Source organism: Choloepus didactylus, chromosome 6, assembly GCF_015220235.1.
Source record: "Choloepus didactylus isolate mChoDid1 chromosome 6, mChoDid1.pri, whole genome shotgun sequence".
Lineage (NCBI taxonomy): Eukaryota > Metazoa > Chordata > Mammalia > Pilosa > Megalonychidae > Choloepus > Choloepus didactylus.
The window spans coordinates 81,716,712-81,788,800 of NC_051312.1; the positions used below are offsets into that span (position 1 = coordinate 81,716,712).

General features: G+C 36.9%; 3 protein-coding genes and 3 pseudogenes across 3 annotated transcripts; 4 read left to right on the top strand and 2 right to left on the bottom strand.

Moving 5' to 3' along the window:
* Positions 1 to 7,855: 7,855 nt before the first annotated feature.
* LOC119537111 (olfactory receptor 51G2-like) lies at positions 7,856 to 8,866 on the top strand. The gene has a single exon (XM_037839704.1). The coding sequence runs from the start codon at positions 7,856 to 7,858 to the stop codon at positions 8,864 to 8,866; it is 1,011 nt and encodes a 336-aa protein (XP_037695632.1).
* A 1,086-nt stretch (positions 8,867 to 9,952) lies between these two features.
* LOC119536360 lies at positions 9,953 to 12,242 on the top strand (annotated as a pseudogene).
* A 24,510-nt stretch (positions 12,243 to 36,752) lies between these two features.
* LOC119537112 (olfactory receptor 51G2-like) lies at positions 36,753 to 37,697 on the top strand. The gene has a single exon (XM_037839705.1). It carries the CDS (start codon positions 36,753 to 36,755, stop codon positions 37,695 to 37,697), a length of 945 nt encoding a protein of 314 aa, XP_037695633.1.
* Positions 37,698 to 49,393: 11,696 nt separating this feature from the next.
* Positions 49,394 to 50,352, top strand: LOC119537113 (olfactory receptor 51G2-like). The gene is given in 2 exon segments (XM_037839706.1): positions 49,394 to 49,976; positions 49,979 to 50,352. Coding segments are annotated over 2 exon segments (957 nt in total).
* Positions 50,353 to 57,973: 7,621 nt separating this feature from the next.
* LOC119537114 lies at positions 57,974 to 58,932 on the bottom strand (annotated as a pseudogene).
* Positions 58,933 to 66,259: 7,327 nt separating this feature from the next.
* On the bottom strand, positions 66,260 to 67,220 carry LOC119537116 (annotated as a pseudogene).
* Positions 67,221 to 72,089: the final 4,869 nt, after the last annotated feature.

Sequence of the window (72,089 nt, forward strand, 5' to 3'; positions counted from 1 at the left end):
TGCTTTACTAAAGACTCTATTCTCATTAAATAAGAAGTACACTGGTAGAGTTAGGTGAAAATCACATAACATATCCAGTTATTAAAAACATACTTCACTTATACATATGCACATGTATTAACACTTAATAAACACACATACTTATTCACACACATTCGTGCATCTTTGTTGTCAGCATAGAAGCTTCTTGCTTTACCGCAACTTCAGCTTCAGGCCTTGAATTGAATATAACCCTTTAAATTCCAGAATCATCAACCCTGCTTCTTTTATTTACTTTATGTTTTTCAAAAGCAAGACCTAGTTATAAACCCATTTTTATGTCAGTTGCTGGAAGGAAAATTCTATTTCCCCTGCTTCCCCTTGTAGGTTATGCAATGTGGTTATGTGTTGTTTCATTTTATGTAATGTAATATCACATAGTTTTTAAAATTATACAATTTTTAATGAGAACCTTGTTTGTTTGAAGCACCATCTAAGCAATGGAGATTCAAACATGAGTGAAAATAAAACAGCATTTTTGAAAAACACCTAATTTTTATGGTTTAAAAGTTGGTTGTATCATTCCATCCTTTTGCCAAAAGTGTCACTTAACCTGTCTGAGAACTAGCATTCCTTATTATCAAAGTCTGTAAATCATACCTATCTTGAGTATTTAGAAAGATTAGATATAAAACAGAAAATAATATCCTACAATGATGATAGAATTGAAAAACAAAAAAAAAACTTAGAAACTGTGCTTTAGAGTAATATAGTGAAGTCTGATTCAGAGGTTTAAAACCATCTATAAAAACACACACAAATTTTAATTATATAAGATTTTTTGTATACGTGTGAGTGTGTAATTGTGAGTAGAGGAGAAGGCTTCACTGAAGCATCAGTTGGGGGAAGGCAAACATGTTTCCTATGTAAAGGCACAATATCTGCAAAACTACAATATCTTTAAAGAAAATTCATGTTCAAAAATATTATAACCACCTCGCATTTTAATAGAAGGTTAAAATTACATGTTAAGATATCTCAAAATACTAGCAGAATGGTTCTTCATCTAAGTAAATTCTGTATTTTTTTTGTTGGCAATTACAGTTCAGTACTGAAAGGTGATGCTTCCAAAACACATATATAATCTTTAGATTATGAAGAAGATGGCAAATATTGGTAGATATAAGCTCAAAATTTACATTGTGAAAGCTCTTGCTTAATGGGAAAAACACTCTAAAATTTGCAAAAGCATATGATGTTCTCCATGGTTTAGCACCTAAAATTAGAAAATGATGATTTAGTCAAATCCACTATATATTTTCAAATTATGTATTTGAGACACTGGTTTCAGGACCTAGGGGAAAATTATGAGAAACAGCAAACCTAGTCTATGAAATGGAGGGGTCCAACATCTAGCTGTGTGAACACACTATCCACAAAAAAGCTTATGAGGGAAGACCAATAGAGCACTGGATAACAAATATTCTCTACTTTTATCATGTCTAGAATAATTATTACTTAGAAGACAATGTAGATAAAATAACTCACTTAACCTTAAAATTTCACTACTTATCAAACACAGGATTCTCAAAAACAATTGATCTCCAAATCTCACACATTCTAATACAGCCACATTAACCATTCTTGTAAGTTATTTCACTCTTGGAAGCTGGTTATGATTATACCAATTTACTTGAATAGACATTGTCACGATTACCAGGGTAATTGTTATTTCACCTCTGAACTACTTCACTCACTGCACATTAAATGTCCCCTTCACTTTCAGATGTGTCTGTTGCAGGATGGTCCTTCCTTGTAGGCACAGAGTTCCACAGCTCAGAGTGGAGAAATAGGTTCTTGAAGGGCTTGATGGTTTAATGGTGCTTTACAGACCAACAAGAGATGGTCTCCTAGGTGCCTGGAAAGCTCTGCTGAGACTAAACAAAACCCTGAGAGTTCCCAACTACCACAGCTAAGAAACTTAATTAATTTGTGTCCCAAGGGATCTGAGAAAGGAGGGGGTATATATTAAACTTTAGACATCTTAGAGCTTCCTTTTGTACTGGAGAGACCAGCAGCTCTCATTTTATTATACTACTCCAGTTTACATTTATCCTAAACTGTTCCCAAAGGATTTATTATGACTTTGAGTGGAAAGGAAATTGTTCATTTTTAAAAAATCTAAGCCACAAAGAAAAATTTAATGAGCCAAGAAGTTACAAATAACATGGATTTTCCAACAATGCTACCATCATTTAAACAAATATGTCAGAAAACTGGCAAGCTACTCCTACTTTTTGGATAATATACCTTGGTCAGGGATATTTTATTTCACATGCATGCCTTAAATTTGTTAGCACATGGATAGAGGAAGCCTAAGGTTGAGAAGAACTCATGGAGATAGCTGGTCTACCCATATTTGCACATGAATGATTCCCATAAGATTGCTTCCCTTCCATAGAAACAAATGCTTTCCTCTGAGATAGGAGATAATTTATCCAACCAAAGTTAGAGCTGTACATATGATAACTTTGATATTATTTTGCAGTATATTTTATTAGGAGGATATGCTCTGAAACCAGAATGACCTTTGAATCTGATTGCCTACATCTTGTCAGACATGGGATCAATAAATTACTCTACTTGTATTACTCATTTTCTTCAAAGATAACAATGAGGATAACACTAATTTGCTAGGTTGGTGGGGGTAATGTGATATTATATGTACAAAAGTAAGCAGTGAAAGACATAAAAGTACCTTTTCACTTCCTGAGCATAACTAATTTTAAGGAGGATTTAGTGTTATAGACAGAGCATTCCTAGCTGAATTCCATTGAATTTTGACCTTTCTTTCAAAGTCATTGAAACGGTTGTACTAACCTGAAGATCATGTCCATATTTTCATTTGGTACTCATCACAAAGGCACCATGGAATATATATGTGTGTTTGTATAAAGTATGTGGGGGCCTTGTTGATGACAGGAAAGCAGATATAATTTATAATTTAAAATTAATAAGGTACTTTCTACATACACTCAATAGTGTTTTATGTCTGAAATATGTAATATGAGTGTAATGAAAGTAGAGTTCAACTTGGATCCTCTGATGCAATTAACTTTTTTTTTTTACTTTTTATTTTGAAATAATTTCAAACTTACACACAGTGACAAATATAATACAAATACCATACAGAGAACTCCAAACATAACCCAGCTATCCAAATACTCAGATACACCAATTTTAACATGTTGCCACAATTGCCATATCATTCTATCCATCTAACTACTTATCTATCCATCTCTCTAATCTATCTATTTTCTGAATATTTGAGTGTAAGTTGTATGCATCATGCTCCTTAATATTGCTATGTGTGTTCCTTATGAACAGGGACAATCAATTATGTAACCACTTTAAGTGCACTTATCAAGTTCAAGAAATTTATTATTAATACAAAACTTTCATATGCCAATTTTCAATTTTTTTCATATGCCCTAACAATGTCCTTTTGAGCCTTTTGTTCTCCCTTATTAGATTAGATCCATCCAGGATCACATAATTACTTTTAATTGTCATTATCTCTTTAGTTTTTAATTGTGAGAACATATAAGCAACATAAATTTTACCATCTCTACCACTTCCAAGTATACCATTCAGTGGCATTAAGCACATTAACATTGCTGAATCTATCACTAAAATTTTCCCATTTTCCAAAACAGAAACCTTATATCCATTAAGCATTATCTCCCCATCCCCTGCCCCCTGTCCATGGCAATCTATATTCTACTCTTTCTGTCTACATGAGCTTGCATATTCTCTGACATTTTCTTTGTAGTTACCAAGGGCCCTAAATTTAGCATTCTAAATGTGTAAAAAATCTTGTTTGCTTTGATACCAACTTAACTTCTAAAGTGTACAAGAAGTATGTTTCTATACCCCTCTCTTCTCCCACCTTTATGTAGTTCTTGTCACAAATTACGTTTGTACATCATGACTTCCAAACCACTGATTAATGATTACATTTTATGGCTTTGCATTTTAGATCCTAAAAGAAGTAAAAAGTGGAGTTACAGACCAAAAATCAAATAGTACTTGCATTTATGTTGACCCTTGTCATTGCCCTTGCCAGAGGTTATTTCTTCATGTGGCTTTGATCTATTGTCTATTTACGTTTCCTTTCAACCTGCAGAACTCCCTAAGTCCCTTTAGCATCTCTTACAGGACTGGTCTAATTGTGACAAACTTCAGCTTTAGTTTATCCAGGAATTTCTTAATTTTGAAAGACAGGTTTGCCAAATATGGAATTCTTACTTGGCATTTTTTTTTTCCTTTCAGCACTTTAAATATGGCATCTGATTGCCTCTTGACTCCATGTCTTCCAATGTAGAATCAGCAGTAAATCTTATTGTGACTCCTGTGTACATGGTATGTTGCTCCTGTCTTGCAGCTTTCAGAATTCTCTGTTTATCACAATCAACTGTTTGATTTTAATATGTTGTGGTGGGGATCTATTTGGGTTTATCCTATTTGGAATTCATTGAGCACCTGGGATGTATATATTCATGTGTTTTGTTACCTTTGGGAAATTTTATGCCATCATAACTTTCAATATTTTTCTGTTGGTTTCCCTCTTTCTTCTCCTTCTGGGATGCCCACAATACAGACTTTGATGTAGTTAATGGGATCCCACCATTTCCTCAGATTTTGTTCATTTTTCTTTAGTCTATTTTCTTTCTGATCCTTGACTGAATGATTACAATTGTCTCATCTTCAGGTTCACTGATTCTTTCTTCTGCCAGCTCCAATCTGCTTTTATAGCTCTCTAGGGAATATTTTCTTCCAATTCCCATGATGTCCTCCTCTATTTGCTTCCTCTACATAATTTCCATCTCTCTGTTGATAGTGTCTTTGTGTGTCTATTATTTTTCTAATTTCTTTTAGTTCTTTGTTGTTTGTTCTTTAAGCATATTTAGGACCATTTTTAAAAGTTTTTTTTTTTTTCTGATATGTCTCAGGCACAATCTTAATTGATTGTTTCTAATGCCGTGATCTTCTCATTACCTCTTTCTTTTTGGAATTTTGATCTTTAGTTGAAATCTGGGCATTTCAAAGTTTCAATGTGTTATTGCTGTAAGTTAGACTCAGAGGTGTCTTTTCCTTAAGTGTCCAGCTGGCGTTATGACAGCACATCCCTTGAATGCTAACAATTCCCAGACCTAACAAAAACAACCACAATAAAAGAATATAATAAAAAGAAACCACCTTTCCCAGTCTTGCAGATTGATCTGTGTGAGTCATCTCCTTCAGAGCTTATCCATATAATGACTTCAGAAAATAGCTTGAAACCAAAGTGCATAGTCCTCCGTGGTTCTTTCTGCACAGGCATCTTGTCTTGGGCCTCAAGGCCCTAGAAATTCCCATGTTCACAGAGATATAACTGCCCCCTCTTCCCTTGGTGAAATGACTTTCCTTGTGGTCCTGGTACTGCACTATATGTCCTATATCCAGCAATCCCCTTGCTACAAGTAGCCGTCACCTGACTGCTTTCACCCATTGTTATGTAAGATAACTCTATGAACTACCTTCTATTCACATGGAAAGTTCTGAGGCAGCAAGCCTACAATGAGTGTCCTTAGCCCGCTACCCAGCAGATTGACCCAGACATTCATGGTCACATATGTGCATAAAGGTTACTCTGCTCCCTCTAGAACTGAGAACAGGGACTTGCACTGGGAATGCAGGCTGGTGCCACACTGAGCTCATGAGGGGTGAGGGAGGGATCAGTAAGGGCAGTAGGAGGTTATACTGCTTTTAAGGTTCAGTTTTCTTCAGTTGGTTCATATCCTGTCATTGCAATTCTTGAACTCTTTCCCGGAACTTTGAGAAAGATATTTCTGCTAGTTCTTACTGGTTGTTTAAAGCTTTTGTAGGAGGATGGAGCTCTATACCTTCTCACTTGGCTATCCTGATTGGTGCAGGGTGACAATTAATTTTTGATAATTCCAAAAATTTATTAGAATATATGGCTATTCCAAAGACATACATAATGCACTTTTAAAATTGACTTTAAATTGACTTGAGATGATGCCAACACTTATTGAGTATGCTATGTGAAAACTCTATAGTGGTTGTTTGGATTTTCAACTGACCTGATGTAATAAAGTACCTAGTATTTGGGCCATTATAACAATAATACTAGAAAGTAAAAAGGGTTAATGATAATCCTCAGATCAAGAAGAGAAGGGAATTATCCCAGGAGATTACTATCCTCAGGAGATACCTGAATGAATAATAATGAAGAACAAACCAGGAAACAGGCATTCTGGATCTTGGACGTGTAAGGGAAAGCTGCCCCTGAAAGAATTTAGCAATGATGCTGTCTTGAGATGTCATAAATTTTTATAATGCCCTTTAGTTCTTTGTCCATGTTTTCCTTTAACTAATTGAACTTATTTATGATATTGACTTAACATATTTTACTAGTCATTCCAATGTCTGGATTTCCTCTGAGATGGTTTATATCTTTCTATTTTATTCCTTTGTGTGGGACATCTATTCCTCTTTTTCTATGTGCCTTGTGATTTTTTTGTTGAAATCTGGACATTTGGATATTATAAGTTGTAACTCTGAAAATTGGAAGCTCCTCCTTCTTTCCCAGGGTTGGCTGTTTTGTTTCTTTCTTTTTTTTATTTGTTGAATGCTGTGGTAGTCTGAGTTTTTCCTGTTTTTGCCAAGAATGTATTTCTTATTGTGTGTGGTCACTGAAATCTGTTACTTCAGCTAGTATTCAACCAGTGTTTTGACAGAAATTTCCTTGAATGCCAGGAGCATGTTGAAGTTGTTTTTTATTAAATCAGCATTTGCTCGTTTGTTATAAACTTTTGCCTGTTTTCTAGCATTCTGAAAAAGTTGATTCTGACAGTTTTTGCTTGTTGTACAATATTTCTGTGTGAAGATGAGATTTTCGAGCTTCCTGCTTAGCTATCTTGTTGACATCATGAATATTTATCTTATAAATTAAAATTTTAAACACTGCTTATAAGATTAGAACTTACAAACCCTTTGAGAGAGCGTTACACAATCAACAATCATGAATGAATAGAAATATTTTTTATTTTGTTTCCATCCATTTGTAATTAAAAAAAATTATTTGTTTTCAGCAATGAGTGCTCATATAACACAGTGCTTCTGAAACTGTGTGATGGTGAAGAGCCATTTAAAAAATTCAAACCAACAGAAATATTAGTTTGTAAAAATATAATGAAAAAAATTGGTATAAAATAAACACAATTGCAAATCATCCAAAATATGAGGTCAGAGATTTTATTCTTAGACAAAAGAAATGTATTTATTATTTCAAGCTCATATACAATTTTCAATTTGATTATTTTCAGTTTCTACTCTCATCTTTTTGCAGGAAAAAAGTAACATATCAAAACATACCATGATCCATTGGTCTAACATATATTGTTGATCAAGGCAGTGAAAAATTCCATGGGATACTGCACTACAGTAATCATGGTGCAAGGTATGGGTATACATTATTTTATTCAGGATTTTATTTTAAATGATTTATTTCTGATTTTCTATTTTAAAATAATGTTATATCAATTTTATGACTTTGATATGTTAAAAATCAAGTTTAAAAGTAAGAGTTTCTCTTTCCTTTCAACTACTAATATATAGATCAATAGAGAAGGTAATATTTTCTAATCATAGGCTTACATTGTATACATTAGGAATCAGCATTTGATTTCATTTTGGAAACAGAGGTCAGTTCAAGAAAAGTTCTCATGTGGCTGGTAATCATTTATTCCAAGGTATATGCACTCAGATTGTAAAAATATAAACCCAGATTTTAACATTTCTTTCTGCAACAATGCCTTTCATTCTAGAAAATCTGTGTGGTTCAGGCATCGTATTTCCTGTCAATAGCACCAACTCCATATTCCCCACCTTCCTGCTGACAGGCATCCCTGGGCTGGAGACTCAGCACACCTGGATATCCGTATGTTTCTGTGCCATGTTCTTCATTTCCCTGGTGGGCAATGTGACCATCATGACAGTTATCTGGTGGGAACAGTCCCTCCATGTGCCTATGTACCTCTTCCTGGCCATGCTAGCTGCCTCTGACCTTGGTCTGTCCCTCTTCACCTACCCCACAATGCTGAGGATCTTCTGGTTAGATGCTCGAGAGCTGACTCACTCTTTATGCTTCACCCAAATGTTCTTTATTCACACTTTCCAAGTTTTTGAGTCTGCTGTCATACTGGCAATGGCCTTTGATCGATATGTTGCTATTTCCCATCCCTTGCACTATACTTCCATCCTCACCAATGGGATAATTGTTAGGATAGGTTTGGCTATTTTTGTGCGTACCTTGACTGTACAGGTGCCCTTTCCCATCCTCTTGGGGAGGCTGTGCTTCTGTCACTCCAATGTACTTTCTCATTCCTACTGCTTGCATCCTGATATCATAAAACTCTCCTGCTCCAACACAAGGATTAACAGCATCCTTGGACTCTTTGTGGTGCTCTCCACCATGGGACTTGATTTTCTCCTCATTCTCCTTTCTTATGTGCTGATCCTGAAAACTGTACTGAGCATTGCATCCCACGGTGGCCACCTCAAGGCCCTGAACACCTGCATCTCTCACCTCTGTGCTGTGGTCCTCTTCTTCACACCCATGATCTGCCTCTCTCTGCTGCACCGCTTTGGCCCAAGACTTCCATCACACATCTATGTGGCCATAGCCAACGTGCATTTCTTCATTCCTCCTGTGATGAACCCCATTGTCTATGTGGTGAAAACCAAGCAGATAAGAAACAAAATTCTGAAACTCTTTGTCAAGAAAGAATGTGAAAAATCCCGTATCACATCTGTAACATAAATCTTGGATAATGGGTATAAAATTAATAGTTTTGAGCCCAAAACTTTTAATTTAAATGATTATTTATGTCTATCTCTCTATGTCCATAGGAGAAAAATTAGTAAAAGTGTTAGTATGTTGTATTTTCACAATGTGCACAAACTGTGCTTCCCTGTTTCATCTGTAGCTATTGATTAAATTTATCATGTAATTTTTCTTTTCCTAATTATTATTTAGCACAGACTTTTGGACCCATATTGCAAAACACAGCTTGGTGTTTTTTCTTCAGTCCTCCAGAAGACAAAACTTCATTAGATTTTGCACCATTTTCATATACCAATTTAATTAACTATTCATTCAGTATGTTAGTATTTACATTTATTGTATATATCCACTGTGCTCTCTTCATTGCCTTACACAATTCTTCATTCTAAATAAGTTTGACAGTTCTTGTAAAGCAATATCCATTGCATTAGTTATGACAAATACAAGGAAAGAGCTTTTTTGGCCTGCTTGATTGAAATAAGTTTGGGATAGCTATTTCTTATGAGCATCCTTAACAAAAAGCAAGTCTAAAAATAAATAGCATACTTCATGATATGACTGAAACTACTGAAAGTAGCTTTCTAAAGGGCTATACAACCTAATTATTTTATGTTGACTATTTATGCTTGTAGAAGGAGCCCTTAAATTTTGCACTTATAAAAGTAGAACTACTTGACACCAGGCAAACAACTGAATATTCTTGAATTAATTATACTACCTCTGAACTGTCATTTCTATGGTAGGAATAATGTGGAGACTATTCTATGTCCCTTACTAAATGAGATGCTTCATGTGACACCAAAAAGCACAGGTTCCTTAAGCTGAATTCAGCACAATGATACGCTGCTGTGTTAAAATATCTTTTATTCATGATTTGTTTTCCCCATTCACCTTGGATTATGCATACATTTATGCATCACATTAAAATATGCACACAGCTTGGTGTGCCAGCCCTGCAGAGCCAGCCAGCAAACCTGGCTGCCCTTCCTGTCCCAGTGGGCTGGCAGGCTGCCCTGAGGAGGCAGGGAGGGAAGGACTGGGATGACCAGTGAGTGGGTAATGATGCCCAACTTCTGCGCTGCCCCCACCTGCATGCACAAGAGCAGGCAGTCCAACGCAGCATTCTTCAGGTTCCCACAAGACCCAGCCACATGCAAGAAGTGGGTGGAGAATTATAGGAGAGCAGACTTAGAAGATAAAGCATCTGTTCAGCTAAATAAACATTAAGGTTATGTGCCAAACACTTTGAGACCTCTATGATCTGTAGAACTAGTCCTTATAGGACAGTTCTTCAAAACAATGCTACACCAACAATATTTGATCTTACCAGTCATTTGAACAACCCACATAGTAGACACAGAAAACAAATACAAGAACTGAGTGAAGATGAAATCAGAACACTGAAACAGAAAAAAAAAATGATGAAATTTCTGAACAGGAACAAAAAAATAAAGAAACAAATAACAGCAATGCTCAGAACCCAAATTCGCAAGAAGGGAGTCAAGATCAGGATGAAGATATTTTACCTTAAACCCTTGAAGAGAAGGAAAATAAAGAATACCTCAAATCTTTATTTGACATTTTGATTCTTATGGGAAAGCAGAACATACATCTGGATGGACATGAGGCTGATGAACTCCCTAAAGTTCTCTTTACTCCCAGTAACTTTCAAGCACTGCTGGAACACTGAATAAATTCTGATGAAGTGGTTCTGGGAAAGCACTTGGAGACAGCAGCAGTTAACATGTTGTTTTATTCAAAAACACAACAGAAACATATGCTTGATATATGCTAGTGTTGCATTTGTGAAGAGAAATTCTCAGGGAAGTGAAAGATTCACATTTCTTTCCCATTTTGATGATAATATGGTGGACAGAGCAGGAGAAGGGCACCTCCCAGTGTTGGTGAGGTTTGTGGATGAATCTCATAACCTGAGAGAGGAATTTGTGGGCTTCCTGCCTTATGAAGCTGATGCAGAAATTCTGGCTGTGAAATTTCACACTACAATAACTGAGAAGTATGGGCTAAACATGGAGTACTGTCATGGACAGGCTTACATTGTGTCCAGTGGATTTTCTTCCAAGATGAAAGTTGTTGTTTCTAGACTTCTAGAGAAATATCCTCAAGGTATCTACACACTGCTCTTCCTGTGCCTTAAATATGTAGTTAGCAAAATTGGTGCCTATTATGGGAGTATCTGTTGCATTGGGAATGATTGAGAAAGTTTCCTCTTTTTTCTGTCCATCACCACAACTGCTTTTAGAAACTGACAATGTAATTTCCATCCTTTATCAGAGCAATGAAGAAAGGGGTAATGAACTGAAGGAATTTGCCACTCTCAATGGACAGGAAGGCAAGATGCTTTTGAAATTTCAGTGGAGCTCCTGCAAGCACTTGTTTTATGTTTAGATGGCATAAATAGTGACACAAATATTAGATGGAATCACTGCATAGCTGGCCAAGCACTTGTACTCTGTAGTGCAGTAACACATTCTGATTTCATTGTTACCATTGTTCTTAAGAATGTCCTATCTTATATTACAAGAGCCTTTGGGAAATATCTCCAGGGGCAAACCTCTGATGTCTTTTTTGCAGCCAGCAGCTTGACTGCAGTGCTACATTCACTTAATGAAGTGATGGAAAATACTAAAGTTTATCATGAATTTTGGTTTGAGGAAGCCACAAATTTGACAACAAAACTTGATATTCACATGAAACTCCCTTGCAAATTCTGCAGAGCTCAGCAAGGTAACCTGGAATCTCAATTAACCTCTGAGAGTTACCATAAAGAAACTCTTAGTGTTCCAACAGTGGAGCACATTATTCAGGAACTTAAAGATATATTCTCAGAACAGCACCTCAAAGCTCTTAAATGCTTATCTCTAGTACCCTCTGTCATGGGACAGCTCAAATTCAATATGTGAGAGGAACACCATGCTGACATGTACAGAATTGACTTGCCCAATTCTGACACACTCTCAGCCGAGCTTCATTGTTGGAGAATCAAGTGGAAACACAGAGGGAAAAATATAGAGCCTCCATCCACCATTTATGAAGCCCTCCATCTGCCTGACATCAAGTTTTTTCCTAATGTTTATGCTTTATTGAAGGTCTCATGCATTCTTCCTGTGATGAGGGTCGAGAATGAATGCTATGAAAATGGACAAAAGTGTCTCAGAGCATACCTGAGGAACGCTTTGACAGACCATAGTTCAAGTAACATGGCTTTGCTTAACATAAATTTTTGATATAAAACATGATCTGGATTTGATGGTGAATACATATATCAAACTCTATACTTAGTTGTATAGAGCTTCCTACAGGTAATTCAGAAACCATTGAAAATACTTAAGTGTATTTTAAAATAGGTTTTCTCTTACATTTGGAGGAAAAGCTGTAAGGTGTATGTAGGCTGCTTAATCACTGACTAACTTTGCCTATAGGTCTCCAATTGAATATGTTTGTCATTTATAATCTACCTATTTAAAGGGTCCCTGTTTGGGCTCTCATGCTTTGAAGACCTGTCTGTTCTTCCAGAAGATAGCAGTGAAAGTGCCACATTTCATTTATGTGTGATCTCTGTTAGTGGCACTCTGGAATTATTTTAGTTATGTCATTTTAAACACAATATTAATCATCACTGTGTCTCTGATTGTCAGGTTATCAGTCCAGTTATCAATACTTTGAAGAAATAAATTTTGAGGAGGTGTGGAAGGAAGGAATGCATTTTGTAAAATGTTACAATGAGGGTCACTATTGACCTTTAGCTTGAAGGACTTTTAAATATATTGGTAAAAATTTGTATTGGACAGTTAATGGAATTACCATAGAGTGAGAGAAACTGACCTCGCCAAGCAAGGAGTTCAATGTAAATTTTGTCTTTATCAGATAAACATAAAGGAACAGTTTACAGTTAAAGTTTGAATGCCTTTTTTTTACATCTTGTTGTTGCTATTTACATTCTTTTATTGAGCCAACACTTCATAAGCTTGTTTTTTTTAAGAAATTTTATTTTGAAATAAATTCAAACTTACAGGAACAGTTGCAAAAACAGTACAAACCCCATACATAGAACTCCATCATACCCCGACTCCCTCCCCTGATATCCCAATCCACCACCTTTAACATCCTGTCACACCACCATTTCTTTCTTTCCCTCCCTCCCTCCCTCCCTATAATCCATCATGTATTTCTCTGTCCTCTGAACATATGAGAGCAAGCTGCACACATCTTTAAACAAACACTATAATTCATATATACCTTTCCCATGGACAAGAACATTCTTTTATGCAATCCCATTAAGCGCAGCTAAGAAGTTCAAGAAATTCAACATTGATACAAAGCTTACATCCTATATTTCCCTTTCTTTTTCCTTATGTCCCATCTGTGTCCCTTTCAGCCTCGTCTCCTCCATCCTCAGTTCCCATCCAGGATCATCATTGGCATTTAATTGTCATCTATTAGGCTTTTTTTTTTCAATTGTGGAAACATATACACACCCTAAATCTTCCCATTCCACCCCCTCCCTTGCATTCCATTAGTGGGATTAATCACATTTAGAATGTTGCAGTGCTATCACGTTCCCACCGTCCATTTCTAGAAGTTTCCCTTCACCCCAAACAGAAACTCTACACTCATTTCTTAAACTCCCCATTGCTCCTTCCCCTACTTCTTGGAACCCCTACTTTACTTTTCATCTCTATGGTCATATTCTCTGATACTTTCTTTGTGTTTACCATGGGGCTTAAATTTAACATCTTAAATCTATAACAATCTTGTTTTTCTTTGATTCTAACTTAACTTCAATATGACACATAAACTATGATCCTTTACTCCCTCATTCCCCCACCTTTATGTAGTTCTTGTCAAAAATTACATATTTTACATTGAGTCCAAAATCATTGATTAATCGTTACAGTTTATGCATTTTAGATCCTATAGGAAGTAAATAGTGGAGTTACAAATCAAAAATACAGTAGTATTGGTATTTATGTTTACCATGTGATCTTTATTGGTAATCTTTTTTTCTTCATGTAGTTTCAGTCAAATTGTTTAGTGTCCCTTCCTTTCAGCCTGCTCAACTCCCTTTAGCTTTTCTTATAGGACTGATCTACTGGTGGTGAAGTCCCTCAGCTTTTGATTATCTGGGAATGTTTTCATCACCCCCTCATTTTTACCCTTGAGGTGTTTGTGATTTCTCCAAGTCTCTGATGGTTATTGATTTCTATTTGTATTCCCTTGTGGTCAGAGAATGTGCTTTGAACAAATTTTTTTTTTTTAATTTATTGAGGCTTGTTTTTATGTCCCAGCATATGGCCCATCTGGAGAAAGATCTGTGATCACTAGAGAAGAATGTGTGTCCCAGTGACCTGGGATGTAATGTTCTGTATATGTCTGCTAAAATTCTCTATATCTCTCTATCTTTTCTTTGTTTCTCTGTTGGTAAGGCTCCCTTTAGTATCTGAAGTAGGGCAGGTCTTTTATTAGCAAACTCTCTCAGCATTTGTTTGTCTGTGAAAAATTTAAGCTCTCCCTCAAATTTGAAGGAGAGTTTTGCTGGATAAAGTATGCTTGGTTGGAAATTTTTCTCTCTCAGAATTTTAAATATGTCATGCCACTGCCTTCTCGCCTCCATGGTGGCCACTGAGTAGTCACTACTTAGTCTTATGTTGTTTCCTTTGTATGTGGTGAATTGCTTTTTTCTTGCTGCTTTCAGAACTTGCTCCTTTTCTTCAGTATTTAACAGTCTGATCAGAATATGTCTTGGAGTGGGTTTATTTGGATTTATTCTATTTGGAGTTCACTGGGCATTTATGCTTTGTGTATTTACATTGTGTATAAGGTTTGGGAAGTTTTCCCCAACAATTTCTTTGAATACTCTTTCTAGACCTTTACCCTTCTCTTCCCCTTCTGGGACACCAATGAACCTTTAATTTGGAAGTTTTATTTTTTTTATCATATCCCTGAGATCCATTTTTATTTTTTCAATTTTTTTTCCCCATTCTTTCTTTTGTTCTTTCATTTTCTGTTCTCTGGTCCTCGAGGAGGCTGAGTTGTTGTTCAACTTCCTCTAATTTTGTATTATGAGTATCCAGAGTCTTTTTAATTTGGCCTACAGCTTCTTTTATTTCCATAACATCTTCTATTTTTTTATTTACTCTTATAATTTCTTCTTTGTGATCTTCTAGGGTCTTCTTTATGTCCTTTATATCCTATGCCATGCTCTTCTTCATGTCCTTTATATCCTGTGCCATGCTCTTGTTGCCTGTCTGTAGTTCTTTGATTAATTGTGCCAAATGCTGTGTGACTTCTGATCTTTTGATTTGGGTGTTTGGGTTTGGGTTCCCCATATCATCTGGTTTTATCATATGCTTTAAGATTTTCTGCTGTTTTTGGCCTCCTGGCATTTGCTTTACTTGATCCCTAATTGATCAGAACTGCAGCTTGGTGGCATACACTTTCTCTAACTAACCAGCAGATGGCATCCATGAGTCACCTATTCCCCTCAAGTCAGTTCTCCCCAACTTTGTCTTTGTGGTGTGTGGGGGTCTGATTCTTGTGGGGTCCAATTAGTGCACCAAGTTTGGGTGTGTTGTTTGTGCTGTCCACCTTGAATGTGGGGCATGTGGCTGGTTGGTTAGGGAGACAGGGCAGCTTTAATAATCAAAACTCCCAGGTGTTCCCAGAGATTTAAGGCTGTTGCAGGAAACTAAGCCTTCATTTCAGTCTTCACAAGATTGTCTCTGCCCTGGCCCACAAGTCCTTGGTATTCACATAGAGTCCCTGGGGTTTCCAAGTGGGTCCCCCTTCCCAGCTGTGCTCTTCCAGGACCTCTGCTGAGGGAGGGCTTTGCCATGTCACAAGTGTGTGCTGCCCACCAGGGAAGCCCTGGGTCACTGGGCCATACAGGGGCTTTCCCAGCCCACTTCAAAGACGGTTGAATGGGATGGGTTAACTTCCCCTTTTTTGCAAGCTCTGCCCTCCCAGCTCTGGAACAATCAGCTGTGGGTGCACTAAAGGCTACTGTGCATGGCTAATATTGTGGCATGTATGCAGTACTGTGGGAAGACTCCCCATTGCACTGGGTTTCTCAGTGTGGCTCTGGGCTGTGGGTCCAGGCCTGGGCAGGAGCATCCCTTGCCTGCTGGGGGGTTGGCTGCAAGGAATGCAGTTTTTTTTCTCCTTTTGGCTCCCCTCTGCTCCCCTGGTCTCCAGACAAAGAGTAGCAGGTGTGGGAAGGGGTATCCTCCACACCAGACACCGAGATGTTAGCACAGCCTGCTCCCGCCATGCTTCAGTGCATGGCTCTCCCCATTGTGTCTGTAGCCACTCCTGGGCATTTTTTTTTTTTAAGAACTAATCTGTCTCCAAAAGCCAGACCATTTCCCCACACTGCAGCATGGCTGCCAGACTTTCAGCTGGCTCACTCACTCATTTAGGAATGCAGGCTCCTGGTTTCACCAAATGCATGTTCCCTGTGGATTTAGCAGACCTTGTCTGGCTTGTGCTATGCTGGAAGTGGTGTTCTGGCTCACTTTCTGGTTTTTATCTAGTATTTTTCATGGAGGTGTTTTTTTGCCCTGTCTCACCTAGCTGCCATCTTAGGTTCTCCCCCATAAGCTTTTTAGCAGGTTTTAACATTCTTGTTTTAAACATTTATGTTTCATGTTCAAGACAGAATCAGAGGCCATGAATACCCACAGTTGATTTGTCTGTTTTCTTCTATTTCCATGACTATATCTACTGCCTCATCCTGATTTATAAGCAGAACTTGGAAAACCTACAAAAGATTAGTGTTCTGTAGTTTATTTAGGAATAATACAGAAAATATTGATGTTATTTTTGGTGAAGGAAATCAATTTTGTAGAGTTTATTACAATGTAAATAAAATGTGAATGTTGCTCAAAAAGTATGCACAAAATACCTTTCCATGTTGTGATTTCTTGTATGTGCCACAGTTAATACCACTTTCCTTATCGTCATTTTACTTGTAATTATCAAAACCATTATGTCTTCTGTATATCCATGGACCCATTTCCAGGCTGATAATTAGGTAAAGTGTTCTTGTTCAAAACACTGCTACATTACCAAGCATTAGTACAATATGTTATACACCACACTGTATACACACACACACACACACACACACACATATATATTTGAGGATAAGTGATCAACACTATTTAGCTGCAAAGAAGATTTAAAAAAACTTCTTGGCTTACATTGCAATACAATTCAGAGAGTAAAGGAAACTTCAGGTGAAACTCTAGGCAAACTTTTCATTTCACCACTGAATTGTTGTAAATATCATCAACTTTTTAATCTTTGTTATATTTGTAATTATCAATATGTTTAGTGTCACCACTATCAATATTGCATCTAACTTTATCCCTGATAAAATAATGTCTAAATTATTTATTTTCATTGTTGAATGCCGTACATAAAGTGTGGAAGAGCTTCCAAAAATGTAATAAATAATTTTGATGTCTAAGATTGTTTACATATTTGAGGTTTACTACAAAAGAGATTAGTTTCAAAATGAGGGCTTTCCAAACAGACATAGAATGCTTCATGAAACAGAGAGCTCACAGTTACTCCAAATGTCCACAATGATTCTGTTTGACCACTTGCTTTTCTGAATTATATGGGATGTTAAGCTGAATGAACTTTAAAATGGTTTCTATTCTGTGATTTGAATGATTACACATTGAACAATGAAAGCAATTCAGTAAATTAAAATTGTTAAAAAGGAACTATTTTAATTATTTCTGTATCTATGGGTTTAAATATTTTGGTCAGGAAAGTGTAGAATTTTATATTTCATCTTGGAAAGGGTGGGGAAAAATTCCTTTATCCCATTTTTATTCATCATGAAATGTCAATAATTTCTATCTGAGTTCTGTTGCCAGACCCTAAAATTCATTATTATTCAGAATCAGCATAATCTTTAAATCCTCTAAATTAGCCTATAACATAATGCCCTCACTCTCAAGCATGGTCTCTCCCTGACTTCCCAGCACCGGGACCTTGTCCTTGAAATCTCTATTCCCAACCCTTCAAACGCTCACCTTTCTCTACATCTACGGCAACTATCATTGTCTTCATTATTCAAAATGAACCACGCATACTACATAAAAATCACCATCAATATTCTTGTTATCTTGATTTTTATACCTTTCAACTGTAAACTTAACTTTGGAATCAGTTTAAATATCTTCAACTTTTATAATCTTACAATGGTAAGTTTGAGTTTTAATTAAGAAGAGAACTAGATATTTTCATATTGAAATGACTACAAATTAATGACCTCTAGTTTGTTTGGCCTGTCAGGGGTGGCAATATATTGCTAAAACCTTTGTTACTCTTTCTTTAATCCACAGCTACAATTTCAATACTTTCACACATCTCTCAAAATCACATTTTCTTACCACCATCCCCTCTCAGTATTTGCTTTCAAAGAAATAAAAGACAATGATAATTATATGGAGAAGACATAGCTTCTGTTCCTGCTCACACCATAAACTTATCTATATCTAAATGTATGATCAAATACTTTCTTCCCATCTCAAAGGGAAAATTATAATCTCCTTCTAATAATTACTTCAATAAATTCCTCCTAAATCATCTGATACTCTTTTAATCTTTCCCTCCACCCCATTCTCTCCTGTTTTGTTTATATGTAATTACGATTTTTATTAGAAAATATTTCAAGCACTCAAAAGATACAATATACAAAACAACAGTCATGCATTTTTCCACTTGTTTCTATAGAATTGTAATGTTTTGGTTCACTTGAGTCAGATTTTTATAAGTAAAACCATTACAGTAAATGAGAAGATTTCTTTGTAATTCATTGAATCCTGGACCTCAACGTCTAACCCTGAAGTTTAGCACACAAATACAAGTTTATTGTTTAATTTCTCTTCTTTATTTTATTTTATTTAGCATATGTATAGTTTAGGCATATATATAACAAACATGTGATATGTAACATTGCTTTAAATGTGTTCTAAAACATCATTAAAATTTTATATTTGTCAAAAGTGTACATTTTTTAGATTACATGTATGCTACATAGCATTTAAATATGATTATTTTCATTCCTATAAAGCATTGCACTGTTGTCCAGCAGATAAGAGGTAGCCCTGAGATTCAGTCCCTTAGGCAATACTGCCCTTTTTGCTCTGCCCTACACTTCACCATTAATAGCCATGAAGAGGTTGTTCCAGACTCTGCATATTCTTTCCTTCCCACCATGGGTAGACTGAATCCCACTATCTGAGAACCTCTAGAGTAATTTCATTTTATCTGCTATTCCTACTGACATGAGGCTCTCAGCACATCCCCTGACTATACTCCTCATATACCTGAGTAATATCCATTTCCATCTGTATTCTACTGTTTATACCACCTTTTAATCCTTGTCTTTCTAATATCTTCATTTCCTCCTGTGATAGCCTGAATAAGCCCACCAAAATGTCCACATCCTAATCCCTGTTACTTGTGAATATGTTACCTTATATGGCAAAAGGAACTTTGCAGGTATGATTAAGTTAAGGATCATAAGATAGGGAGAGTATCCAGGATTGTCCAGGAGGGTCTGATGTAATCACAAGGGCCCCTGTAAAAGGGAGGCAGGAGTCAGAGGGAAGTGAAGATGCCCTGCTGTTGTCATTGAGGATGGAGGGAGGGGAACATGAGCCAAGGAATACAGACAGCCTCTAGAAGCTGGAATAGGCAAGAAAAATATTCTCCTCAGAGCTTCCAGAAGGAATTCAAACTCTTGACACCTTGATTTTAGTATGAGAAAACTAACTTTTACCATTTTACATCCAGAACTGTAAGGTAATAAATTTCTGTTGTTTTAAGCCAAGGAGTTGGTAGTAATTTTTTATGGCAGCAATAGGAAACAAATACACCTTCTTTACCAAGCATGAACTTACTATAGTTCCTTGACTGAAATTAATTTTCTCCAGTCCCTCCTACTCTACTAGCTGCTTTGCCAGAGTTTAAAATGTGTTTAAGTTGTTCACATAAAACAAGCTCTTACTATTCATATGGCCAATTTCTAGGTACTTATTCTATGTTTCCCCTTTGGCTCATAATCAAACTACTTGAAAAATGATATGCACTCATTGTTTTAAATTTCTCCCTCTTGTCAAGTTTCTTTTTTGAGGTTTTCATTGTGGACTTTTAAACATTTGCAAAAACTGCATGGAAATTAGTGAGTAGCTTAACAAATTGTTGCAAAATGAATATCCATGTAAATACTACAATATAAAGAAATAGTAAATTATGAGGGACCAAAATTCCCCAGAAGTCTTTCCTGAACATAACCTTATCATTCCCACTACCTGAAACCACTCATCTGAATTTTACAGATAATTTCCTTGATTTTCTTTACATTGTCACTATTTATGCATTCCAAAACAACATAGTTTAGTTGTAATTAAAGTGAACTGAAAATTGTTTCCTCCTCAACCCCAATGCAATCAAATTTTGCCCCTACGATTCCACTGAAATTGCATGGGCAAAGGTCACCATGGATCTCTAAAATTACCAAATCCAATAGCCTATATTCTATACCCTTATCACAGGACCTCTCATTAATATGTGGCACTGTATGCCACTCAGTCTCAAGTGTGTGTACTCCCTTGACTTCTCTTATACCTCTTTATTCTGGTTATCCTCAGATATCTCTGGCTAGTTATGGACATTGCATTTGCTGGATACACTTCCTATGCCAATCCTCTGAAAAGAGCTGCTGCCCTCTTTTATCTCTCCTTGATGACGAATCCCAAATCTATAACCCAAACTTAACCTCCCTCTAAACTCCAGAAAGTTTAAATTTCACTCCTAGGTAACTCCCTTGCATACTGCATGGAAATTTTAAACTTAGTCCAAAATGGAATGTATTGCCTTCTGCTCCATCCCAATTACTACTCACTCCTACTCCAAGTTTCTGCTCTCTGTTTCTATCATTGAGGCCTCCAATCACTTCCACAATGGAAACAGAAATCTGAAAAATGCCAGGCATATTCCTTACTCTTCCTCACAGGCAATTTTCAGTCATCCCCCAATAAGTCCAATCCCTTAACATTTTTTCCTATATTCTCCTTTTTAACATCCCCACTGTCCCTGCCTCTATTTTGGCCTTGTTAATTAAGAGGAATATATTACCGATCAGAGGTGGGGCAAGTTTGTGGAGTTGCAAGGTGTAGGTTTTTGTTACTCCTCCAGGGCAGTAGGTAGAAAGCCAGAAACTGCATGGACCAGACACCACAGAGCAATTTGACTTTGGGCATACTTCATACAACACTCATGAATGTGTGGAGCAGCTGAGATCAGTGAAATCTGTAAGTTCTCATGGCCAGGGGACATATGTCCCTCCCTGCCAAGCTCAGTCACATGGGAGGAGGGGCTGTTCATTCTTGGAATGAGGAGGCAGAACTGCAGTTGCAGCTCTAACTGAAAACTCAGGCTGCTGATCCAAACTCCAAACAAAGACTGAGACCAGACACTGGAGAATCTGGGAGCAGTCAGCCCAGTGGAGAGGAGATAGGGCTAGCAAAAACAGCAAAATAAAATAAAAATAAAAATAAAAACAGAGACATTTTGGACTGAACAGAACAGAAATGGGCAGGCTCAACAAGAGTCAAGCTTATATGCAAATCCAGATAGCGATTTTCCTTTTCTGAAGAACAGATTTCACTGCTTTCTTGATTGTTCCTTAATGGCCCTAATCTCCTTGTCTTAGCATTTCAATAGCCCTTTAGATCTGCAAGAAGGGCCCTTCATCTTCTTTTTTTTAATCTTTTTATCTTTTTCTAAAGTAATTACTCTAAGAAGCCCTTTACAGAAAGTCTCAAAGACTTGCAGTTTGGGCCCAGACAAGAGCAGAGCTAAGAGAGCTCTGAGACACAAAGCAATAAGTCCAGTGGCTGACAAAATTTGCTAAACACCACAACTTCCTAAGAAAAGGGGGGTAAATCCTCACAGCAATCTTCCTGGTGGGCTGGGAACACTCCTGCCTGGCACCAGCACCACAGCCTGGAAATGCCTCAAACAACCCAGTGTGATGGGAAGTGTTTCCAACAACACATGAACACACCACAATACTGGGCATGGACAATAGCCTTTCCCCCACCCTCAGCTAATTGTCCCAGAGCTGGGAAGGTGGAGCTGTGTAAAAAGGGGGAAATTAACAGACCCATTCAGCCATCCTTTCAGCAGACTTGGAACACTCCTACACAGCCCTTCATCCAAGAACCTCCCTTGGGGGGAAGTGCTCACTTGTGATGTAGCACAGTTGTCCCTCAGCAGAGGACCTAGTAGTGCATGGCTTGGAAGAGGGACCCACTCACAAGTCCCAGGGACTATATGCCAGTACCAAGGACTTGTGGGTCAGTGGCAGAGACAAACTGAGGTAAGACTGGACTGAAGGATTAGACTATTGCAACAGCTTTAAATCTCCAGGAACACCTGGGAGATTTGATTATTAAAGCCACCCCCCATCCCTAACTACTCAGACACATGCCGCATATGCAGGGCTGGCAACACCAACTACACATGCAAGCTTAGTGCACCAATTGGACCCAACAAGACTCAATCCCCAACTCACCACAAAGACAAAGTTGGGGAGAACTGGCTTGAGGGGTATAGGTGGCTCGTGGACACCACATGCTGGTTAGTTGGAGAAAGTGTACTCCATGAAGCTGTAGAACTGACAACTTAGAGATAAGGGCTTGAATCAGTTGACATATCCTAAAAGAACCCATCAATTTAATCAAATGCCAAGAGGCCAAAAACAGCAGAAAATTTTAAAGCATTATGAAAAAACAAGACCATATGTATAACCCAAGCCCAAACACCCAAATCAAAAGACCAGAGGAGACACAGTACTTGGAGCAATTAATCAAAGAACTAAAGAGGAACAATGAGAGCATGGCACAGGATATAATGGACTTGAAGAAAAGCATGGCACAGGATATAAAGGACATGAAGAAGACCCTAGAAGAGCATAAAGAAGACATTGCAATAGTAAATAAAAAAAAAAATAGATGGTTTTATGGAAATAAAAGATAGTGTTGAGCAAATTAAAAAGATTCTGGATACTCACAGTACAAGACTAGAGGAAGGTGAACAGTGAATCCATGACCTAGAGAACAACACAATGGAAAATAAAAGAACAAAAGAAAGAATGGGGGAAAAAAAAACAAAAACAAAACAAAAACAAAATAGGCCTCAGGGATATGATATATAATATATAAAACATCCAAATATAAGACTCAATGGTGTTCCAGATGGGGAAGAGAAGGTAAAGGTCTAGGAAGAGTATTCAAAGAAATTGCTGGGGAAAGCTTTGAAATCTTCTAAACAACATAAATACACAAACCATAAATGCCCAGCAAACTCCAAATAGAATAAATCAAAATAAACCCACTCTGAGACATATTCTGATCAGACCCTCAAATACTGAAGAGAAGGAGCAAGTTCTGAAAGCAGCAAGAGAAAAGCAATTCACCACATACAAAGGAAACAGCATAAGACCAAGTAGTGACTACTCAGTGGCCACAATGGAGGTGAGAAGGCAGTGGCATGACATATTTAAAATTCTGAGAGGAAAAAATTGCCAGCCAAAGATTCTTTATTCAGCAAAGCTCTCCTTCAAATTTGAGGGAGATCTTAAATTTTCACAGACAAATGCTGAGAGAATTGGCTAACAAGAGACCTGCCCTACTTGAGATACTAAAGGCAGCCCTACCGACAGAGAAACAAAGAAAGGAGAGAGAGATATGGAGAAAGGTTCAGTATTAAGGACATCTAGAGAGAGAAGGAAAAAATATATCTTACAAACATAAAACAAACTATAAGATGGTTGATTCAAGAAATGCCTTCACAGTAATAATGTTGAATGTAAATGGATTAAACTCCCCAATCAAAAGATATAGTTTGGCAGAATGGATAAAAAAATAAATGAACCATAAGTATGTTGCATACAAGAAACTCATCTTAGACAAAGGGACACAAGGAAATTGAAAGTGAAAGGATGGAAAAAATAATCCATGCAAGCTACAGCCAAAGGACAGCAGGAGTACCAATATTAATCTCCAATAAAATAGACTTTAAATGCAAGGATTTTATGAGAGACATAGAATATCACTACATACTAATAAAAAGGCAATTCAACAAGAAAAAATAACAAACATAAATGTTTATGCACCCAATCAAGGTGCCACAAAATACATGAGACAAACACCAGCAAAACTAAAGGAAGCAATTTATGTTTCCGCAATAATTGTGGGAGACTTCAACACATCAGTCACTCCTATAGATAGATCAACCAGACAGAAAACCAATAAGGAAACTGAAAACCTAAATCATCTGACTAATGAGTTGGATTTAACAGACAGATATAGAACATTATATCCCAAACCAACAGGATACACATTCTTCTCTAGTGCTCACAGAACTTTCTCCAGAATAGATCATATGCTGGGACATAAAATAAGCCTCAATAAATTAAAAAAAAAAATAAAAATGGAAATTATTCAAAGCACGTTCTCTGACCACAATGGAATACAATTAGAAGTCAATAAGCATCAGAGACTGAGAAAATTCACAAATACCTGGAGGTTCAACAACACGCTCCTAAACAATCAGTGGGTTAAAGAAGAAATAGCAAGAGAAATTGCTAAATATAGAGAGATGAATGAAAATGAGAACACAACGTACCAAAACCTATGGGATGCAGCAAAAGTGGTACTGAGGGGGAAGTTTATAGCACTAAATGCATACATTAAAATGGAAGAAAGAGCCAAAATCAGAGAACTAATGGATAAACTGAAGAAGCTAGAAAACAAACAGCAAAGCAATCCTAAACCAAGTAGAAGAAAAGAAATAACAAGGATTAACACAGAAATGAATGACATAGAGAACAAAAAAAAAAAAAACAATAGGCAGAATAAATAACACCAAAAGTTGGTTCTTTGAGAAGCCCAACAAGATTGACAAGCCCCTGTCTAGACCAACAAAATCAAAAAACAAGAAGACCCATATTAACAAAATAATGAATGAGAAAGGTGACATTACTGTGGATCCCTAAGAAATTAAAGAACTTATAAGAGGATAATATGAACAACTGTATGCCAACAAACTGGATAATGTAGAGGAAATGGACAATTTCCTGGAAACATATGAACAACCCAAACTAACCAGAGAAGAAATAGAAGATCTCAACGAACCAATCACAAGCAAAGAGATCCAATCAGTCATCACAAAGCTTCCCACAAATAAATGCTCAGGGCCAGATGGCTTCACAAGAAGATTCTACCAAAAAAGAACTGACACTAATCATACTTAAACTCTTCCAAAACATCGAAGAAAATGGAACACTACCTAATTCATTTTATGAAGTGAACATCAATCTAAAAGCAAAACCAGGCAAAGATGCTACAAAAAAGGAAAACTACAGGCCTATCTCCTTAATGAATATGATGCAAAAATTTTCAACAAAATACTTGCAAATTGAATCCAAAGACACATTAAAAAAATCATACACCATGACCAAGTGGGTTTTATTCCAGCCATGCAAGGGTGGTTTAACATAAGAAAATCAATGTATTACAATACATTAACAAATCAAAAGAGAAAAATCAAATGATCATCTCAATAGATGCTGAAAAAGCATTTGACAAAATCCAACATCTATTTTTGATAAAATCACTTCAAAAGTTAGGAATTGAAGGAAACTTCCTCAATATTGTAAAGAGCATATATGAAACACCCACAACCATAATAGTACTCAATGGTGAGAGAATAAAAGCCTTCACTCTAAGATTAGGAACAAGACAAGGAGGCCTGCTGTCACCACTCTTATTCAACATTGTGATGGAAGTGCTAGCCAGGGCAATCCAGCTAGACAAAGAAATAAAAGGCATCCAAATTGGAAAGAAAGAAGTAAAACTGTCATTGTTTGCAGATGATATGATCTTACATCTGGAAAACCCTGAGAAATCAATGATACAGCTACTAGAGCTAATAAATTTAGCAAAGTAGCAGGATGCAAGATTAACGCACAAAAGTCAGTAATGTCTCTATATGCTAGAAATGAACAAATTGAAGGGAGACTCAAGGAAAAGATACCATTTTCAATAGCAACTAAAAAAATCAAGTACCTAGGAATGAACTTAACCAAAGATGTAAAAGACCTATACAAAGAAAACTACATAACTCTACTAAAAGAAACAGAAGCAGAACTTAAAAGATGGCAAAATATTCCATGTTCATGGATAAGAAGGCTAAATGTCATTAAGATGTCAAGTCTGCCCAAACTCATCTACAGATTCAATGCAATCCCAATCAAAATTCCAACAACCTACTTTGCAGACTTGGAAAAGCTAGTTATCAAATTTATTTGGAAAGGGAAGATGCCTCAAATTGCTAAAAACACTCTAGAAAAGAAAAATGAAGTGGGGGGCCTTACACTCCTTGACTTTGAAGCTTATTATAAAGCCACAGTTGTCAAAACAGCATGGTACTGGCACAAAGATAGACATATAGATCAATGGAATTGAATTGAGAATTCAGAGATAGACCCCCAGATCTGTGGCTGACTGATCTTTGATAAGGCCCCCAAAGCCACTGAACTGGGAACTAACTGTCTTTTCAACAAATGGGGCTGGGAGAGTTGGATATCCATATCCAAAAGAATGAAAGAGGACCCCTACCTCACACCCTACACAAAAATTAACTCAAAATGGATGAAAGATCTCAAAATAAAAGAAAGTACCATGAAATTCCTAGAAGATAATGTAGGGAAACATCTTCAAGACCTTGTATTAGGTGGCCACTTCCTAGACTTTACACCCAAAGCACAAGCAACAAAAGAAAAAGTAGATAAATGGGAACTCCTCAAGCTTAGAAGTTTCTAAACCTCAAAGGAATTTTTCAAAAAGGTGAAGAGGCAGCCAACTCAATGGGAAAAAATTTTAGAAGCCATTTATCTGACAAAAGACTGATATCTTGCATATATAAAGAAATCCTACCTCAATGATAATAGTACAGACAGCCCAATTATAAAACTGGCAGAAGATATGAAAAGACAGTTCACTGAAGAGGAAATACAAATGGCCAAGAAACACATGAAAAAATGTTCAGCTTCACAAGCTATTAGGGAGAAGCAAATTAAGACAACAATGAGATACCATCTCACACCAATTAGAATGGCTGCCATTAAACAAACAGGGAACTACAAATGCTGGAGAGGATGTGGAGAAATTGGAACTCTTATTCATTGTTGGTGGGACTGTATAATGGTTCAGCCACTCTGGAAGTCAGTCTGGCATTTCCTTAGAAAACTAGATATAGAGTTACTGTTCGATCCAGCAATTGCACTTCTCAGTATATACCCGGAAGATTGGAAAGCAGTGACATGAAGAGATATGCCCATGTCAATGTTCATAGTGGCATTATTCACAATTGCCAAGAGATGGAAACAACCCAAATGTCCTTCAACAGATGAGTGGATAAATAAAATGTGGTATATACACATGATGGAATACTATGCGGCTGTAAGAAGGAATGATGCCGTGAAACATATGGCAGAATGGATGAACCTTGAAGACATAATGCTGAGCAAAATAAGCCAGGCACAGAAAGAGAAATATTATATGCTACCACTAATGTGAACTTTGAAAAATGTAAAACAAATGGTTTATAATGTAGAATGTAGGGGAACTAGTGATAGGGAGCAATTAAGGAAGGGGGAATAATAACCCAGTAAGAACAATAAGCTATCATAGGTAAATTTAATGTTCTGGGAATGCCCGGGAATGATTATGGTCTGTTAATTTCTGATGGATGTGGTAGGAACAAGTTCACAGAAGTGTTGCTATATTAGGTTTTTTCTTGGGGCAGAGTAGGAACACTTTGGAAGTAAAGTAGATATCTTAGGTTAGTTGTCTTTTTCTTACTCCCTGGTTATGGTTTGTTTGAAATGTTTTTTTATTGTATGTTTTTTAAAAATTTTTTTATATAGTTGATTTAAAAAAAAGTTAATTAAAAACAAACAAACACACAAACAAAAACAATGGACAAAATATGCAGGGCCCCTTGAGGAGCTGGTGGAGAATGCAGGGGGGTTGGGCTTCCCCACCTTGATGGTTGTTGATGTGCTCACAGACAGAGAGGACTGGTGGTTTGTTGGGCTAAGCCCTCTACTACAGGACCTGCCCTTGGGAAGACTGCAAAGGAGAGGCTAGGCCTCCTTATAATTGTGCCTAAAAGCCTCCTCCTGAATGCCTCTTTGTTGCTTGCTCAGATGTGCCCCACTCTCTGTAGCTAAGCCAACTTGACAGGTGAAATCACTGCCCTGCCCCCTACATGGAATCAGACACCCAGGGGAGTGAATCTCCATGGCAACATGGAATGTGGCTCCTGGGGAGGAATCTAGACTCAGCATCCTGGAATGGAGAACATCTTGGCCAAAAGGGGGATGTGAAAGGAAATGAAATAAGCTTCAGTGGGAGAGAGATTCCAAAAGGAGCCAAGAGGTCACTCTGGTGGGTACTCTTATGCACAATATAGACAACCCCTTTTAGGTTCTAATGAATTGGAATAGCTAGCAGTAAATACCTGAAACTATCAAACTACAACCCAGAACTCATGAATCTTGAAGATGATTGTATAAAAATGTAGCTTATAAGTGGTGACAATGTGATTGGGAAAACCATATGGACCACACTCCCCTTTGTCTCATTTATGGATGGATGAGTAGAAAAATGGGGGAAGGAAATAAAAAAGGAGACAAAAGATACTCAGTGTTCTTTTTTTTTTTTTTATTAAATTCAGTTTTATTGAAATACATTCACACACCATACAATCATCCATGGTATACAATCCACTGTCCACAGTATGATAACATAGTTATGCGTTCATCACCACAATCTATCTCTGAACATTTTCCTTACACCAGAAAGAACCAGAACAAGAAGGAAAAATAAAAGTGAAAAAAGAACTCCCAAATCATCCCCCCATCCCACCCCATTTGTCCTTTAGTTTTTATCCCCATTTTTCTACTCATCCATACACTAGATAAAGGGGGTGTGATCCACAAGGTCTTCACAATCACACTGTCACCCCTTGTAATCTACATTATTATATAATTGTCTTCAGGAGTCCAGACTGCTGGGTTGGAGTTTGGTAGTTTCAGGAATTTACTACTAGCTATTCCAATACATTAAAACCTAAGAGGTGTTATCTATATAGTGCATAAGAATGTCCACCAGAGTGACCTCTCGACTCCATTTGAAATCTCTCAGCCACTGAAACTATTTCATCTCATTTTGCATCCCCCTTTTGGTCAAGAAGATACTCTCAGTCCCATGATGCCGGGTCCACATTCATCCCCGGGAGTCATATTCTGCATTGCCAGGGAGATTTACACCCCTGGGAGTAGGGTCCCACATCGGGGGGAGGGCAGCGAGTTCACCTGTCGAGATGGCTCAGTTAGAGAGAGAGAGGGCCACATCTGAGCAACTAAGAGGTACTCAGGGGGAGACCCTTAGGCACCATTACATGGAAGTTTAGACTCTTCTTTGTGGTAATGAGCTTCATAGGGGCAAGTCCCATGCTCAAGGGCTCAGCACATCAAACTGCCAGTCCCAATGTTTGTGACCACATCAACACCAGTCCAGGTGAGGATGTCCAACACATCCGCACCTTCCCCCAGATCCTCGGGGCTGGGGAGGGGGAGGCTGTAAATATATTTTTTATTATCTGCCCAGATTATTCTGGGATGTGTCACTATTTCACTCCAGCCTATACTAACCTACATATCTCACTTCCTATTCAAAGTTCCATGCAATTGTGGTGTTTGAACAAATCGACCGTAGAGTTGTACCGTTTAGAAAATTTAGATCCTGTACCAAATAGATATCTATTCCCTTGGTCTTATATGGAAGTTGAAGTTTTAAAACACAGTCAGCTTCAACCTTTGCCCTTTGGCCTGGCTTGCCCTGGTCTTAACCAGACCTGCTTCATTCATATCACTAATTGAAGTCTGGGCTCTTTTTCAGCTTTTTTTTTTTTTTTTTTTTGACAATGGCTGTATGCACTAATACTGACATTCATATCTGCCGACCTCTAGCTCTGAGTTTCAGGTGTCTCAGAGATATGCATTGTTCCAGGGACCAATCAGGTTATAAGCTAGGGGATCAGCATCTCAAAGTTTAGAGATAGGCATTACAATTCAGGGATAGAGTTACCTGCTGTAAGAGCTTACAATCTAGGGACTATTACAATTATTATGTCCATGTTAGGCTATGTTCTAAGATTCAATTCTGAGTTTACACATTGTAGTCAGTCCATATTGGTGAGGCATCATCCCTCTCACCATGTTTTCTCCAACACTTTTACTCCTATATATATATTTTCCTACAATTTTATAGAGTTATATTCACATACCATACATTTATCCACAGTGTACAATCAGTTGTTCATGGTATCATCATAAAGTTGTACATTTATCACCACAATCAGCACTTGAACATACTGATTACTAAAAGAAAAAAAATTTTTTTTTAGCAATAAGAAAAAAATGATAAAAAGAAAAATAACATCATACAATACAATATACTAGTAAGGACAGTAAATAACACCACTACCAAGAATCCCATATTCCTCCCCTATATCCCCCTCTTATATACATTTAGCATTGGCATATTGCCTTTGTTACATTTAATGGAGGTATATTACAATGTTACTGTTGACCATAGACTCCAGTTTGCTTTAATTATGTTTTTTCCTGAATACCATCCCTTTTCAACTCTCTACATGGTTGGCATTCATTTGCTTTCCCACATGAAAAAACATTTCTATATTTGTATATTTAGTAACAGTCATTGGCCCACTCCAGTTTTTGCCACGTTATACAGTCCCAGTCTTTATCATCTATCTTTACCTCTGGTGTCATACATTCTCTTATCCCACCTCTTTCAGCTTTACTCACAGACATCTTTGTTCAGTGTACTTACAATACCATGCTACCATCACACAGTATTATGCTATCTATTTCTGGATCTATGCAATCAATCCTAAACATTCTGTAGTCCTTCAGCATCAAATGGCTGATCTCTGCCCTCCTTTTATCCCGTGTTCTTTTTATTTTAATTTTTATTCTTATAATTTTTGTGTGTGTGGTAATGAAAATGTCAAAAATTAATTTTGGTGATGAATGTGCAACTATATAATGGTACTGTAAGCAATTGAATGTATGCTTTGTTTTGTATGACTGCATGGTATGTGAATATATCTCAGTAAAAATGAATTATTTAAAAAAATGGAATATATTACCATTCTTCTAATTGACATCCCTGCTTTTTTTCTCAAACCAACTCCAAACTGAACTGAAAATATCTTTTCAAAATCCAAGCCTGATTATGCTGCATACATGTGCAAACCTTTCCATTCTTCTTCTTCACTTGCAGGTTCAAGTCTATGTCCCCAACTACCACTATTATTCTTTAATGCTCTTTTATTTCTCTCACATGGTCATCTATGATTATAATCTTCATGCTATGAAACCAATGAGTAACTCTTTAGATAATGTTTTTACTACTGTTTCCCTAGCACATTGTTCTAGTTTGTTCCAACTATACTGTCTTTGCAGAATGCCCTTCCTACTATTAAAAGGTCCATAATGGTGCCCGTCTTGTTTTGAGATGATAAACCTAAACTTCATTGTGATTTAATTTGTCACCTGAGGTCAGAATTACTCTTAGACCTTAGGTGTCATTAGAAGCTCATATTTCATACATGCTTAATGAAAACATTTCTAACTTATGATAAGTGAGGGCATTACATATGCTCGAAAATGCAGAAGACACTGCTACACCAAAGGAATTAATGCAACAGATGTTTTGCCCTGCTCTTGCTTATCTCTATAGCCATGTTGATGACCCTTCACCAGGCTCTGAGAACTAAGCTCCTGGATGGTTCACACAAATACTGAAAATTGAAGTTATTATATATGCCAAAAGCAGAGGATCAAGATGATTCAAGCTGGTGGCATGTCTAAGGGGAGCATGAAATTTATGATGTTTACCTGGGGCCTGGTTTGTGGTCTGCACTAGGGCTGGTCACATGACAGATTTGTGCCTATGTGACCAACTCTGGTCTCCAAAACTCAGGTGATCTTCCCTGGGTAGACACATCTCTCCTGTGTCTCTGAAGTTTGCAGCTGGAGAGAGAAGTGCATCCTGTGCAACCCTTGCAGAAAGAGAAGAGATACTTGAAAGTCTAAGCTTCAAGTCTCTAACCTAATTATAGGTTTTCTATATCTATTTCCTGCTGCTCCTGAAGGTGTCCTTTGATATATTAAATCTTAGCCATGTGTAAAATTCACATTGAACTTTGTGAGTACTACTGGTGAATCACGGAAGTAGTGGGTGCTCATGGTAACCCCTAGAGAACTCCAATGGTTCATTCTAAACTTTGTCACTATCCCACTTCCCCAGTCTGTTCCTGTTCCTGTTCAGCTCCACAGGTGTAGCCAGAATTGGTACCCTCTATCACTTTCTCCTCAGCTTCAAAACCAAATTCAGGTTCATTTTATGCTCTAGGTGAAACCTTTTAATTTTTTACCCCCTTATGATCACTCCACAGAGAACATGAATTTCCTCTGAGGAGGGTGGGAAGAGGATAAGGTAGAGCATGAGTGAACAGGTGGGGGTGAGCTGTGTTTGGAGAAGATAAAGGTTTGTATTCCCTAGAGATATAAATGTGATGTAGGATGTTCTTGGGGCAAAATAAGTCAGAGTCCTTGGGGTGACATCTATCTTAAGTGGCTAAGAAGGCCTCAGGTTGGGAACAGAGGAAAAGAAGCCTGAATCAGAACTAGCTCTGTATCCTAAGCTTATAGCAGGTCTCCTTCCAGAGATCTGGCAAAGACTCATAATGATAAGCAATAGGCAGCTCTGTCTGGCACACATGTATTTAATGCTACTCTGAGAACCTATACCTCAGGAATTGGATGTGGGTCTCTAGGGAAAGCCAGGAGCCATTCTTTATAAGTCTTCTCACTTGGCCTTATACTCAAAGAAGGGTGCCTCACAGGGCCCCAGCTGCACCACCATCCACAGAGGTTGTTGTCCTTACCCTGGTGTCTGGTGAGTGATGAATGTTTTAGGCTAGACTAGATCAAATCACAGAGACTTTTCCATGGCCTTTGTGGAATGTGTATCTGGTATTGAAGGGCAAGAGAAGTCATGGGTTGTCCCACATATGGATTCAAACTTTATGAGGATCCTTGAGGCTATGTGGGGCTCTTGTCTTGAAAAGAGCAGTTTAAGTAACTGATAATATTTAGCTTCTATGAATTTTAAAATCATAGTAAGTCTGCATTTAATCTCTGAAGAAATGACATGATTTAGCTTATGTAGTGTTTCCTAACACAGTGCAAGAAACTCCAGGACTATGCTTTTGTAGCCTTGGCACTATAACATAGCATTAAAAAGTTTACAGAAAAATGTAGCCAAAGAGGTATCCAGAGAGGGGTGCTATAGTGTCTAAAGTCAGAAAGATGTGCATTTTCAAGGAATTCTAGAATTCATAAAATTTACCCAATCCTCTACAAATATCAGGCACTGTTCATAAAAATGTACTATGAGCTCAGAGCATATGACAAGGAGGCTGTCAGAGAGGGAAATACAGAAGGATCATTATCAAGGGAGAAGCAGGCTTCAGCTTGCACTGCAGAGCCTGACCTTTGTCCGAAGAGGGGTTCTGCCTTCTATTAACCCCTGTCATTTTATTTTTAGCGTTTCTGCATGAGCATATACAGACATTTTGTAATGTGTGTCTTCACCACATGTAGATGAATGACAAAATTTTATAGCTGCTTTATTACTGAATAGTAAAAGCAGAAAAGTCCTTTCAGGACCATGGGAATAGAGGAAATTGAAAATGGCTCATTTTTAAGACAAGAAAGCAGGCTGGAGGTCTTTAACCCAGCTAAAATTCCAGACACTCAGTCCTTCAGTGGAGGCTTAGAACTCTTCTCCAACTTGTGCAAAATGCATCATAGGAAAGTAGAGTTCCTAATAGTCTAAGTATCAAAATAGAATGAGCTACTTTCCAGGTCATGGAGTTCAACATTATTTTCAGGGACATTGTACGGACATCTAAGCAGGAGTTGGAGAAGATGACCTTGAAAAATATCAACATTTTGTTTCTGTAAATTTTCTCTGGGAAAGCTCAAATAAAGCAAAGAAGCATAGGGTTTTCCTGCTTACTCTGTGACTGAAACATCTTGTCTAAGGTTTATGTGGGAGGAATAATTCCCCCACCTGTTCACTCTCAGTGGTAGAAAGCATCAGGGAAATAGCCAGGCAAATACATTGTTTCCATCTTCTGCCTGATTCATCTACTGAGTCCTTAAAATGCTAAGCACCATGACTAGGCTTCCTAGAAGTATCTGTCTGTCCTCATCATTGATCCCCACAGCTAATGTAGGTAAAATCCTGTGTTTTATCAGAATTTGGCTTTATACTCACCATTTCCTCTGCCTGGAGTCCATCAGTGTACCTGGCATGTAGCAGGCATTGAATTATGTTGAAGTAATTAGTTCTCATAATTCACAGAATGCAGTAGTCTCTGCTATTTTTCTTTCCCTGCCCTCTTGGCTCAGCTAATTCCTAACATCACTAGTAACCCTACTTTTGTCATTGGGTCTTTTATTTTGTGGGACTCCTTTCCCTTGTGCCAATGACAGTTTGCTTTTCTGATGTGACTAGATCATAATACATAATATAGCTTGAAACCTATTCCTGCACAAATTCAGGCATGTAGGCTAAACTTCTACCCTGTGTTTTCTCTGACATCTCTAAAATTAGAGTAAAAACAGGGACTTCCAAGTGATCCCCAAGGCTTTTCTCATTTTTGAATTGATCACCAAAATGTCACATGGCATCTTAGGCAAGTCTTTGACTTTACCTTCTAAATACCATATTGTCTTCTTTCCTACTCTTGTAATATTTCAGGAATGAGTGTGATATTTATTCATACAAATTTGTTAATGTATTATCCCAAGAATTTTAATGCTTAAGCTCAGACTATTTATTTTTTTATTTATAAAATGGAAGTCTTTTTATACTTATAAGGATTTTGGTCTACTGGAAAGCATTTTTAGGGAAATTTGTTTTAACATGCTTTTGAAATCACACCATGATTAAAAGCCTAAAGGTAAACCTCGTCAGAGTAAGGTGATGGATGAGAAATCAACTCATTACTAACTTCTACCTCTGTAACCAAGGTTCAGAGAGAATTTTTGTGAAAGCAATGCAAAGAACTTCTGAGAGCCACCAACCCTTATACTCTTCAAAGGTAGACCCGTAAGAAAAACCAAGTTCTCCTAGGTTTATACTCTCTTTTTCTTTTGTTTCCTTTCACAAATCTCAGAGGTCTGCCTTTGCTCTTTGTCCTCCTTACAAGTGGCTTTGATTCTTCCTCCACCACTTGTCCTATAATCACTGCCAATATTAGCTTACTGTCTGATTGCTATGCTTGTTTCAGTTCTGTCACATTTGCTCACCCTTCCCAGAATTTCTACTCTGTGATTTCCTTAGACAAATGATTAGGCCAACATGTGATGTGGGGATTGTAGATATTCATGACTTACAAGCAGCACTAGGACCACTTGATAGAAAAAGATTAGAATATAATGAAGACGGTTCTATCAGACACAGTCCAAATAATGTATTTCCAAAGAAAATACTGTGGTCTCCTTTGTTAAGAGAATTTCTCCAAGGTGGTAAGAAAAAAATATATAACCATTTAATATTAACTATAGACAAATGACCAAATATATCATATATTACCAGATGCTTTAGTCAGATTTCTCACAACTCTATATACACAAATTTAACACTTTATTTCCCTCTCTAATAAGTGTCCTTGAGGTACCCAGGACCATTCTTAGGATAGAGATGTTGCAGACAGCAGGATGCAAAAAACTGTCAGAACTTTCTATTTGTTTCATGGTCAGTGCTCTCCTGAAATACTTTTTGGATGTATTCTGGATTTACCGGTGGGTTACAAAGGCAAACACTACATATCATCTGCAATTGTATCCCTAACATTGAGTACATAGAAGGAGCTCAGTAAACCTGGAGGCTATTGAAAATACAATATTCTGTTTTTAAGTATAAACACTTTGTAATCTTCACTTTCATCCTCTCACGTATCTATACCATCTTTCTCAGCAGTTTTTAGGTAACACCTTGTATCTAGAATTGAGAGGGAATTTAAACCCAGTAAACACCCTCATCAAAACCAAAACCATCTCACTGTGCTTCCTAGTTTTTACTTTTGATGTCCTGAGCCCCTTTCAGAACAAAATATATATCTGGTAATATCAGGAATTCAGAGGCAATGTTTATGATTTTATAATTTTCATTCAAACTTCCAAACCATTAAATACAATTCTCCTTATCCAGTTTCCTTTAGAATCCTATATTCTGACAGTAAAAATAATCTAATGTATGCACAAGTCCTATGTTCTCATCATAGATTGTCTTCTGTATTTTTAAAACCAGGCAGTGTCTTCAGGATGAGAAATATATCTTCTTTATCAGAATGGCTCATATGCTGCTGAAACCTAGGGCAAACCACCAAAAGAGTCAGTATGATTCTGTAGCGGAAACATCTAAAGAGAAGGGATTCAGTATTATGAGAAGAGATGAGGAAGGGCAATATTACTCTGTAGGCTGGTCCTTATGGGATGAGATGATAAGAAAATGCTATAAAAGGATAACTCTGTGTTTTGTTCCCAATTTGTCCAGAGCAATCCCTTCCCACAGTTACTATGGAAATTCCTAGCAACATTAACACCAGCAGCTTCTACTTTATACTGATGGATCTCCAGGGCCTGGAAGGTGCTCATTCCTGGACAGCTATTCCTATCTGTTCTATCTATGTTCTCTCCATGCTGGGCAACATCACCATCATGTACGTTGTCAAGACTGGGCCTAGCCTCCACACACCCATGTACCTCTTCCTCTCCATGTTCTCAATGGCTGACCTGGGACTCTCAGCTTCCACATTGCCTTCCATGGCAGCTGTCTTTCTCCTAGACCAAAGGAAGATAGAAGCCTCAACCTGCTTTGTGCAACTCTTCTTCATTCACACTTTCTCAGTCATTGAGTCAGCTGTGCTATTGGCCATGGCTTTTGACTGCTGTGTGGCTATCTGGGAGCCATTACGTTATGCCACTATTCTCACAACCAAGCACATCGGGACCATTGGGCTCACCATTGTGGCCCATAGTTTTGCCCTTCATCTGCCATTACCTGTGCTTCTGGGAAGACTGCAGTTCCAACCTGTGAGTGCTCTGTCCCATTCCTACTGTGTTCACCCTGATGTTCTGAGACTGGCCAGTTCCAGCACTCATGTGAACAGTGGCTTTGGGCTCTTTGTCATGCTCTCCACCCTGGGGCTGGATGTTATTCTCATACTCCTCTCCTATGTGCTGATCCTGAAGACAGTATTGAATATTGCTTCCAATACTAAGTGCCTGAAGGCCTTAAACACCTGCATTTCCCACATCTGTGCTGTATTGCTATTCTATACACCAGTAGTCAGCCTGTCTATGATCCATCACTTTAGAAGGAAGCTACCGGCTCATGTGTACATGCTTCTCTCCTATCTGCACTTTCTTTTGCCTCCAATGCTCAACCCAATTGTCTACAGTGTCAAAACCAAAGAGATTCGAGTACACATCCTGAAAATGCTTCACCCCAAAAAGCTCTGAGCCATAGGGACAAAATATTCATGGTGACATCTTGATCCAGAGTGTACCTTCCATTTGATCTATCAGTCAATTAATTATCCAGAACCCCTTGCTGAAGGACATTGTGGTCTTTCCCTAGTCATCAAAGCATTCCCTGTTCAAAGGGGAAATATATATTTGTCATTCTGCAAAAGTCAATCTCAGCATTTAGAAGACTCAGATTATGTTTTGCTTTGCTAAAGCTGTCAAAATGCAATATACCAGAGACGGACTGGATTTTAGTAATAGGGATTTATTAGCTTACAAGTTACAATTCTAAGGCCATGAAAGTGTCCAGATTAAGGCATCCACAGGAGGATACCTTCTCTACAGAAAGGCTGCTGGCATGTGGAACACCTCTGTCACACAGGAAGGCACATGGACGGTGTCTGCTGGTCCTTCTCTCCTAGGTTTCCTTGCTTTCAGCTTCTGGCTTAATGGTTCTCTCTCAGCTACACTGGGGGCTTTTCCACTGTGAGCTTCTCTTTGTTTTTCCTGTACTTTACTCTCTCATAAAGGACTCCATTTAAAGGATTATGACCCACCTTGAGTGGGATGGGTCACATCTCAAGTGAAATAACCTAACCCAAAGGTCCCTCCTACAATAGGTCTGCTCTCACAGGAATGGATTAAAGGAACATGGCTTTTTAAGGGGGTACTTAACAGCTTCAAACTACTGCAGGTTATTCTAGAGGAAACTGGCAGCCTCATGAGAGAATGTAGTTTATGGAGAAAATCAAGTTCATGGAGTAGGATTCAGTGATATCTGAGATGTCTTCAATGTGAAAACAGAATCCTACCAAAATTGAGGTGAAGATAACTTACTTTGCTGTACTTCCTGAAAATTTGTCAAATACATAAAATCAAAATATGTTTTCCTTCTGATTTGCACAATAAATATAGCTGAGGATTCCACTGGAAAAATGTGAGACAAATAATAACAGAACTTCAGAATATTTATGTGCATTTAAAGAAATAAAGTTTGTAATAACTGCAGTGTAATGACTCACAATATAAATATTATGCAGCTCAGTATTTCTTTATCATGAGAGGTTGGCAGAGCCTCCAGCATTTTCTAGTCCTTTGGATGAACTTAGAGCATTGCTCCTCACTTCCTGATAGACGCATGGGAAATTCTGTGCCCTTGTTGAAAAATATGAGAAGCTATGTTTTTTGAATGAGACTTTGTATACAACTCAATGTCCCTTAATCCTTTAGGGAAGGTTAAAAAATAATCACAGTAGATCTCTTGGGAGGCCAATTTTATGACAATTTCCTAGAATCTCAAGAACTTATTCAGACTAGAGAGCCTGATTTCAACACTCTGTCATGACTCTTTTTCTGGGCTGGATATTTAGGTAACTTATCTGATGAAATTGCTCTCTTAAAAATATAACCAGGAATAGATCGCATAAGTCTTTCACATAAATGGAAATACTTTGTGTCAAATTGTATTGTAAAATTATCTACAAAGTTGTCATGAAAATAAGAAAGAAGATGGATTGCCAAACTTTGATTTCTTCCCTAAGTAGTCATTCATTGAAAACATATTTATTCAAATAAAACAAAATAGAATATAGTTTCCTCAGTGTGAAGAGTTTAAATTAATTAGCAGAGGAGGCAAGTAAACATAATTCTCCATTGTGTGACAGGTGTTTTGGTGGCAGGCAGCACCATTTACAGGGCAGACACAGGGAGGGTGGACCCATTTGAACTGGGAGATTTCTAGAGACACTTCATTGAAGTGATGAGTTTTAAGAAGAGACAAGAAAGTTTGTTTGAACATGGCAAGGAAAATCTTTCTTTAAATGACTCATCTATCAACAGATCCTGCCTTAAATTTTGCATGTCAGAACCACAAAAATAGTTGAAAAGCCTCATAAACTCTTTGTGGTTTTGGAATGTGACCATCAGTTTATCCTGTAGCTCTGCCTGTGATGCCCAATGCTCCTCTTCCCTTGACACACTCCCCCACCCCCACTCAGTGTGTGCAGTTATCATCCCCATATTGAAGATACCTTTTGTCACTCTCCCACCACACTCTCTGTGGGACCAGGTGACCATCCTGCATGCTCTCATAATAGCTCAATCAAACCTCTTTTACTAAGATCTTTCATTCAACATTATTATACTGAGGTTCAACTGTGTTTTAACGGTTTACTTGTTTATTACTGAATAGTATTTAATTGTATCACTATAACACAATTTGCAAATATAGTCAATTGTCATGTTGTTAAATTATTAAAAAATCAAAATATATTTACCTCACGCAGTACTCTGCATTCTTTAACAAAGGTTCAATTTTATACCACAGAGCATTTCCTTTTGCTTGAGGAACTTTAGCATTATTTCTAGTGCAGCTTTGCTAATGTGAAAATGCCATTATTTCTCCTTCAATTTTGAAATAATTTTTACTAGATTAGAATTATAGATTGGAAGCTTCTTTTTCCTTGTAGCACTTTAGAAATATCATTTCTTATTTGTAACTTCTTTATCTGACAGTAAGGAATCTGAATCCCATTATCTACAATTTATTTTCTTCTTGATTCATCTCTAGTACAATGTTAAATAGTTTCAATGTTACTGATCCTTAACCCTTTGAGAAACAAATATGCTGGTGAGAATATTCTGTTTATGTAAAACTCTTTTCACTTTTAAAATTACACTGTCTAATGAAAACATCATTTTCAGAGTTATTTAGGTCATCTTTTTGTTTTTTCATGAAATGCAGTGAGATTATGTCACATAATTGTTATGAAGTTGGCTCCATTTGTCAAGTATGACTTCATCCTACGATCCCCCAACATTTTCTTTAATTTTTTTTCAATGTGCATGCAACAAAGTTCACACTTTATGGTTTACATTTCTATGTGTGTTTGTTTTTTGTTTTTTGTTTTTTCAGGAAACATAAAATTGTGATCAAATAAGCAAGGATGGGACCAGTATAAACCTCATGGTGCTGGAGCAGAGATTGAGATACACACACAAATACCTGGTTCCTACATGTATTTCCTAGTTCTGTCCACTGAGAGGGCTTGGAAGAGGTAACACTCAAGAAGCAAGAACACACCTAGCACCAAGATCTTGATTCCTAAGGACCCTTATCTGGTAAAAGGTACTGGGACTCCATGGAAATATGAATGCTTCTGGGTTTGGGGAAGGGAAATTACCTGTTGATTTTGTATCAGGAAAAAATGATAAGAAACAATAGTCATGTCAAAAAGACTCAACCTGAAAGAAATCTCAATGATCAAAACTGGAAAAAAAAATTAAGACCAAATTAAATAACATTATTATTCTATTATAATCCAAAGCAAAAAATAAATGTCTGAAAGTGAGTCCATACTGATATAGATAAGCAACTAAAGAGAGAAATGAGGGAGAAGGAACAAACTATCCTTCCAGAAAAATTTCAAATAAATGTGGAAAGAATGAGGGAAATATGAAATTAGTATTACAACACCACAATAATAATTGCTACGTATACGATTTACTGTTGGAAGCTAAAACTAGTAGACTATACTTTAAGGAGAAACAGGTTATTTGCATAGCTTCAATTTACTCTTCTGAAAAATTTATTAATTACTGAAGTTCAGGATCAAATTATTTGATTCTTCAGGAAGTAGAGTTTAATTCTCATCCTCTTGAGCGTAATTGGACTCATCCTCTTGAGCGTAATTGGACTCAATGACTCTCATCTGACCAACAGAATAAGGAAGCGAAAAAAAAATTGCAACTGTATAGTGAAAATTTTGGCAGACATCAGTTTATCCAAATAATCAAAGTTAGCATCACCAGTAATATGTCATATTGACATGATGTATTCTCTGATACAATGTGATGAGTGACATTCTTCCCCTGAATTCATACTCCAAGTTAATCATGAAAAAATTAGATAAACCCAAATGCAGCTATATTTTACAGGATAATTGACAAGTACATTTCTTTCAAAATGTCAATGCCATGAAAGACCAAGGAAAGAACAAGAAACCATACTGAAGGAGACAAAACTGACATGATGAAAAAATGCAAGATAGTATCCTGCATTGGGTTGTAGAAGAGAAAAAGGATATTAGTGGAAAACCTAATAAGATAGGAATATAGTCTGTAGTCTAGTTAATGGTATTGTACCAGTGTTAATTTCTCAGTTTTAAAAAATTTATCATGGTTATAGAAGATGTTAACACTAGCATAAAGTGAGTGAAGGGTATACAGCTCTTCTGTAAATACAAAATTGTTTCAAACTAAAAATTTAAAGAATAATAATAAGAGAATAAGCATTCCATTATTTGGGGCCTTGCATTTTTTTTTTTTTTCTCATGAGAATACAGACTCCATTCTTATCTCTGTTCTCTAGTTTGCAGTATGTCTTTACTCCCTAGCTGGTTTTAAGACATTTATGTCAGTCTTTGATTTCCAGCTGTTTGAATATGATGTGCCCAGGTGGAATTTTCTCAGTGCTAAGGACCCTTAGTGTTTATTTTCTCAGTGCTAAGGACCCTTGGGGTTTATTGATATTTTTGAATTTGTGCATTATTTCTTTTTATGCAACAATGGAAACTTTTCAACCACTATTTCTTAAACTTGTATCCTGCCCAAATTTCCCTTTTTTTCTCCTCTGACTAGGCATACATTTTTGTTGGACTTGATACTTAGCACAGTTCATTGAGTCCCTGTCAATATTTCTTTCAGTGCTTTTCTGCTTTGTTTTGGCTTGGATTGTTTCTCTCTACTTGTCTCCATACTTCACTGAAATTCAAGTTCACTTCAAGTTCATTTTTCCTCTGTTTTCAACATGTTAATAACATATTGATAAAGTCATGAAGTGACTTTTTTTAATTCAGATATTATATTTTTCATTCTCTAATTATCATTGACTTCACTTACCTAGTTTTCATTTTTCTGTTCCACGTCTGGTAACTGATTATGTCTATATTTTTATTTGAATGTTTAAATTTATCTAAGACAGCTATTTTGAAGGATTTTTCTTCTAATTCCAGAATCTTTTCCACATCTTGGATCACTTCCTATTGCTGTTTTGTTTTATTCTGACTTTGGGTAATATTTTTCTGCCACTTTGTCTATTTTTTTCTGCATGCATTGGGTATTGTTGATACTACATTTTTGGTAATCTGGGTCATATATCTTGTACAAAGAAAGACAAGATTTCTTCTGGCAGTTAACTTACTGAAAGATCATTTTGATGCGTTTGCATTTTGGTTTTAGCTTTTATAAGGGGGTGTTTATTATGGTATGGTATGGAGTTTCTAGGATTTCAAATCAAAGCCCAAAGTATTCTAAGACATCTGTCCACTCTTCTTGCAGAAACCCCAATATATTCCAGTATTGTATGAACCCCCTAACCTTGATTCAACTTTAGAGCCCATCCCTGCCTCCCAAAAGTTGTTTTCTGCCAAACTCTCTGGAGTCATGCCCTGTAAATGTACACCTTGGTATTTTGTCAAAAACTCAAATGGGTATCTAAGCAGGCTCCTCCCTTCTGCAGTGACTTCCTATCCAGTAGTTGCTCCAAATTCTAATCCATCTCACTCTATCTGAAATCTGATCTCTTTTGTCTCTCTCTTCAGTAAATAAAGATTTGCTTTCATTTGCCTTCAACTTCCCAGTCTAAGCTAGTAAAGTGCTGTCACGCAGAAAGTCAGGGTGAATATGGAGTTCACCTATTGTTTCCTTCCATACCAGAAATCACAGCTGTACACTGTCAGCATGTCATGTCTCATATGCCTTATACAGCTTGCTCAGGATTAGATTTGATTATTTGATAGGGTATTCATTCAATATCTAATATCTAATTATCATTGACTTCGCTTACAGTGAAGTATACTATATTTACAGTAAATATACTTTATTTCTTCCTGGCATATAGCTATGAGTTAAAAGGCTTCTCAGTACTCTCTATAGTGTAACATTCTTACTCTTGTTTTTCAAAGTACTGTGTCCACAACAAAAACTGATATTTTTGTTTTGCTTTACAGTTATATGGTGAAACAATACATTATTATGGAGGGCATGAGTTGTCTGCCTTGTTATTCAATGCTGTGGTTAGCATTTTGATTTCTATTTCACTATGGAGACACATCTTCAGAGTTGGAAAGGCCTTTATTTTACTAACATTTTATTATTTCTGCTGCAACCAGTGGAAGTTTATCTATTGTACTTGTATGAATGTTATAATAATTACTATTATTGAGTAAATATTCAGTGAATACTTTTAGGAACTATGGTATGTGATTTACATATATAATTGCATTAAATACTCACAATATTATTTCACATAATTTAATTCATATGAATTGTATTTCATATAAGTGTTAAATATTATTGATTATTATGTAAGTATGTCAAGCATTGTTATAAATTCTTTGGTGAGTTATCCCATCAAATCCTCACAATAGTGCTATACATTTTTTTCTCTCATTATCCAAACCTCAAAGATGAGGAAACAGAGTCATTGAGAGGTTAAATAACATACTCAAAGACTCAGAGCTATTAAGTGAGAGAGTTGAGATATAAACCCATAGAGTTTGACCTTAGGGCCAATGTTGTCAACCATTACATCCATTTCCTCCCAATACTTATACTATGATACTTTGCACCCAGGAAAAAGGAGGCTCTGGGAATTTATGCAACTTGTGTAACTACAAGTGGTGGAAAACATCTTCAACTCAGGTCTGTCTTATGTTGACATTTATATTCTCAATCACACCATTTCCTTTTTAACTACAATATAAGGGAACTTACTAACTGAAACATTCAGACTTGGGCAGGGTCCAAGGATTTCCCAATCACAATGGGTCTCTTTATAACTTGTTTGGCAGAGTCATGGTTAAAGTCATTTGCTGTCCCAAAGCCCATGGTGCCTGTTAGTTGCTTCAGGGGATGATTCCCAGGATGGCTGGTTTGCTGTAAAATTACTCTCCGTTTAGCCTTTGGGCTCCTGAGAAGGGGGAGAGTTGCTCTCAGCTCTTGTCTCTTTGTGGGTGAGTCAATATAGTGGGGTATTGAAAGCAAAGAGCAAAAGTCATCTGCCAAGGTTCTTGTTAGTGCCCATTTAAGAACAATGTTAATATGTTTTAAGACCCTGAAAACCTATGGATCAGCAAACAGTTAGAGGGATAAATGAGGCTCTTCACCTTCAGGCACCATCCTGGAGCTCTTGGATAAGTTTCCTGAAGACATCATCAAATGTGCAGTCCTAGCAGAGGAGAACAATTAAATGTGGAATTTGGAGATAGACTGTTAAATCACCAATAAAAGTTTTCCATGTCTTAAATACAGCCCGATGTATGTATACCTGAATTGCTAGACAGACTAATTCTCTGCCACTCAAGGGAGAAAAGCTAAGATGAAGGAAAAAATGGCACAGGGAATTGCTAGCTATGAAGATAGTCTGAAAGGACATTCTATGTCTTCTTGAAGAAGGAAGGTTGAAAGATATAGTCTGAATCAATACACTCAGGGTGATCAACATTAATTATAATTGCTTGTAAATCCTTGCAGAATCATCCTGGAAAGAGCCCCTTGCATTTTGAGCCTGGTAAGTACATTTAGAAATAATTAAAGAACAAACATTGATAGTATTTACTTTGCACTGTACAAATACTTTACATCAAATAACTGTGCTACCCATTGTAGTCTCATCAGATAACTCTAGATATTGGCATACTATAAGAATTTGTCCAATGGCCTCATTCACCTTTTATTAGAAGATGAGAAAACTGAAATCAATGCAGTTTACACGAGTGTATGTACATAATGTGAGAAGAGAATGTTTTGTGAACATGAAATCCATTGTCTTATTACTATCACAGCTTTCTAGGGGCTCTTTTACACTGTTAACCTAAATCCTAATATGATTTCAAAAGAAAATAGACATTGATATTGGAAAATCCAGCATGGCTTCCCACTTTGTCTGCTCCATGAAGGCAAATATCTGTAGAGATGATAGAAAACTCTGCTTACCGGCTCATAGTACACTGTGAAATAACTCATGCTTAACCCTATCCTCAGTGATGTTTAATTGTTCTTAGCAGACTCTGGACACTATATGAATAAATTAAGGGTGAAAATATGTACATAAAATTAATTCTGTACTATATGCCAATTTATAGAAGTTCTGAGTTAAGATTATTTGTCCATGGATTCCCACCCCTCACCCCCCGTGTTTGTGTGGTGTAGTAAGTATTAGAAACAGGTGCCTTGTCTTATGAACCACACTATCATGCTAATTATCACTAAATCCCTTCATTCAACAAGTATTTCTTAAAAATTAAAACTAAGAAAAAATCAAACACAAACACAAGTTCACCAATCTATTCTTCTTCTAAACAGTCAGATGAATATAAAATATAAAAAATAATAATTGAGACATATTCCACATATATGAGCATCTCAGTGCCTTTTTATCATAAAGCTCTTTTTTCTTGAGGCCTGAGTAAATGCAATAAAATTAGAAATCCTGATTCTGTTTACACTAAGAGCATTTACTTCCTTTTTTCTCTGCTTGTGATAACCACAGGTGAAGCAAGGAACATTCCACTTTGTTAAAAAAATGTTTAAGATTTTCTCTGAGTTTGGAAAACACTACAGAGTGCAAGCAGGATGGGGAATTAATAAAGAGCATTCTCACCATTAATTTGAATGCATAATTCTCAGCTAATATCACACATTATTTCTTCACCTTGTTGAAGATTTGTTCCGTCTGTTGGTAACTGACTAGAAATTCATTAAGCTGTATGTGAGGGTAAAAAATCTTGCCCAGCTTCCTGGAGCACCAGAGGTTACCAAAATATATATTCACTTATCATCAATTTAGTCCTTTCCCAACAAATTACCGGCCACTAAATAGAATCCTTGTTTGTTACAATTGCCATATGTTTTCTATTCTTTAACAATCTATGATTAAGTTCTTTGGAGGATTCCAGTCAAACAACTTGTTTTTGCACTTGGCTGTGCTTAGACCATGCCCGAGCTTAACACTGAGAAGCAAGGTTTCTTCTTTGTCTAAGATAATCAGAGTGATTAGATATATATATTTAGCACTGCAAAGAATTCTGTTTTTTGTTTTTTGTTTTTTTAATGTTTGTATTGGTTATGTTTGGTGTGTCTTTTTAAAAAGGTAAAATGCAGTTTTCTTAAATGATGTTGGTTCTGGTACTCTGTGTTCTGTAACCTCTCATACATCTATCACAAAGCCAGCTACAGCAGATCCTGTCACGTAATTAAGTCAAGTTCTAATAATTTGATATTTTTCCTCACTCTTCTCTACAAATCTTGTCCCTTTCACAGAAACACACATACATGCACGTCTTCAATTTTCTTGCTCCTCTTTGCTGTTATGTTTATTCCAAATGCCTTTTCCTCAGAGAGCTATTCCCTAAACTCTGTCTAATATATCACCTTCTTTATCCACATTGTTTTATTTTCCTCACATATGTACAATAATCTGGCCTCTGAGGTTTCCTTCATTACTGGTGCCTTATTACTCTTTTAAAGTTCTATTTCTACATTTAGAACAGTGCCTGGCTCAGTTTAATTATTGAATGAAAATGCAGACATCTTACCTGGATATAATAAGGTAGATTGATATGAGGATATGACAAATTAAGAATTAATGGAAGTCTTTAGTTTACATTATTTTTTCTTTCTGAGTCATTAGGTAGAGAGTGTATTAACATATGTGTGGAGACATGCAGTCACTCGCAAGAAAGGGTAGGAAAATCATTACTAAAACTTACAAAAGGAACAAAAGAAACAAATATCTGTGAAAGCAGATCGAGGCCGAGTTTGCCTCTCCCCTCTCAGTCTACTCTTATATGAGGAAGGTCTGTGAGTACCTACCTGTGTCTCCTGTCAAGAGCCAGCTTTTGTCTTCAGCTACAAGCAAGAAAATTCAGAGTGCAAAGCACTGACCCAGATGGAATTATGTCTCCTTTATGAACCTGTGGCTTTGGGAAAGCTGTGTACTTGACTTCTTAGAGGTGAAGTTTCTTAATCTGGACAGGAGGCATAAAAATTAATCTGCCAATTTCTGAGTATTGAGATCTTTTAAAATGTTACATTTGTAAAGTGCTTTAAGTGAAAAACAAATGTAATGCATTATGCTTAGACATTGTTATCTGCAGAAGAAAAAGTGTCAGGATTAATTATATAAGGCTATTTTTAATGACAGAGGAATACTGGATTGTGTATCCTAAAACAGTTGACAGGAAAGGTTATAAATAGAAAATCAATACCATCTCAAACAAACAAAAAACAAAAAATATTCTGAATATATGTTTACAACTCCTGAATATTAAGTAATCCTTGCTAATTATTCTTTAATGCTCCTGGAAAACTCCAGGAATCTCCTGTGTTTATGATTGGGAGGGAAAGGGAAAAGCTTTCAAATGGAATTCTCTTATACTATGTTATCTGAAGAGAAAACCCTATCACTGGTTTAATGGCTGAGACTGTAGGAGATGAAGTGTTATCCAATGATCAAGAGTGCAAACAGAGGGAAAAGATAAGATCAAATCCCAGACTGTGGTACTTCTCTGCAATATAGTTTATAAGTGAATCGAAATCAAAACCATGATTCATTGATAAGTAATTGCCCATTTCTAATATGTGGATTCTCATCAGTATAATCCTGAATAGAGGAAGATTTGCTTTAAGACACCCATTCTGACATTCTGAGTTATGAATCATTTATTTAACTAATGTACCACAGCCATAGATCCACTCTGAGATTCAGATATATTGTGATAAATGTATAAAATATCTCTCATAGGTTGGCATTTCCAATTGTGTGTGTGTGTATTTGTAGATTGCATTTGTGTGCTGACACAGGTGTGCTGATATTCTAAGAGATTTTTTTTATGCCAATGTCTGCAACTTTCTTGAATTCATCACATGATAGAAATACCTATTGAAAGGCAGTGTGAAATGATGAAAGGATAACTTGACAGGATACCTGGATTCAGATCCCAGGATTGAAGCACTATATTGGAACTTAGAATTCATTTCCCAATATGAATAATGAATCATGGGAGCCAAGTCTGTCTCAGTCCCTTTCCAGAGCCCCCTTTCAAACACTATGATTTGGAGTACAGTTTTATTGTGGCTCCTAAGCCAGGCTTACCATGTATGCAGAATTTCTTCTAATAGTTTAAACACATCTATTTTTTAAAACTTCAGTTTTATTGAGATATATTCACATAAACTACAATCATTCATACTGTACATTCAATTGTCCACAGTACCATCATATAGTTGTGCATTCATCACTAAAATCAACTGTTGAACATTTTCATTGATCCAAAGAAGAAATCAGAATAAAAATACAAGTGAAGAAGAACACCCAAAATATTCCATCTCCCATATCCCCCTATTATTCATTTAATTTTTGTTTCCATTTTTTTTTTTTTCTCATTTGTCCATACACTGGATAAAGGGAGTGTGAGACCCAAGGTTCAAACACACCTTTGTAAGGGCCTCATCTATGGACCAAGAAATATTTGGGCAAATTATAAGATCATGGATTGTTCAATATAGAGGACTATTTTGGGGAGTTTTGCAAGGAGTAGGTTTCCACGACAGGTTCTGACCCACCAATTCATTTGATTATAGGGCCTGTGATTGCACATATGTTTGGAGTTCTTTCCCCCCAGTTCACTATGGCATCTTCCAACCACACTGGCACACACTTCCTTCTCACAGGCCTCCCGGGCCTGGAGGCTGTGCACACCTGGCTCTCCATCCCTCTCTGTGCCATGTATGTGGCATCTCTGACAGGGAACAGCCTGATCCTGTGGGTGATGAAGTCAGAGCCCTCCCTTCACCAGCCCATGTATTACTTTCTGTCCATGCTAGCAGTGACTGACCTGAGCCTGTCTGCCTCCACGCTGCCCACCGTTCTCACCATCTACATGCTGGGGCTCAGGGAGGTGGCCCTAGATGTGTGCTTGGCCCAGCTCTTCTTCATCCACACCTTCCCCATCATGGAGTCCTCTGTGCTGCTGACAATGGCCTTGGACCATTTCATGGCCATCAGCAACCCATTGCACTATGGCACCATCCTCACAAGCCCTCGGATTGCCAGCTTGGGCCTGGCCATCTTAGTGTGCAGTATCAGTCTCCACATCCCAGCCCCCATCATGCTAAAGAGGCTTCCTTACTGCCAGAATCACCAGCTGTCCCATTCCTACTGCCTACACCCAGATGTCATGAAGCTGGCCTGTGCTGACACCCGCATCAACAGTGCTATGGTCTCTTTGTAGTGCTCTCCACTCTGGGTGTGGACTCGGTGTTCATTGTCCTCTCCTATGGGCTCATTCTACAAACAGTGCTGTCTATTGGCTCCAAGGCTGAGTGCCTCAAAGCCCTCAACACTTGTGTCTCCCACATCTGTGCTGTGCTGCTCTTCTACACACCTATGATTGGCCTCTCCATGATCCACAGATTTGGGAAGCAGGCTTCCCAGTGCAGTCATGTGCTGCTCTCCTATCTTCATTTTCTCACACCTCCAGTGCTCAATCCAGTTGTTTACACCATCAAGACCAAGCAGATTCAACTAAGGATGCTGCGCCTCTTCCAACTGGGTGGCGTTGGCATCAGAGTCAGCCAGCGTCATTAAATCTTTGATGTACAGAGAGAAGGCAGGAGAGTCTCCGGTCATAATTGTTGTATACTGAGCCACTGAAAATATAACAAGTCACACAGTGATGAAAAGAACGCAAGGAGACACCAACCTCTTCCACATGAAGTCATCTCAAACATGGGAAGAAATGACCCACCTTCTCATTTATTTAGTCTTTCTTTAAACAAAGTTTAATTCAGAACCTACCATGTTCAATACATTATTATAGGCCTTGGAAATAGAAATATAACTAAGACAGGTTATGATTATACAAATACATATATAAATATATAGAGGTGGGACTCAAATCACTTAAGGCTCCCTAAAAGGAGTAAGTATACTAAATGGAGATGAGACTTTAAGCAAATTGCTTAAGATCTTTACAAATACAGAAATATAAACATAATGCTTTGCCTTAGAGCTGAGGAGAAAGAAATTTTGGCAAATGGGATGATGGGCAGGTTTGGTGTTCAAAGACATTAAAAGCATTTTGGAAACTCCCCACTAAAATAGACTTCCCAAGAAGACAGGCCTTCTTCCTCTTTTGTCCACCATTGCATTCCCTCTTCTGATTGGAGTACTTTGCAGATATCAAGGTCTAGATTTGTATTTGCTGGATTAAAGAATGAATAGATTAATGGGTTACATTTTTAATTGTTTTATTAGATAAGATGCAGGTTTACAGAAAAATCATGCAGAAAATGCAGAGTTCCCATATACCCCAATCACGTACAAATTTTTCCCTAATATTAATAGTTTGCTTAAGTGTGGTATCTTTGTTACAATTGATGGAATGATATGATTACAATTATACTATTAACTATAGTCCATATTTTTAAGGGCCTAATCTATGGACCAGGAAATACTTGTAATTCAGTGATGTGAATTACATTCACAATGCTGTGCTCCATTCACCACCATCCATACCAATACTCTTCTCTCACCCCAAACAGAAACTGTGATCAATTGAGATTTAACTCCCTATTCCTTCCCCTCACCTTGCCCCTGGCAACCTGTATTCTCGTATCTGACTCTGTGAATTTGCTTATACTAGTTACATCATATCAGTGAGATTATACAATATTTGTTTTTTGTGTTTGGTTTAGTTCACTGAACTTGATGTCTTCAAGTTTCATCCACACTGTTGCATGTATCACAACCAGATTCCTTTTTATGGCAGGACAATATGACATTGCAAGTATATACCACATTTGTCTATCCATTCATCTGTGGATGGGCACTGGAGTTGTTTCCCTCTTTTGGCAATTGTGGATAATGCCCCTATGAACAATGGGGTGCAAATATCTGTTTGAACCCCTGCTTTCAATTCTTTTGTGTATATACCTAGAAGTAGGTTTGCAAGGGTGTATGGCGAGCCTGTACTTAACTTTCTGAGGAACTCTCAAACTATTTTCCACAGCAGCTGCAACATTTTATATTCCCAACAAAAAGAAATGAGTGTTTGTATTTTGCCACATCTTTCTCCAACATTTCTTTTTCCATTTTTAATGATAGCCATTATTCTAGTGGGTGTGAAATGGTATCTCATGGTTTTGATTGAATTTCCTTAAAGACTAATGATTATGATCATGTTTTTATATGCTTATAGGCCATTTGGATGTGTTCTTTGAAGAAATTTCTATTCAAGTCTTTTGCCCATTTTCTAATTGGGTTTTTTTGGTATCTTTTTGTTGAGTTGTAGGGATTCTTTATATAATCTAGATTATAAATCGTTACTGTATATATAGTTTACGGATATTTTCTCCCATTATGTAGGTCATCTTTTTGCTTTCATATAGATACACAAGTATTTTTGTTGTTGTTGTTTTATATTGATGAAGTCCTATTTATTTATGCTTTGTTCTGTTGCTTCTGCTTTTGGTATAGTGTCTAAGAAACTATTGCCTAATACAAGGTCCTGAAGATGCTTCTCTATGTTTTCCTTTAGGAGTTTTGTAGTTTTAATTCTCACATTAATAAAGTGGGAGGCATGATGATGATTTGTGTCTTCAAGTTTTAAAGCCAACTCAGAATATGCATCACACAGGTCTCAAAATATTTGGGTATTTCTATGTCCCCAGTACACAGTATCCTATGTAAATGGCTATATGTCTCTTTTCAGGAGGAATGGAAGAATCTTAACTGTCTACACATGCTGAGCCACTATAATTCCCTTCCTCCTAGGTATTCTACCACTTCTTTGCTCAGTGAATGCCGGGACCAAAGACTGGTTGAAATCTAAGAGCCAGTCAATGTATTATACTTTGTTTTGGGAACAGCTATCCTCAAACTTCCTGATTATCCACTTTTATTACATTTCATGATATAAATTGAGTAGCACTCTAATTGAATGCCCATCCATTTGTGTCCTTGAGGCACCATGTTATTAACAATCTGCACAAATATCTGTGAGTTCAAGTCACATACACACTTGCCCTTCAATATGTAATTATATCTACCTGTCTTCTGATGGATTGACACTAGCAACTGGCATTGTTTCAGGGTCATCCTATCATTAGCATGCAGCCTACATCTTCATCAACCCCATACATAAAATCTACCACTGAACTCCTTAGTGTTGTTTGTATTTCCCTCCCCAGCACATTTATTATGGATTTGGTTATAGGGAATCCTCCAATCCTTCTTAACATTGGATACATTCATGTAGAAACTTTACTGGCCATACATACATTCCCACTTCTGTAGGCTTTTTAATCCTTTGTCCCAACTCAAGCCCCAGCAGTTCTGGCATTTCAGTCTTGTTTGCTATGAACCATCATGTTTCCGTCCTTCAAAGAGTCAACATAGAATTGTGTTTGCACCATCTTCTGAGTTCCATGTCAGTGCATTAAATTGTGAGTCTAGGAAGAATGAGCTAAGCTCGATAAACTCTCTCTTTCCAACCTTGTATCCTGTGTACTTTGATCAAACACCTCAGCATACAATCTGTTACATTTGCATGTGGCTCCCACCGGGACATGCTCCCTAGGTCTTCAGCACATCCTTGGCCAGACTGAGTTGTGACTTAATCCTAGTAGAGATCTAAAGGCCAAGGGGGGCATTGGGTTGTGTCCTGAGAGGACACAGGGAAGAGTCTGCATCATCTCTGAAGAAGGCAGTAGTACTAGCTGTTAATTAGAAGGCTGTGTCACTTCTGTAGGCTCAGATGGTTTGGGAGAATAGGAATGGTCAAGATTTTGAATGCAGCAACCTGTATGTCCTATCTTTTATGTCAGATTTCCATTATTCAAACTAAGGTCCTGACCTTAGCTTTGCAGATCATATTTGGTTAGAAGATTAACATTTCCATTTTGTGATAAACTTGTTTATTTTACAATAATTTTAGATTTAAAGAAAAGTTTCATAAATAGTACAGAATCTTCATCTATCCAAACCCAATTCTCCCTGTTATTACCATCTTACACTTAAGATTCATTTTCACAGTTTAGGAGCCAATGTAGATATATTATTATTAACTAAGTTTTGGATTTTTTTTTAGATTCCTGCAAATTAAATGCAGATGTTGTCAAATTGGAAAATAAAACAAAGTCCAACTATATGCTGTCTTTAAGAAACTCACTTCAAATGTGAAAATTCCAATAAGTTACATATAAAAGGTTTGAAAAATTTTACCTGGTTAATACCATTCAAACAAAATCTAGAGAGATTATTAATAACAAAGTGGACTTTAGAACAAGGGATATTATTAGGGATAAATAATTTATTTCATGATAAGACATCATTTCATTAAAAGTAAATAAGAATCCCAATGCTTATGCACCTAATAACAGAACATCAAAGTACGTAAAGAAAAAAAAAGAATTGAAAAGAAAATTAGACAAATCCATAGTTACACTTGCAGACTTCAACAATTCCTCTCATTGATCATTTGAACAAATAGAAAATCAAATCTGAACAATTCTATCACCAATTTAAGTTCTCTAGTATCTACTTTGTGTGAAACCAATAGAGCCACCTAGCTTTTGAGGAATGTCGAGAATACCTTTCACCCCTTTCTCTGCTGTGGGTGCACCACAGAGTCCTGGATGCCTCTCCTCCATAGCTCCATCTCCCAGTGGGCAGTTCCTTCCCACTGTGACTCCAGCTTCCATTTTTTTTATTTGACTCCTGATCTCTCAGAACACCATTTCTTCCTTTTTTTTTTTTTTTTTTTTCCAATATTAGTTATCTTCCTGTCATTGTTCTTTTCCAAGTTGCCCGGCTATCCTCTATTTTCAGCTTATCCTACCTTAGAAACTGGTTATTTAAATATTTCTCTGACTGATTTGATTGTTGGTGAAAGAAGTGATCCCATGAAACCAATCCTCGTGCTGGAATTTTGAGATTGAGTTGCTAATTCCTCTGTAATTTATATCCCGTGTTAAATATTTGTCACCATAAACACCGGTGCGAAAATGTCTATTCATGTCCCTGTTTCAGTTCTCCCAAGTCTTAGTCCAATATCAGACTTGCAGGATCCTGTGGCAACCCTATATTTACCCTATATTTAGCCTCCTGTGAACCACCACACTGACCTCCATAGGGGCTGCATTTCACTTCCCCACCAAGAGTGCATAGGTATATCTCTCTCTTCACCTTTTCTCCAGCACTTGTATCCCTCAGTTTATTTTTTAAACAATTTTATTCACATACCATAAAATCCATCTGTTCCAGTTTGCTAATCTGCCATTAATACAAAATACCAGAAATGGATTGGCTTTTATAGAGGGGGTTTATTTGACTGCAAATCTACTGTCTGAAGGCATAAAAATGTCCAAATTAAGGCCTCAGTACAAGTATACCTTCACTGAAGGAAGGCCAAAGGTGTCCATAAAAACTCTCTTAGTTGGGAAGACACATGGCTGTTGTCTGCTGATCCCGGGTTGTGTTTCAGCTCCTTGCTCAGCTCCTGTGTGTTCTTCAAAATGTTTCTCTTAGGACATTTTGTCCTCTTTTAGCTTCTCCAGAGCAAACTCTGGGCTAGTATAAGTCTGCTGTCAATGGCCATCTCCAAAATGTCTCTCTCAGTTGCTCTCCAAAATTTCACTCATAGATGCTCGGAGGTCCTTCTGTCTGTGAGCTCTTTAATAGGGCTCCAGTGATTAAATCAAGACCCACTCTGAATGGGCATGGTCCATATCTCCTTGGAAATTATCCAATCAAACTTTTCACTCACAGTTTAGTCACATCTTCATGGAAACACTCAATCAAAGGATTCCAACCTAATCAACACTAATATGTCTGCCCCCACAAGATTGCATTAAAGAATATGGCATTTTGGGGGACATAATGCATCCAGATTGGCACACCATCCTAAGTATAGAATCAACAGTATCCAGTATAACCACATATTTATGCATTCCCCACCACAATCTATATGAAGACATTTCCATTTCTCCCACAAAGAAAGAAGAATAGAAAAAGAAACAACAACATCAGCAAACATCCCATATCCTTCCCTTAAATTCCTCTCTTATTGATATTTAGCTTTGGTAAATTGCCTTTCTCACAATTAATGAAAGAACATGACAAAGTTATTGTTAACCATAGACCCTACTTTGCATTAAATGTATTTTTTTCATATACTATTCCACTTTTAACATCTTGCAATGGTGACATTCAATAGTTCTCCCTCAAGTAAAAATTTTCTTATATTTATACATTTACATGTTTCATGACTTTATTCTGCTTTACAGCTGTGTAATATTCCACTGTATGTATATAGCACAGTTTGTTTATCCACTGATCCAATGATAGACATTTGGGCTGTTTCCATCTCTTCCCAATTTTGAATAATGCCTTAGTTTCCAGAAAAGATCTATTTATTATATTTTTAATGACTTAATGTAACAAAGATTTTTTTGAGTACACAATAGAAATTGACTTTATTGAAATTAAGTATCAAAAAAGCAGAATATTTCATTAAAATATTCTAAGTTATATCATGACATCCAAGGATGAACTGAATATCCCAGGCTCAGTGAGACAGAAGTGGGACTGCTATATTACTTTACAACAGAAGTGTCTGATTGTCTTTTTCTGGGAATGTCTCAAATGTCTCAGCTGTAATGACTTTGGAACAATAAGTATAATTGCCTCAGATTGGTTTAGATTGCTAAACATGAATCAATCTGGTATATCTGGAGAGTAGTATGTCTTAGTATCCTGGTTTAATAGGAGCAAGAGTGTGTCCAGGCAGTTTTTGGCAGAAGAAAATCACAGGAATTGGTTAGGATCATGAAAATTTTGTTCTTTGGCTCTTTTTTATTAGCACATGAAATGTTCCTAGTTTAGCTCTTTTCACATCAAACCTTCCACATTGCACTTTATAGTAACTGGGATGTTCTTTCATACCCATAAACCTATATGCCATAATCTCCACTTTGCATAATCTCTTTTCTCCATGAGAAAAAAATTCATCTCTTGATTTAAAAAGAGCTAAAGTATTTCCTTGTCACCCAAACAGTAAAATTTGTGTGATGAACTCTATATGAATACATACCTGGTCTAGTGATTGAATTAATTAGGTTGAGTACCTTGAAGAATTTTATATTGTTAAAATTCTCTTTGTAAATGTGTGTGGCTATTTTTAGATGTTGTGTATTATCAGGAAACTATCCATAGTGTGGTTTGAAGAAAATGATGGTTTTGTTGTTCAGTTTTAGATTGATTACTGAGTGGCCAATTGGGATAATGTGTTTTGTAGCAACAATGTGTATGGAATAAAATTCCAGCTTCTTGGATGGTGAAGAAAATAGTGGTTTTTCTTCTACATATTTCTTGCCATCTTTTTTTGACACAAAAGGCTTTCTGAAGAAGAATCAAGATTACCAGTACATTATCTAAAGGACAGCATTTGACATTATGAAAAAATTGCATTGCATTGTTGCCTAATGACAGGGGATTCAAATACAAAATGCAGGTTATGTATTTTGGCTGCTGGATATGGATCCTTTCTAGATTCCCCAGGTAGCAAACAGTTTGAGATACATTCCTGCTCAATAGCAATTAGATTAAGATAAGCCATGTAACAACATATTGCCTATTATGAAGACATATGCAAATATTGAGGGCCATAAAGCATTTTAAAAATTCTTTTATTCCCTATTTTATTTTTCTTTTGAGGAAACATAAGTATATGGCCTAAAAAAATCAATTATGTTTTCAAGTATATTTTTAACAACTTTATGCAAAGTCTTATGCTAGATAATTTCAGAGACACAAGAAAAGATAGCTTCATATATTGAAAAGAGCTCTGGATAAGAATTAAAAAACTTAGATGTTTGGTATCCTGCTTCTACCACCTTCTAAATAGGTATGCCTAAGACAGGTATATTTTGTTCAGACAGTATGTAAATGAAGAGTGTGCAATTATTGAGATACCTTTAAACCAAGGTTTTGTAACCCTTTCCTGGATGTGATAATGTGAACTCAGGCTGTGTTGAGCCAGGGGACTCTAACTCTCTCCTTTAGGGCCCCTTTGTGCTTCTTCTGTTGTCTTTATTTCTGCTCTTTAAGTAGTTTTTTGTTGGCAAATATAGTACCAACATATATAGAGAAGACAAATCAGCAATTTTACATCATTGGGACTTAAGCTACCATTGTCTTGAGGACATTCTTAACTCACAGTAGAACTGAATTTTTGGGGGAAAAGCATGTGGAGGACTCCCTGGTGAATCTGCTTGTTCTTCCACTATAGATTATTGGGTTGAGCACAGGTGGAATCAGTAAGTAAACATGAGCCATAAAAATATGAATGAGAGGGGAGGAGCATTTGGCAAAATGATGGACAATAGACAGTCCAATCATGGGCCCATATAGAATGAGCACAGCACAGATGTAGGAAGCACATGTATTGAGGGCCTTAAGCCTCCCCTCTAGAGAGGCAATTCTCAACACTGAGCAGAGGATGAAAACATAAGACACAAAGATACCCAAAGAGTCCATTCTCCATAGCACAGTGATGAGAACCAATCCATATATAACATTAAACTTGGTGTCAGTGCAGGCAAGACGGATTATGTCCTGGTGCAGACAAGAAGAATGAGAAAGGATATGGGAGCGGCAGAAGGGGAAGAAGGCCAGTCAGGCCAGGAGTGGAATCATGGCAAAGGCACTCCTGAGCAGGGCTGCAATTCCAATCTTGGTGATGAGTTTTGGGGTGAGAATGGTAGCATATCGCAGAGGGTGGTAGATGGACACATACCGATCAAGGGCCATGGCCAATAGTACAAATGATTCAGTGAAGGAGAAAGTGTGAATGAAAAACATTTGGACCATGCAGACATTAAACTGGATCTCCTTGGAGATGGATCACAACACCCTGAAGACTGAGAACATCGTGGGCATGGACATGCCCTTGTCAGTGAGTGAAAGCATGGCCAGAAAGAAGTACATGGGCTCATGAAGCCTGGGGTCTCTCCGGACAATATGTAGGATGATGCAGTTGCCCATTATTCCAATAAAATAGAGGAGACAGAAAGGGATGGAAATCCAGTGGTGAAATTCCTCATAGCCAGGGACGCCTGTGAGGTAGAGTGTGGAAGAAAGAGCACTGCTGGAATTGGAGGCTGCCATAGGGCTGACTAGTTGATCCACAGGCCTATTCCACAATCACACTACTGTGGGTAGGATAATGACAAAAGCAGGTTCTGTGTCAGGAAAAACAATATATCAGTACTTACCTGAAATTACTCCTAGCCCTTCCCCACATTCCTGCTTTGTCTTTCTCTACTTCACTTCTAGGTGTTGTGAGTTACATGAAATATACACTTTCTCACATGGATCTTCTCTCCTTCCTCCCAGATGTGGAACCATCAATATCTTTGTAAACATGTGGTCATCTCCCAGAAACACTATCCAGAGAGAATAGCTCACAACTTCTCGGTTGCATTCCTAATCTGTATAATCTTCTTTAGGAACTTTCTTGGCCAGAGCTACTGTTCCTACTTGACACATTTTTGTTTTTACTGTTACAATGCTTTACATAATGACTCTAGAATACCATACAAGGACTTTTATAGAATTCAGATAAGTAATGGCCTGCAATGTTCTTGTTCTTACTTATCCACATGTATATAATGAATGCCCTAGGCTGTTATCTATGGCTAGTCAAGTCTAATACAAATTTAGTCATATGTATGGGCTAGAATAAGCCTGTTGACTTCAACTCCCTTGACACTGAATTATTTGTACTCAAACCAAATGTGAAAATATTTCTTCCCCTCTTGCTTCCAATGGTCAAGAAAGTTACATCTGCAGTAAGAAAAATGAGCTGCCTCTCAAACCCGTGCTTGTCCATTGTTTTTCTAAGCTCTCATGCACAACAAAATGTGGATATAAAAAATTTTATCCATAGAAGAATAATACCTCCCTTTGTTTTATGTACCATTTTTCTGTAAACCCACAACTTCTTTAATAAAAAATGCAAAAAAAGTGAAGAAAAGTATCTTAATCTTGGCAGAGCCCAAGTTGTTCTGTCACAATTAGGATCCGCCGTAATCATCTCAGCCCAGCTCTGTGGTGTGGTTCCAGGAGATGTTCCTGGCAATGGAGCTCACAGCCCAATGTCTCTATGAAATCCCAGTATGGTTTAGGAAATCCCTTTCTGCTTAAACAACCTAAGGTGGATTCTGCTGACAGAAACTAAAAATTCTGAATAATAGGAAGGAGTAAAGCATTCTGCAAGGTGGTTGCATATTTAACTGGATTATAATATAGCAATTTATTTCCACATTCCCCCATACTCTGTAAGAACATATGTTCAGATTAATTGGATTGGCTTAAAAATTTGAACCTCAACAGGGATACAAAGGTGATTTGTTTGTTTTCAAGTCCATTTTACTACAAGGAACTTAGATCCCCTCTACCACTGAGAGGTACATTATGTATTTTTGTCAGTTCTGTTACACTGATGTGATATAACTTTTAATGCTTAATCTTTGTAGATATGGAGCCAAAACAATGTTTCTGGAGGGGGAAAAAAAACCCAGAATTTTAGTGCTGTAAGTTTCATATGATCCTTAAGCATTGTGAGGAAATGAGGTTGAATAAATACTATACTTGTTCAGGAATTGTAAGTTTCTCAATTCCAGTCCCTGCTAAATGACTTTGTTTATGTCACATAACTTCTCTGAGCTTCAGTGTGCTCTTCTGGAAGTAAAATGAGGATAAATAATTCCTTTGTTTCTGTCATTTTGGGACATTGTGATGAGAAGTATTATTCAAAATATACTGTGTAAAAAAGTGTTGATCAATTGTGTTTGAGCAATGGATCTTCCATGCAACAAAGTCTATTTCTCAAAAAAGACAAGAAAAGGGACAGTTATAATAGAAAACTGCAAGCAATTCCCCATAGTATGTATTGAAATGTAAATAATTTTTATAAGAATTAGAGAATATATTTACAGTAGAAATAAATAGGATTTATGTTGAAAAGTACTATAATACAAGAACTGATTGTGGGAAAATCAATTAGTCTATGAACAAACAATATAAAATATAAACAATAAACCTAAAACTGGGGAGATCTTTGAATTCACCTATATGATTTCAAGTTTAAGATCTTGAGCTACAATAAAAATCTCCAATAAGCAAAATAAAACAAAACAAAACACCCTCTCATTGTAAGTTAATAAATTTGTATTTCCCTGTCTTACTATGTTTTTTTTTTTCTTTTTGGTGCTTTGTGACACTTCAGTTCCCTTCAATTTATCCCATATGGACAAATCCTAAATGCAGCACACATTTGTCCCAGTTTTTAATAACAGAAATTATTTAGGAAATAAAAGATCCATGACCAAGGATTCAAGCAAGTAACTTCTAGAGACAGTCTTTCTCATTATTCATATTATAACTTAAGTCCATCTACATATTCTAGAAATGGATGCTTAAGACCCTGATGCTTTCCTGACTCTGACTGCCTTATCACAATCCAAAATCTGTGTTTATCTAACTTGGGGCTTGTCCAACTCATGCTCCTTTCTGCACTTGCCTTTCCTTATGGCCAAAGGCAGATATGGGAAAGTGTGGCTCATGTGATATCTCCAGGAGAAGAATGTAATTGTTTCTCTTCTCTTGGGCAACACTAGTACAAGATCAAACCTTCAGTCAGAGACTCTGCTGGGGAGAAATGAGATGGGTGCCTCTGTCCCTCCCTGCTTTTCCCCTCAGATCTGTTTTCCATGGCCCTTCACTGCCCTTCACTGGTCTATGTGTTGATGTCTCTTCTGTCCTTGTTATTCCTCTCCTTGTATTTCATGCCTGCTTTCTGGCTATAATTTAAAGTCTGTCCTAACCATCTCCTTCAATCCCACCATTTCCAGAACTTCCTGTTGTTGAAACCCTTCAAATTTCTCATCCATAATTGAAAAAGCCACCTCTTGGAAATCTGCCTTCTTTTTACCTAAAGCCCACTAGTGAGTTCAAACCATTTCTCTGCCCCTATAGCCTCTCTCCCCCACTGTCAAGAATAAATGAAAGTTTAATTGAAAACTATCTGATCTGGAGGTCATTCTGAAACACCCTTAGTTATTGATGTCAGTGTTTTTTTCTTGAGGTTTAAATCACTTCATCCTGCCATCTCTTGGTTCACTCACCCTTTTTTCCAGCTCTGCAATCACCTAGACCAAGGTAATATCCTGGTCCCACTGCAGGCTTCTTCTTAATTACAGACACTTTATTTTTCATTTTATGTCAAAGTTACTTCCTCTGTAAAGTGAAAATAATAAAAATTCAACAAGATTTTACTGAGTTTTAAATGAAATATGTTGGTCAATACTTAGACATAGCCTGACACATGGTGACTATAAAATGACAATGATCATGATAATGACAACAACAGTAATAACAACTGTAGTGATATTTCTTTGAAGCAGTGGGGTTGGAAACAATTGGGGTGCCCCAGAGTGTCTTCCCATAGAGGAAAATGGCATGAGCAGGGAGAGGCATCTCACAGAAGTGAACTTCCTAAGCTATGGGGTAAGAAACAGATTATATCAGTTTCATCTCTGTTTCATTCAGTGAAGACTCAGCATAGCCTGACTTCTGAATTACACTTTGAAATTTTTTCTACCCCCAAATCTCTCTGAAAATTATATTTCCCCTGTTGGTGTGCTTCTCGTTCTATTCAGTGCCAATTTGGAAAGAACAGAATGGAGGGCGTTACCAGGAAATTCAATAAGATCCTTGGGACATGACCAGCTGGGAATCTGAGCAATATTGTTGGTTTTCTAATGTTACCACAAAATACTCGATATATGCAGTAGTATCTGATCCTCCTATCATTCCACAGTCCCTTACCTTGTAGCACTGCTTCATTGGACAGTCTAACTCCTATTGCTCCTGACCCTATCATTTGAAACCCATTCGCTGACCAAGTGGCATCTTCCACCACTCTTCATATGAGGAAGACGGAGATCTTTGGAGCTAGATTGTGAACTTGAAAGTCTTAAGGATTTTTAAAGTGTGATTGAGATCACTGAGCTGAAAAAAAAGTCCCATTAAAAATCACGTGGGATACTTGGGATTGGAAAGAACTTGAAAGTTATCTGGTACAATGCTTGTCTTATTCTGGAATTCCTCCTCTGTTATGCCTGAAAATGGTCTTCATCATGTGTGAACAACATGTTCATGGGGAGAGAGGATACCACCTGCCACAGAAGTCCAGGGAATCATAAATAAGTTCTGTCTATAGTCTCTCCCTTTTGTGGTTCTGCCCTGGAGGTTACCAGCATGGACCTGAACAACAAAGATACAGTGAAAATTATGTCCTGTGCTGAATTGAGAATATGTCCCTTCCTGGACCAGATCCATGTCCTCCTCATACACTCGATATCTGTTCTCAACTCTCACTCTCTATTCTTTGCCTTTCGAGGTCCCTCTTTATATCTTCCCACTCCCTCCCACTTTTATTTTTCCCATGTCTCATGCACTTGGTAGACTAGTTCCTCTCGCTTGTAGCAAATGTTCAGTTCTCAAAGCATGAAGGATGAATTTATAAGTCCTCTTCTGGTCCTTAGAGATATGAAGCCCTGAGATAATGACAGGACAGTGATGGTAACCCTATCAGAGCCAACATTTCAGTTTGTGGCCATTTCCATGCTCTTCTTTCCACCACATCCAGATTGCAGCAGGGTGCTACAGTTTAGGAGCAGAGTTAAAGGACCATATAGTGATTACCAAGTATTTATTTACTCAATGTCTTGGACAAATGCTGTAGTGTGGTATGCCATGAGATAGTAGTTTGGAGCCAGAATATGATAGGGCAGTAAATTATTTTATACACTGTAGAGATAACAAAGATTTATTGAGGATTTAAATTATGATGGGCATAGATTCTGTAACTTAAAGGCTAAAATTGACTCAAGTTCAGAGCTATTATTATATACTGGATTAAAATGAGACTCAGTTATATGACTTGCCTTCCTCAAAATTTTACAATAAACAATACAACTAAAGTCCTCATTCATATATATAATTATTTTCTGGTGCAATAATTTTTTCACCATGCTTTAGAATCCTTTTGGGTGAAATATAAATACATAAATTAGATAAAGCTGGTCTAACTCTAAATGGAAGCTGGTGCTCAAAGAATAAAACCCCTTATGTTTGCCAATGATATTGACATGAAAATACCTGTTGGTTAATTGAGCTATGAAAGTGTTGTCATATACACTCTTGAATAATTAAATAAAAATCTCTATACTCAGATTTTATTGCATATGTGGTATAGCTTGCCAATGTTCAGGCACTTTGCATTTAATACTCTCAGTTGAGATCTGACTTTATCAGGAATTATGTCATTGGAATAATAGTTCTCATAAAAATAGTTAATTATTAAAAGAATTCACCATACAACAATGGCCTATGAGAATGAGACATTATTTATCTATCTTAACACCAGAAAAGAACTCACACCTTTTCCTATCAGTTCCACTTTTTGAGTAGAGTATCAAAGTAGTTTTCCAGGAAACAAAACACCAGAATTCCCTTTGATCATTGAAATTTTCATTTTTAATTAGTTATTTATTTTTTCACTTTACATTATGGAAAATAACATGTAAATAGAGAGAATATTATAAATGTTCATATATCGTTCACCCAGGTTCAATAGTTACCAACTAATGGAGAGGTTAATTTCTAGACATGTACCCATTTCCATGCTTCTTAGATTATTTAGTGACAGATCACATGCATTAAATTATTTAATACACAAATATCTTATTGTAAAATATACAATATTTGAGTCATATATTTTCCTCTGAGAAATAATCATACATTACATTTTTTATTTTCTTTTTATGAAGGATCTGAGTCCATTCTGTTTAATATTTTCCTATACTGTTGACTTGGTATTTTCCTATATATTAATATTATTCTTTATTCATGATTTTTAAAAACTTTACCAGTATATGCCTGAATGTAAACCTTTTGTCACACTGGAAAATACTTTTTATCTATTCTACTCAATTTATTCTGTTCTCTACTATACGAATGGCCCATCACTGAGATCATGACTCTTCAAGGACTGTCTTACATATTAATTGTTACCTAACTACTTTACTATCTTTAAAATTTCTTCTATTTTATTTATGTCCCTTATTTTATTTCTTGAACAACTGATTATGCCATGCAAATTTGTTCCTATATACTTAATTAATCTTTTTCATATTCTGTACCATTCAGTGGCCCCCACTACTCTAAAATTGGCCTTCTCATCTTATTTTATCATTAAACTATTTTTTACTCAGCAGTTTTTTTCCTTTAATTTCATTTGGAATTACAAAATTTATCATCTAAATTTTCCTTCTGTTTCCTAATATAAATTTAGTTCCTGAATGTTTTTTTTTTTCAAACCATGAATTTTATAGATATTTTTTTCTTCACTCTTTCCTACATTCTTTCTTCTTTTCTGGTGATGCTAGTTATAACATCATATAAAATGCATTTAATTATGTTTTTCAACTTTCTATTATTTCACAAAGAAAAGTTTTATTTGGGTTATTTAAAATACTGTTTGTACAAAAATAGTTTGATTGGATTCTCCTGGAATTCTCTTTCCAGTTATCTAAGCCCTGTTTCTATCCTCCAATTAGAATGTGAGTTTCAGGTTTGAGTACTGAAAACTCGTTTGCTTTTTTTATCCTCTCTTCTCATTATTTTCCTGGGAAATTGAGTGAGGCAGCAAGAGATTTGAACAGTCACAATTGATAATGTTTTTATTGGCATCTTTCCCACTATATTTTTCAAGTTCTGCACATGATCAGAGATACAGAACAAAGTTGTTTAATATATTTTGTTACCCCCACTTCATGATGAATACACAGCTATTTTGATATGAAGTCTTGATGGTCTCATGAATTTTCCCATTTGGAGACAAGTAATTCAATGCATTTAATGTCCAAACTTTTTCTAGCCCCCAATCCCATAGGCATGAAGGAAAATAATTCCATCCTTTCATATGTTCCATTTCTAAGCTCAAATCCCTATCCAGCAAAAGATTGACTCCAAATTTTGCCTCACACTACCGCAAAGAAAAGAAATTTTACCTATTTGCCAATGCCAATCGTATTGCATACTATCTATGTGAATTTTGAATAGTTAATGTCCCTGTCTTAGTTTCAACATGTAAAATTGGACTACTCTTCCAGCCTAAATCAAAAGTAGCTCCATAAATTATTTGAATTAAATAAATTTGCTCTTATATCTCCTTACTCTAGGATATTTTAAAGCTAGGAAGTTATGATAGAAGCAATTGCAACATTTTCTGTGAAGGGAAATGTAGAGCTTATAAAGTGTTCTAGAATGATTACGCACCAAATGTGTCCAAGAAGTTCTAAGGAGGAGATCTTCATGAAGAAGAAAGATAATTCAATGGTCAAAACAACAGAGAGTTTTATGTCTTCTAAGACTGATCAAGCCCAACTCCTTTGACTGATAATAACCTTATGAAACCTTGGCAAGTCTGCTTTGTCTTGATGCTATAAATAATTGGGTTGAGTACTGGTGGGACCAAAAGGTAAATATTGGCCATAATTATGTGGAGTATGGGGGAGGAGTGTTTTGCAAAGTGATGCACTAAGGATAGGCCTATCATTGGCATGTACAGAATGAGCACAGCACAGATGTGGGAGGCACATGTATGGAGGGCCTTGAACTTCCCACCTTGGGATGCAGTGCCTAGCACAGAGTGGAGGATGAAAGCATAAGAAAAAAGGATTCCCAGAGAATCTACACCTCAACAAAATGCAATAAAAAATAAGCCATATACAATGTTGAAAGAGATGTCAGCACAGGCCAGCCGGATCACATCCTGATGCAAACAGTAAGAAGTGGGAAAGAACATGGGAGTGACAGAAGGAAAATGTGGGAATGTGAGTTACAAGGGCAGGGAGAACAGCAGAGCATCTGACTACAATGAAGATCCCTATATAAAGAATGCGTCGTGGGGTAAGTTTACCGGAATACCTCAAAGGATCACATATGGCAACATACCTGTCAAAGGCCATGGCTAGGAGCACAGATGACTCCATCAGAGAAAAAGTATGAATAAAATACATCTGGGCTACACAAGCATTGAGCTCAATTTCTGGAGCATCAAACCAGAAGATTTTTAATACAGTGGGCAGTGTGGAGATGGAGATGCCCATGTTAGTAAGGGACAGCATGGCCAGGAAGTAGTACATGGGCTCATGGAGAGTCTTGTCAGTGTGGATGATGTGAAGGATGCTACAATTGCCCAATATTCCAACCAGGTAGAGCATACAAAAGGGGATGGAGATAAAATGATGCCCATTCTCATAGCCAGGAATTCCAGTGAGGTAGAATGAAGCAGACTGCCCAATACTGGAATTTGAATCTATCATGACGATGTTTCAAGTGGCTATTTTCCTACCCTAAAATAGCATGTTCCTAAATGAAAAGAAAACACACAGAAAAGGAGACGATAACAATTAATATTTTCTTATTAGGGTTTTTTCTTAACTTATTGCTTTGTACAGAACCTACCTATATTCTTTACAAAATGTCCCTTTGTCAAATATTTTGAAAACTTATTTCAAGTCACACCCTCTTTCTTAATATATTACTTCATAATGCTTTAACATATCTGACTATAATGTAGCCATCTGTAATGCTTCTGGATTTTGCAACATCTCTAGAAAGTTCTCACCCCCCTCCCAGTTTAGAATATATTTTCCTATATTTTCTACTTCTATTTTTATAGGCTTGTTTGAATTTACTTTTAGAACATCACTTTTTTTGCCTCTTTTTATTACCAAAATATCAGTAAGGATATTTTCTGAGACTCTGATCTCTGTATGTTAAGCATTTATTTTCCTCAGGCAAGGATATTTTCTAAACATGTATTCATAGGATGTGAGGGAATACTTCAAAAAACAATGTATAGGAAGTGAATGTAGTTACCTGTGGAAGATATAGATGAATCATCCCTGGACTGTTTGAAAGGGAAACAGTGGTCTGTAAGAATCCAGGTGTAAATAGTTTTTACCTCATTCACTCACTCACATAGTTTACCCAAGCCCACATAAATTTAATAACTTTAATAAATGCCAATATCAATATCTTATCATGTAGCTGGAGATATCCCAGAACAGCAATCCCTCATCTATCTGGCGGCAGCAGCTATGTGACAGCTTGCTCAGAGATTGAAGCTATATCCTCATGTCTACCACCTGCAGTACCTAATACCAAGCAATTTAATACAACAAAAAAAATTGCTTCACTCAGATTCTTAATTATTTTACTACCACACTTTCTTCCTGTCAAAGCAGCTTCTTAAGTCTGCTACTAAAACCTTGTCATTTAACTACTTGTGTCCTATCCCTCAAACTTGAGTGATTCTTTCAAGGGTTATCAAATTTTAAATTAAGGTTTCTATCTAGTTCAAAAAAAGGTATCCTATTAGACAATTCCATAAACCTAACTCTGAACCTATAATCTAAGAGTCCTTTTGGAGTTCTTAAAATTATTTCTATATTTATTTTTCATAGTTGAGCAGAAAAATGTCTCTATGAGATCAATAGAGAAGCCATGTTACAGATGAGTAATCTGAAGTTTAGAGACATCATTCAGGAAAGTAATGATTAGAAGCCATTCCCCTGCTTCTTAAACATCTGCATCTTCCACTGAATCATTCTACCTCATTTCAGAAACTAGACTCAATTCCATTCTGTGATGATCCTTCAACACACACTAGGACATAGAATGTGGATGCCACTCATAAAATGGCCCCTGCTGTTTGGCTAGGCTTCCCTGAATAATATCCTTGTCATCTCTTGCAAATTCCTCCAAGTTTTACCTAAACCTTCTGCTGTTTTCTCTTTGTGCATCACCAAAAAGAGAAGCCTAGAAGAAAACAAACAGAGGGAGGCAGGTCCTTAAAATGACAGCTTTTCTTGGGCACAGGAGGGAGAGAACAGGGTGAGTTGTGAGACTCTCTGTAGACAGAGTGCTGCCTTAAGGGGTTTTTGGGACCTAGAAAGTACACAAAGAAGAAAGATAATTAGCTGAATTGTGTTCCTTTAACTCCCATAAAGTTCCCTAACTTTACAGCAGATATCCAACTGCGTAGGCAGATTGAGTTTTTCCAGCCAAGGGCAACTAAATCCTAAATGAATGGGGGAGTTGAAAGAAGAAAGCTTCCAAATTAGATACTTAGCCTGGGCTTTACAACACAGTGGGATGCACAGTGGGACTTCCTTATTGTGACAGTTGAAAGCCTAGAACTTGGAAGTAAGGATATGTAGGTATTTCTGGTGACAAAGCCTGAAAACAGGTAAATAAAAAATGATCAGTTCTCAAGAGTGATGGAGCTATTGGATTATCTAAAAATACATGAAAAGGAGATGTTAGAGTATCATAGACTAAAATCTGTCTTTCCTTATCTCACCTCATTTCCCTTAAAACTGGCTTCATACCCAGCCCTCTGCTGAAACTGCTCTAGTCAAGTTAATCTATGAACTCTTGTCACCAAACACAATGGACATGCTCCTCATCATCCTACTTAAGTTCTCAGCAGCATATGACACCCATACTTTTACCTATATAAATATTTTTGGAAACATTTGTTTCCTTTCACCTCACTAGCTGATCCTTTTAGATCCTTGTTGGTTCTTCCTCCAGTATCAGATTTTTCAGTGTTGTAATAAGGTCCCAGTTCTTGGTTCTGGTTTTATTTCTCTTATATAACTATATGTTTTCCCTAATGTATTTTACCCCTTAATGTAATTTAAAGAACTCCCTCTACCTTAATGACTTCAAGGTACAACTCCTTTCTTCATCACTTTACTGATCTCCAGAAAATTAAAGATAGATACAACAGTAGCTGGATATCTCAACTTGTGTGTCTAATAGGCACAGCAAACATCATGTGACCAAGACAGAATTCTTGATGTCACTTAATATTCCCATCTTGATAAATGTAACATTTCATGTACAATTGCTTGGTTGAAAAGCAAGACATTGTTCTTGATTACTCAAACCACTTTACCCCTATCCAATCCATCAACATGTCATCCTGAATCTACATCCAAAGTATTGTAGTTTATTCATTTCTCCCCCTTACCACTTCCATTAACAATTCTTTTCTATGCTGTTTTATTGGCCTCTTAGCTCATCTTATTCTTTCCACTCCTGTGCCACCTCCACAATCCTGTTATCCACCAAGCTACAGGCATTCTGTTCTACTTGTCTAAAAGTCTAAGCCTCTTTCTTACCATTCTATTCAAACATTCTCAGACCACTTCTATAAACTAGCCAACCATATCTCATGTTACTGTATCACATCACACCTTTTTTTTTCATTCAAAATTCAATCATCTTTCTCCTTACCCAAGTATCCTATTTCCAACTAGCCAAAACCAGTCTCTCTTTTTTGTGTCCCTTTTCTTTTTCCTCCTTTTCCTTTACAAATTGGCTGCCTTTTATCCTCCTAGTTTTTTCCTGCTTCCTTATATCAGACTTACCCAGCTCTGTAGGCCACTTCTGCTTACACATCACTTCATTACTTTTCATTCTTACAGTTTCTTTCTCCTTTTAGAATGCTCAAGGTGGTGACTGTGTTTTCCAGGGAATCTGGAAAACCACTAGTTCATATATCTGTGATTAAAGAAGCTTCTAATTTGTCTTGGTTATATAGGGGCCCCAGAAGTCTGAGGAAACATAACAACTAATGTTGCATAAGGAATAGGGTCTGTGAGCCTAGGGAATGATTGTTTCTCAGGTTGAGGCAGAGGGAATTTCCACAGGAACAGATAATGCGTAAGGGACACCCCCATGGGACAATATCTGTATATCTCTGATGGTCGGCTGGGTTTAGATGTGCGATGGGGATGGGCAGGTTCCAACTGAGTAGAGCTTTCAATAGAATAAAGGGATTATAGATAGACACCAAAAATGGAGTCCAGGGCCCACAAAAGTGGGAAGGACCAAGATACTGACAGACTATGGGAAAGACACCATACAATTCTCCTCGCTGCATAAGAGAAATAGATGTTCTCAGAGGGCATGACCTAGTTTTAAATCATCTCAAATCCTGATTTATTGGGCTATCCAAGATGGTTAGTGAACATGGCCATTTGGCATAAGTAAATATAAATCATCTAAACAAGAATAATATTATATAAAATTATCTTAGGCCTCAAATTATTTCTATTGTTTACATAAAATACCTTGTTTTATCATAATGAACAGAGAAACTAAAAAAGTAAGACTTAAAATGAAGATGCAAATATACAACAGGAAAAAACATGCAGGAATCCCATAATATAACTTTGAGATAGAATGTACAATGACTCTGATTAAATATACTAAAAAGTTTTAAAAGAATGTTGAAGTATTCTGAAAGTAACTATTATTTTTAAAAGAACCAAATTGAAATTACAGAACTGGAAATAAACTTTAAAATCTCAAGATAAGAAATCAATTGTCTATAGTATTGTGAAAGACCTAGATAATTAAAAAGTTAAGCAAATGGTCAATGTTGTGGAAGTCTTAAGTAGAAAAGACAAGTCAGAAACCTGTAAATCCAGAACCATCAGTAAGGGTCTTATTTATACTTTTTGTATGGTCAAGATAAAACCTAAGCAGAGAAATTATTTTAAATTGTTATATTTGGGAAAGATGTACAGAAACTTAGATGAAACAAATACTAATCCTCTCTAGAAAAATACATAGTATATTAAGAGTAAATTATAGAGAATTAATTTCCAAATTAAATGAGTAAATCACAAGGAGAAAAAAGACATTATAAATGAGATGCAGTATAAGGCAACTTTAAAAAGAAATAACAAAATTAACCCTTGTGGTAGGCAGAAATAATGGCCCACCAAAGATGTCCATGTCCTAATACCTGGAATCTATGAATGTCACCTTACATGGTAAATGGGCATTTAGACTGCATTGGAGAATAAAGACTGATAATCATCTGACTTCAAAATAGAAAACATATACTAGACTTTTTGTGTAGGCACAATCTAATGACAAGAGTCCTTAAAAGTGGAAGTGGGAGGCAGCCAAAGAGCCAGTGTCACAGTGATGGGATGTGCAAAAAGACTGGAAAAATCATTACTTGCTTTGAAAAGGGAGGAGGCCATGAGTCAAGGAATAGAGGCAGCCTCTAGAAGGTGAACAATTCACAAAAAACAACTTCTCCTCTAGAGCCTCCTCAAAAGGTGGCATCTTCATTTTAGCTCAGTGAGTAAACTTGTGATTTA

Excerpts from the sequence above, each read along its gene's own strand:
- LOC119537111 (XM_037839704.1), top strand. The coding sequence starts at position 7,856 with ATGCCTTTCATTCTAGAAAATCTGTGTGGTTCAGGCATCGTATTTCCT.
- LOC119537112 (XM_037839705.1), top strand. The coding sequence starts at position 36,753 with ATGGAAATTCCTAGCAACATTAACACCAGCAGCTTCTACTTTATACTG.